This window comes from Coptis chinensis, chromosome 9 (assembly GCF_015680905.1).
Source record: "Coptis chinensis isolate HL-2020 chromosome 9, ASM1568090v1, whole genome shotgun sequence".
In the NCBI taxonomy this organism is placed as follows: domain Eukaryota; kingdom Viridiplantae; phylum Streptophyta; class Magnoliopsida; order Ranunculales; family Ranunculaceae; genus Coptis; species Coptis chinensis.
Window position 1 is genome coordinate 32202920 of NC_141464.1, and position 71490 is coordinate 32274409.

The following is a 71490-nucleotide window of genomic DNA, read 5'->3' on the forward strand; positions in this document are numbered from 1 at the left end:
CAAGTGGACGTGTGATTTCTCTATCCGGATTTTACTTCTCCCTTGTGTCATTTCTCAAATGTTTCGCTCATATAAGGCTTTAGGCTATATTCTCACAGGATTTGTAGAATAAGTACTCTAGCCTAGATTTCTGAAACTTACTACTAACAATCATAGATACTCATGTCATATATTTATAGATAGATGTAAAGATTATTACCTATATATTAACCTAAGTTTCTAACAATTATTCCGACGCTAAATGACCTATTGAGACTTCTAGATTGTTAAGAGCATGGAGAAAGAAACAATACCAATATTCCTAAGTGTATAGCATAACTTATTTATTTATATTTTTAAATTTTTGAAATTTTAACTAGAAAACAAATGCATATTATATATATTTATATCCTAGCAGATGTCTTAATTACACGCGGTTTCTATGCCCCCAAACAAGAAGCATGCTTTGTCCTCAAAGCATTTAAATAAAGAGGGTAGGGAAAAATACCATTGAAGGCGGAAATTCGTAAAACATCCGCAAAACAAGGTTAGAACGCATACTAATATAGGAAATAAAAACCGACGCAACTCTATAAGAGTTCCCCATTATGGGGTTAATGTAATTAAATTGCTTGGGACATAAGGCACACTAACGTAAACTAAAACTTACCTCCACCCCATTTGTTATTCGTCATTTTCGGCCATCCTCTACTTCTATAAAGAAGTGAGGCTCCTTCAGCGCCCCGCCATGCTATGATAATTTGCCGGGCTTCACGCCATTTATCATCTATGGTTGCTAACCTATTAAGTGCCACTTGGTCCGATGGGGTGTAGGGTGCAACCTGGTGAGGTTGTATCCGCCACCCTTGCCAAGTCATTGCACGGAAAGTTCGAATAATACTATTGGTGGTCGCGACCGTGTCTACCCTAATCCAATCCGTGAAACGTGTACAAAAACAGGAAAGAAACATAGCATAATACGTGAAATTAGAACAGCATAAGAAGGTACTTATGCCTCATGGTATGGGCTCGTGCTAAACTAGACATCAAAGTTCGGGAAGGTCATAGAACCCGGGCCCCGTGGCTAAAGCAAGGAAAACGCCGCAAGTGGCATCATTCACGTAAGAAAACGCCATTCCCCTAAAATGTTTAGCATAATCCAAAACATAACAGTTCCTATGTTCATGGACAAGGGCTACCGCGGCAACGTTATAGTCCCCTTGGTCCTCAATACGGAAAATGCCTCGCCCCATAAGCCTCGCGTGCAAAGACTCATAAGTGTAGACATGCATATTATCGAATCTAATAGCACCATGGGTCTTGTATCTCAGCCGGCATAGCAAGTCCAAGAACAAATGCTAGCAAGAACCGGTAATTTCCATTGGTTCATCGTCAATGTTGATGGAGAACACTTGTTCTCCATCCGTCTCTCAAAGAAAATGCAGTTATTATAAAAATAAGATGCAAGTCTTTGGAGAATAAAGTTCACCGGTCTTACCATAAGAGGTTCCCAGCCAACGATGTGATCACTCACAAAACCAAGCACCGTAAGTAGTGCTTTGGAACAAATCTTCGAAAAGACTGTTCGGTATTATTATAGGAGATGTCATCTCAAAACTACGCCTGGAACAAGCTGCAAAACAACCGGTACTACGCGCGCGAAAAACTGGAAAATTTCTGGTCCACGGAAGTCCGCTGGCGAAGGCTCAACTAGAAGCGAAGTCGCTTCTTTGTATTTTGGAATTCCAGTGTTTTAGCCGAAGTCGCTTTGACTTGTATGGCGCTGGGCCTCGAAAGTAAAATTTTCTGTCGAAGTGTAAAGCGCGCGAAGGCTTACTCGTATGCTGGCGCCTCGAAGTTGCAGATTTGCAAAAATGGAGACGAAACGTGGGAATCGCGGGTGTGAAAGGTGCGTGATGGAGTTTAGGTGTAGTGTGAGTTGTGAGGATAGTTTGTATCAAGTTTATATAGGTTTAAAGTTGCTAAAAAGGATCGGAAAGTTGCCAAAACTAATTACGGCAGTTTCCGGAAATCCTAAAATTTCCAAACTCGAAAACGGAAACAACTCATATCCTGGATTCTAATTCAAACCCAGTATCTTTTAGGTTGATTTTATGATAGAATGTACCTATTTAATCTAGATTTCATCCTACAATGATACTTAATCATATTTCTGCCTAAACAACCATATTTTCACCTTGACTCCACAATTAATTCTAATACGAGGGTTATACAAACATAATGCTTGAATTGATAAAACCACCCCCAAACAAGTTGGGAAGGTGGGGTCAATATGAAACAACCATGCATAATGAAAATAAGCCCTTATATTAAAATTTCATTCGGAGTACCACTACAAAATTCAAATTACGGAAATAAAAGTTATATTACAATAAAAACAACAAAAGTAAATAAAACAAGAACCACTATCAATCCTCAGACTCTCTAAACAAATTTCGCCATCGGTGGTGGAGGGCACACTCTCTAGTGGTGGCTCCCTCGGGCCCGAAGGTCCAGCAGCCAGTCGCCCTTCGCCGACGACGCCATGCCTAAAGAGCCGTGTCCTCTCGGCAGAGTCCAGATGAGGGGGGAAGCGTGCAAGCATATCCACTCTAAACCGGGGGCTGGCTTCCATCTCACCCGCCTTCCCATCTTTCATCCTCTCGCGGGTGCGGATCTCGGTTGTGATGAATAGTCACCGCCGAGTCCGGAGGTCTCCAGACAGATAGTGTTTAGTGAACGATGCCCCTATGAAGCACAGCCATGCGTTCAGATCGGACCAACACCTCTCGGAAGGCATCCGTGATCAAAAGCAGTCAAGTCTTCCTCATCCCTGAGGCATCCCGATGTCCCCGACCTCCTCTTCATTCTCAGCTCCACCATCCTCTTCTTCTTCTTCTCTATCCTCATCCCCTCCCAAACTTGTTGGACACACTCCCTATAGATACGCATGTTACGGTGCGAGGGTAATGTAAATCCTATCGATCGGAGTCGCTTTCATCTTCAAAGATGATCTTGGTGATTAACACGGGAAGAGGTGCCAAAGACTTTCCTACCCCCTAATCATGCTTTTTCGGCAAAAACTCCGGGATACAGAAATCGTGACTTCCGCTCCTCGAGTACCCATAAGACGCGGAGGCAGGTCGGACCGATGTCACCGACCTTGTCCTTCCCTAGGACATTCCGACCAATCCATCGGGATAGCCACCGGTTGGTCCCGAGGGATGCTGGCGAACACAATGGGAGTTTTGTATTGTAGCTCCCATTGATGACAGTCCACGCCCATCAAAGGCTCTACCCCGTCAAACGGGGCTCTGTAAAAGTGGCCTCCAGATGGATTCTAGGCGAATGCCTATAATCTCACCCAACACGATCAAAGAGTCAACTCCTCCTCTTCTTCCTTACCATCACAAAATCCTACTCCCTCCAACTCCTCGGTGTTGTAGAACCGTCGGACCAAGTCTTCGTGGTAGAAGGCTTCGGTCGAGTACCGAAGACTATTCCAGTCTCTACTAGCCATTTCGTCACCGTAAAATGGCGCAAAGTGGTCGGCAGTGAAAACTTGCTCCGGTATAATTCGGCGTTGTTGAGCCATCTAGTGTTTGGAATGGAGTGAGGGTTTAAATATGATGTGGTGGTGGTGGTTTAACTTGACCGACTGAAAAAGAACAGTGGTGGTGGTGGAGTGGTGGTGGCAAAGAACAAATTTTGAATTTTCGGTGGGTTTTTGTTATTTAAATCGGTGGGGGTTGTGGTGGTTTGGTTTTAGAGAAGATTTGGGGTTAGGATTTGATTTTGGGCGTGTGTTTATGGTATTTTCTTTTTAATTTTTATTTTGTTTAGGTTTGGAGCTTTGTTAATGGCGGTGGAAGATGAAAAAACGATGAACTGTTGCTGAGAATGTAAGTGGGCGCGGGTTGGGCCCAAGCCCAAAATCGAAATTTTTGATTTTTTCGATTTTTTCGCGAATTTCAATTCAAAATTGCCGCTTCGTTACCGGTCCGATTTTTGCGAATGAGATATGGAAATGATTAGGAGAGAATTTCCTATCCAATGATCCATAAAACACTCTATTCCGACTTCGGATGACATACGAGATAGTGGAAAATGCCTCGGGCGCGTGCATGACGAAGTTATGCAAACGAATGAACTCTAAATTAATAGATTATGTCAATCCGAATCGTAATACAATAAAACGCCTAAGCAACTGTAATGGGACATAAACATTTAGTACGGAAACATTTAACACCCCACCCCCAAACAAATTTTTACAACGAAGCTTAGAAAATTTGTTTTTAGCAAGTTGGTCTTTTAAAGTCGATTTCGAGACTTCCTAGATTACTATGTGTATTTTTAGTTTTTATTATTATTTTTATTTTATTTTTAGAAGGAAAAACAATACGCAATAAAGACATAATTCACACCATAGAGAAACATGACTCAAAAATCCGAGAAAAACATGCAAGAGTGGAAAACGTGAACTATGTGAACCGTGGACTTAGGATCCGGTACTTACAGCCACACACTCCATAGGGAGGGCCCGGTTACCTTAATGGTGCACTCACCATTATATTAAAGTGTAAGGAAATGCACCAAACACAGAATTTGAGTCGTTTATAGTCAGATACTCGAGACTTTATCTAAAACATATGTATGAACATGCAATTGATCATATATCAACAACCGAAATAGTTGTGGATCATTCCATAAATAAATATCACAGAAAACATATCCAAACACAATCAAGCACCAAGATTTCCTACGACGCAGCCTAGTGAAATGAAAGCGAAGTCGGATTACCCTATTGTGTAACCTATCATGCACCTTCTTTTTAATTTTTGAATGAGTGGGTGTTTTAGTAAATAAGTGTGGAAAAGTGAATGGTTGTGGAGAATATGGTGGATATGTATAAGTTGTAGAAAGACAGCCTGCATAACAATGAGGATGTGGTTTTAGCAACCGAACTCATTCATTGTGTGCGTAGTAGGACCGCCTCAATTCTGAAAATGAAGGTGTCAAATAGTTTGTCCTTCAAGTATCCGTTTGCTAGGAGGATTTAAAAAATTATGAAGCATGGGAGAAACAAAAGGATCGAGTGCAAACTCGAGATTCCTTTGAAAGGGTGGAAGGAGGGGAATCGAGGTGGATGTTGTGCAAGTTAGTTCTTGATAGGGTGAATTGTCACCTACCGAAAAAAAACTCATCAATTCCTCATCTAGATTGGTCATATCCACATTACTATGGTAGTCCTCTACATCTTTGAGAAAGTCATCTATCCCGGCCCTCATCAATAACATGTGTATCAACTAGTGTAGGAATGAAAATGTTGAGTCCGACTTTCCAAAGGAAAGAATTTTGGTGATATGATTATCGAGGGGAACGTGTTGTTGAAATAATCTCGAGCAAAGCTCGATCATGCTAACCTCTCCATCCATAGACGAATCGGGTAATTGTGTCCTTGTTTTAAAAACATTGACTTCAACAGAAAGATGGCCAAAAGACATGGACATTGAACCATCACGGCAATTAATGAGCGCATTGGCTGTTGCCAAGAAAGGACGCCCTAAAATGATCGGGACAGAGTCGTTAGCGACTTCTGTATCGAGGACTACAAAATCAGCCGGATAGTAGAAATCCCGAACATTTTACCAAAGACATTTTCGACTACACCCTTAGGATACTTAATAGACCCGATCGCCTAATTGCAACGCCATTTTAGTGGGTTGCATCTTGTCTAGACCTATTTGTCTATACAAATAAAATGGGAGTAAGTTAACACTAGCCCCCGTGATCTAATAACGCCGTCGTCAGATAGGAATCTCCTAAGGTGCATCAGACAAAGAGGGATCTAATTGTGGTCCCTTGTACTTAACAATTCCATTATGTTCAGATAAGGTTGGGAATTGTTCGTTAAAAAGCGTCTTTTGGTATATTTGTCTTACGCCTAGTAGTACACAATTCCTTAAGAAACTTAGCATGATGTGGTAGCTTTTTAATAGCTTCGAGGAAGGGAAGGTTTATAGTTAGATTCTTGAAAACGCCCCTAATCTCCTCGTAATTTGTATCCCTAGTTAACATGGCTAATTTTTGTGGAAACGGTGGTTTCGGTCTATATTTAGCAATGGTATCACCGGATGTTTAACCGTGGCTTTTCGTTTCTTAGGTTGTGTTGTAACCGGTACCTCTACGATTGGTAGGCTCTTAGGTTTCTATTTCGGTATCTAGTAAAATAGTAGGTGTAGGGTTATCTTGGTGGGTAACTATAGGCATAGTTACCTTGTTATCAACCACTGCCCGAATCCGAGAGAGTGGTGATGGCATTTATCTCACCTACATTTTCAAATTCATTACTAGTATTATCCGTTACCTCAAAGGCTGTGTTTGTTGTTTTAGGATTAGGTATTGCATGACCTGGCAACACACCTTTGGTTTGGGCTTTATCTTGAGCCAACTGTTGGGTTAAATTATTAATGGATTGTAGAAGCCATTTGGTTAGATTGAGCCATGGTTTGGAAAAGTTTTGGCTCACTTGTATGAAGGTGTCAAAGGCGATCCGGTTGTGTGGGTGTAGTAGTCACGGGTGGTGTGGACTGGAACTATTTCACGTGAATTATTTATGGGTGGATTTTGATAATTATTATTGACCGAACGATACCTCTATTAGCATTATAATTATTATAATTACCTTGACCTTGTGCTTGACCTTGTCGAGGTTGCACTTTGGTTGTTATAATTATTAAAATTACCCGACCTCGTCCTTGTCGTAGTGGAGCTTGGTTAAAGGCGCGTGCGTTGGCCTAACATATTGATTATTGTACCCTCGAGGTGTGACTTGTTGGTTATTTCTCCAACCGAGTTGGGATTTTGTCTCCAAGGCGTTAGGTTCACTATTAATGGAACAAGTCCGTTCATAGGCTATAGGACAGTGGGAGTCGGGATGCTCAGGACTCCAACAGAAACTACATGGGTTTGAATTTACATTCATGACGGGGATAGGCTTTTGTTGTACAGAAATGGCTTCGACCTTTTTAGTGAGTGATTCGATTAGAGTTTTAAGCTCGGAATCGTGTTTAATTTCAAACATACCGCGCCTTAACTGTATTATTAGAACTAGCGGGCGGAGTAATCGTCGTCAGTACCCCCCAATTATTATTTCGCTTAGTTTGGTCCTCTAAAAATTTATAAGCCTCCGAGGCTCCTTTACTTAAGAAACTACCCCATTCATTATGTCAAGGACTTCTTTATGGTGATGTTGAAGTCCTTTGAAAAAAGGCACGAACTAACGTGTCTTTTGCTAGGTTATGGTGTGGACACTCTATAAGCAGATCGGTGAAACGATTCCAAGCCTCGAAAATGATTCATGAGGATTTTGTCGAAAAGAAATGAATCTTGGAAAGCATCTCATCCGTCTTTAGGGGTGGGTAAAAATGTTCCATAAACAAGTGAACAAGTTTAGCCCACGAGTCCACGTAATTAGGCGCTTTGGGCGGTTAACCAAAGACGCCTTTATCGGGCTAAGGTGAAAGGAATACCCTTAATTTAATTTGTTCATTACCAACCGTAGGATGGTGGAATGTTGTTAAGACTTGTTCAATCCTACGATTAAGCCGATAAGGTTTTTCATGGTCTAAACCATGAAAACGGGTAACAAATTAAAAATATTTGGAGGATTCTCAAATCCCCACTGGTCTGCTAGAACGATGCAAGATTTGGGGCTATCGCATTTCAAGGCTTTGTAGAAGTCCGAGAGAGGAGTCTCTTTCTTCCCCATTATATCGGTGGTGTGTGTGAAATAGTAGTTAGAGGTGTAGTGGGTGGTATACTAGATAGATTTGATTGTTGATGTTGTTGTGTATTTACGTTCGGTGTTTTGTTACGGGGACCTTAATCTCATGCAAGACTAAGTCGAACTTAACTAAACATGCAACACTCCAAACAATTATGATATACTAGTATAAACCTCTAACAGGAGATGCGAGGTGTGGAAGAAAGGAATACCTGATTGCTTCCTTGCTTCGCTTATGAATAGCGTCTTGTTTACGCTTGTTCAGTGTATAGAGTAGGTTAGAACACTGAAAAATATGAAAGAGCAAAGTTCGAATCAAAACTGTCGAAATCCGAAAAATTTAACACGCATGGCCAAGGCCGCAGATAGAGGTATTTTCAAATTACAGGTGTTTTTCAAATTACAGTGTTTTTAGGGCGGGTCGTGCTCAGTGACCAAGATAAGTTAGGGAATGGTCGCTCAAGGAGATGCTTCCGTGAAAATTTTGGCCGGAATTTTTCAACTCTAAAATGGACAACCACAGTATGAATCAAACAAGGGTGGGTGGGTGAAATGGGACTTTAAAAACAGTACTAACACTACGAAAACAATACGAAAGTGAAACTAAGATGGCAGCGGCGCCATTTGATAAACGTAAAATTGAAGTAGTTTACCTACGAAATGAACGATGAATTCACAACGTAAGTAAACTAACAACTATCTTTTGTTGCTATATGTTTATCAAAATTGTTTTCTTCTACTCTCAATCCTATGAGATATAGTGGAGTAGAGTGATTCGTTCCACTCTTAGTCCTTCCGTATGCTTGTTTTCTAAGTATCAATACTCTACTTAAAGTCAATGAGAGATTTACGAATTACAAACTAGACTACGATGCAACTACCCACGAAATGCAACTAGTCGATTATCAGACAACTAAGAGAATGCTACGTTGATTCGATGATAAGGAGTTAGAGGGGATTGATTCCACCTTAACTCAACTTAATCCACTAGCTTAATTAAAGTCGTAATCGAATTGAACTGCTACACGTAACAATCGGTTCTTCCTAATCCCTAATTACACATGGCATTTCTACCAATTTATAACTAGCATGTGAACAATTAAACCCATTCTCATGGTGAACTAATTATTTCTGGTGTGGAATAGAAATTACGACGACTCTACGATAAACGGAATCAAGCTTTCATCAAGGCTTCACAACCCCCTCTAATGGAGTTTAGCCTTGAATCATTCCGCAATCATTCCCATTTAGATTAAAACTAAACATAATATAAAACATTGAAATTTACTTAATTAAACAATAAAGAAATCTAAATTAATGACTAAAATGAAATAAGAACAAGAATTGAAATTAGATCTAGAAATGGAAATGACAAAATCGAAATTGATAAAAAATACTACTTTATTGATCTAATCAAATGAAGAACAAGATCCAAAGGTTTAATCTAATAAAGGATTTGAAACTAATTAAATAAAACAATTAAATCTAGATCTAGAAGCTATTTTAATGGCTACTTTCTATTCTAACCTATCTACCTAACCTAACTGCCATTAACAATGAGTTAAGCTTTTGTTCTTATACATTCAGATCCAAAAATCGTGCATGGGCTTGGAGCCATGTTTTGGGGCGAGAATCGTGCCCAAAACCCAATTCTTTCAAATTCAAAAAGGCCTCTTCAGCTGCAGTTGGCTTCCACAGACTTTTCGTCCACTTCTGCTCCTCTGATTGGGTCAAGGCTTGGACCATTGCAAAGCTCTTTCCGAGCCGGTCGTTTTGACATAAGGTAGGCCTCATTCCGAAGGTCCGAGTCCAAAGATATGGCATTCGAAGTTCTCACTGACTTTTGCTCCTTTATCTCGCTAAAGTGGCACATTTCTACACATAATGGACTTTGAAGCCTGAAATGCATAAAAACATGTAATCAGTATTAACTCTTACTTATTATTCACATAATTGGTCTAACAGTATGATTATTAAGGGGTTAAAACTACAGTTTTGGGCTCTTATCATTATGTGGCTCAGGTTCAGCCTTATGCGTGAATTTAAATTGTAGTGCAGAAATTAAAATTCAAACAATCACGTAAGCATGCTTGAACACACAAGGTATCCTCTTACATGGGCTTCAAGGAGGTTTAGAATTTACCTCTCATGCCGTGCTTACATGATGCTTGAGGAGAAAACGACGTTGGTTGGCGCGTGATCTGAGAATCAGGCCCAACCGTTCGAGCGTTCCCTGTTTTAGGTTACAAAAAATGTCCACTTAAAAGGCCCACAATCTAGGTTTTTAATAGTTAAATAACTTTGCCTTCAAGGGCCCAAAACATAAAAGTAAACTAACACTACTATTAAGACTAATAGATTAACTAGATGAGATAGATTATCTAGATTAACTAGAGTTAATCATAATTAGAGTTTTGATTACCAAGTTGATTCAAAATGCGCGAACGAATGATTCACAACTCGCTTCGCACACTTGAACTTCCTAAGGCAATGAAAACTTTAACTCTTGGTAAGTTGCACAACTTCAACCAAGTGTTAAACTCATGTTCATCCACATAATCAATCAAAAACTCATTTTTTTTTTTTTTTTTTTGTTTTTCTTCTTTTTTTCTTTTTATCTCTATCTATTATAACATAATCCACTAATTTATACTACTCTATTATAAAATCTGGATTCTTAGTTACAACCATGCACTAAAAATGAACGAACTGTGAAAAAACGAACTGCTATTGTGTTGAGGTGGCTGGGCTGTCTCACGCCACCTGTAAGGCGGTCGCCCGGTCGGTTTCGGTCAAGTTTGTCCGTCTTTCAGTAGCATCTTTAGCTCCTATCCAGCGGTTCAATGTCAAACCTGGATTTGAAATAAAACAGATCAGTATTGAAAAATAACAAAATATATCAACGAATTTAAAAAAAATAAAAATAAAATAAAAGGGTGAGAGTGATGCTTCCCTCCTTAGGTGCTCAACCAAACATCCATGCTCCTTCAATCCATGATGGCAACGCCATTTGAAGCATTAGTTTAGTTGTAAGTTCAAAGTTTATTTGAGTGAGGTTCACCATAAATTGTATTGAGCTTGAATGAATGGGAGTTTTGAGGGAGGAAAGGTAGATTTCTTTAGCTTTTAGAACTTGTTTCTGGTTAACTCTAGTTGTATTGAAGAAAACTTGTAAAAATTTTGTTGATTGAAAGATTGAAAACAAAAACTTGAAAGGAATAACTTGATTGAAATAAAGAACAAAACTTGAAAGAAATAACTTGATTGAAATGAAGAGCAAAAAGTAAAATGACATAAATATAAATGACTTGAAAATTAAATCCTACACTACTCCTACAAGACACTAGAATAAGTTTAGGTGAATTCTCTCATCCTACTTTTGAGTTCTTATACCCCTACTTTTACAAAAGACTGATTTGCTATCTCCCTTTACAATCAAGACACCTCCTCAAGGTTGCTTCATGATTTTCCTTTTTTCTTTTTCCTTTTGCTTTTTCATTTCTTCTTGATCAAGCTAGGTTTATAGAAATCTTTCTTTTGTATCAAGGCCATCCATCTCTGGTCTTCTGTGTTAAGGACTTGACTTTCAGCTATTTGGTTTTGAGTTATTTATCTTTAACCTTTGACTTTGACTTTTTCAGTACTTTTTCATAGCAGCTTCGAGTCTTCATAATAAGCATAAATAAGGCTCCTTTTGGTGCTAGGACGTAGCTTTTATGATAAGTGTTATGAATTGCTCTGTAACCTGAAAAAGGCAATAAAAGCTATTAGTTGTCTTTTCATAATGGGTAATAAGGGCTGTAATGCAGCAATGTAAAGGTAACAAAACACACATTTGGGAGCTGATCACTTCCCCACATACCAACTATAGATCAATTTATCCGTAGGCCGAAGTGTCGATCTTCCCTCATTCGGATTAGTAAGTAAATTAACGGGAGCATCCTTCTTCCCTAATACCCTAGCCCCCCAAAATGCATCACATAAAATGTCTATGACATGATCATATGGGTATATGAAACCTGGAAAATGTCTACAATGTGTTGCATGGTCCCCAAAAGCATCGAGTTTTCTCCTTTTGCATATAGGGCATAGACCACCATCAGAGTACAAATGAATCATGAGACGATACCAGAGAATAGAACGATACTCCACCGGTGACATACGCTATCCAAATCCCTCCATCTAGTCTATACTTTTTCTTTTTTGGAAGTGGGCACATCTTCTTGCTATTTTGATTTTTGATTAACTTGCGGCAAGGTCTTAAAACTTTACTTTTCGGTTCAGGAAGCAACTGACTTTGATATACTTTCTCTATTTTCTTCACAATCATCCTAACTCTCAAGTAACAACTTAGATAGGCTATATTATGGGTTAAAAGATATGGGTTAAGGAGTTTGGTTCACAAGAAAAATGTTTAATATATAGCAAGGCTTCAAAAGGGCTTCTAAGGCTTCTAAATTCTTACTTAGTTGTCTGTGTGGTGATCTAGCAAGAAGAAGTGTGCATCTCTCTACTCGAAAAAACTTCATCCATGCAGGCTTTCGGCTTAGACTCATAGGTTTTGTCTAATTAATTCATCTGACTCTTGGATTCCAGAAGTTTATTACTCATAAAATACAATGCATGATTCGTAGGAAGATACTCAAGAACTAATGCAAGGTCTATTACACTCTAATTAACTCAGGTTTCTAAGAGTCAAACCTTAAATTCAAAGTAGCCAAGTTGAGACATATAGACCAATTTCATCATCGAAAGGGTATCAAACATTTATTAAATAAAAAATGTCTCATAGTTGAAACCTAGAACATCGATTATTTTATTTATTTATTTATTTATTTTTATTATTATTATTATTATTTTGTTTTTTTAAATAATAAAATAAAAGAAAAATCATAAACATCAAAGAGAAAATTTTAAATTTCACTTATCACCGAACTTGAATCTTCAAAATTTGTTGGAGAAATCCACTATAGACTCTTCACCGAAGAAACCTAGAGTTGCTTGCCATAAATTCACCGAAGAAACTGAAGACATAGTTTGCCATACTAAAAAAATCTTCACCGAAAACCTAGATTTGCTTGCCAGAAATTCACTACCTTATGACTTCATTCATCCCAATAGTAGCTCAAGAGTGTTACTCAGCTTCCTCCACACTCAATTTCGATCTCAGGTGAATATCGTTGTTGAAATTTTAGAGAGAGAGAGAGAGAGAGAGAGAGAGTCTATCCTGTTAGCTTAATCAACTTACATACACACCATGTACTGACCATGATAAAATAGTCACAACTGACAATGCCATAAACAAACCAGAGAACACCTGCAAAAAAAATATAAGCAAGGATCTATTGAATTATTGAATACGTTTAGAATTTGACTCTTTATTTTTGTGAGAGTTAATTGAGAGGAGGATAGATAATAATATCTTATATTGAGTTTTATGTTTGAACTACTAAAAGAGAGATGAGAGCTTTGTGAGAAAGTGTAACATTTTCATTCTTTATAGAATTCTCATTTTCATTCATGTATGTTCTTTGAAAACATAATCTCTCGCATCAAGGGATAAAGATGGCGCCACCATGAACATATATAGTAATTTGTTAGTAACATGCATAGTCTGCATCTTTATAGAGCTAGGCTATATGTATTTGCTGTTATGCTTGAGAAAGTGTAAATCTAAAATCTTTCATACAATAAGAAGTAGTGAGAATTGTTTTATGTATGTGTGTGAAAGTCAAGAGCCATAAATAATGAGAAGCATTTCATTATTCAAAACCATATATCTGGGTGTGTTACTTTCTATCCTTGTATATATGAATGGTAGGTAAAGTCTTTCTCTCTTGAAGTTTCATATCATTTAATACATCTTTTAGTTATTTTATTTAATTTGTTTTAATCAACGCCCAAAAATATTATTATCTCTTCTCCCCTCACTTCTCTTGGTTTAAAATGTTTGATATTTGGAGTCTAGCTTAATTGATATTCTAATGAAGTGACTCGATCATATGCTCAATTAAAAAAGCTAGTATTTCATTTAAGTTTAGGATTATTCTACAACATCCACATCATTTCATTTCAATTTACCATACATCATAACCCTTTAAACAAACAACCATAGAAACCTTGTAGTCGTAAAAATAATTGCTTTAGACTTTTGCGCAAATAGAAGTTTGACTCTCAGTTGGGAAAAATGTTGGAGCTAGAATAGAAGAATTTTTATATTTCAATTCTTCAGTGATATTCGACAACGACGAGCTTCCACAATTTTTTTCATTATCCACCCACTTAAAAAAACTAGATCTCTCATCGTCAGGAAAACGTTCCAAATTTTTTTCGCAAATAGAGAAAGGTCGTCCAGGATTACTTGTGGTTCCTGAGATTCTCTTAAATACTGAACTTCCACATATTGAGCACCTTATTTATAGATCGAATTTCACTGTATAAGAAAAAAATTAAAAAATATCAAAATATGCAAATGTAAAATCACCTGAACAGTAAAATCAGTTCTTCACAAAGCTAGGTTAAAGTTGATTTTGGGCTCAAAATTTTGGGTTTGATTTTGGGTTCGGTTTGGTTTTGGGTTTGATTTTGGAGGCAAATTTCTCAAATCTCTATAGTTTGATTTTCGGCTTGATTTCTCTGTAGTGAGTAGTGAGGGAGGGACGAGACCATCCTTTTGTCTATAAACAATTCAACTGACTCAAAATAAATATGATTATAATAATAAATAGCTTGATTTACATTAAATTAAATTGATCAAATAATACCTCTCTCAAGTTCTTTCTTCACTTATTATTTTGTTAGATGAACATCAACAAACTAAAAAAAACAAAACAATGATTAGAATTGAAAAACATATTAGAATTACATGAGACGAAACTAACCTTTTGGAATCAAGAGAATATATGATTTTTAAAACAGAGTTTGTTACGGGTACCGAATTTGGAGCGAAAGAAGCAGCCTTGATGATAGGATTTTAATTATTAAAGTTCATGGAGAGAGAGAGAGAGAGAGAGAGAGAGAGAGAGAGAGAGAGAGAGAGAGAGAGAGAGAGAGAGAGAGAGAGAGAGAGAGAGAGAGAGAGGTTTTTGGGTTTTGATCGCAAAATTGAAATCAAAATTTGGGAGAGAAAGAAAGCAATTTACCGATATACCCTTTTTTGTTTACTTGATAAGAATAGATCTGGGTCTTTGCTTCGTTGAATTTAGCTTTAGATTCGACGAAATAAAGTGGTTGTAAGATGGTTGTTAGAGTTTTGGTTGTCAACCTAATGGGCTCGAGCCCGTTATATGAACTCCACCACCAAAAGTGGATTTATAAGATGAATTGAGAGCTGATTATTGGTGAAGATAGTCTTCTCATAATAGAGAATCTTTCTACAAAAAATCAGCCCAAACGAAAATATTTAACCTTGTCAAAAGTTGTTTTGAAATTTGAAAAATTTGGACTGTTAGATAATTTTATAACATTGTAAGAAAATTTTGATATATCTAGACATTTTCAGATGTGCTAATTTTTTCTATAGATGATCTATATTGTGGGAAGAACATCTCCACCAAAAATTAACTTCTAATTCATTGTTTTTCATGGTGGAGTTTATATGGAGTTCATATAAGTGGAATATATATATACATGCCTATATATATACATATAAACATGAGGAAAAATTTGCCAAAAAAAAGACATGCCTAGTCAAAACTGGATATGTGTCTCTCGATGATTGAATGAAGAACACAGACCCAAATTGGACTCAAAAGTGTGTAAGAAGTTGGTCAGTGATCATTTCAGCTAATTAGAATTTTTCATCTTTTTTTCATCAAGAACAATCGTTTTCCCTCTCACTCACTCTTCTTACAATCCAACACATTTGTGATCAAAAGTACAGATCAAGCTACATTTCCCTCAAGTTCGACAGTCTAAACTTAAACTTCACATACAAAATAAAATTTCACATATATTGTTTTCCATCAACTAGTATTACTTCAACGTTTTACATTACATTGGATAACAACATATATGTGAACTTGATAAATGATGTGATGACTTCGAAAAGGTGTGGAAAAGTAATTATAACAACCATACAGTACTGAGTCACAAATAACAAGATTTGCGAAAGTGAATCCAATAATTAATATTCTCCAAACAGTTATTACATTCTCCCATAAAAGGTTTTCTTTTGTGCGATTATAAATCTTAACAAATCAAATGGTTTTAACCAACTCGTCACCAAGTTCAGTTGGAAATGATTTGTTATAATATGAGTCAAGTAGAACTCGTTCGGTAGTTTAGATTATGCCGTCTTTATATATATTAATATATACCTGAGCATATAGTGGAAAATATCAGCCAATATGTCTTAGGCGAAAACAAAAATAGAAGATTTAATATCATTTGATAGAGCTCAGTTCTGTGGGCAATCTTTAACAAATTTGTAAGACCTTTAAACTGAACTTTTAGTGATCTATATATATTGTGGGAAGAACATCTCCACCAAAAATCAGCTTCTAATTCATTGTTTTTCATGGTGGAGTTTATTTGGAGTTCATATAAGTGGATTTTATATATATATAAGGAAAAATTTGCCAAAAAAAAACAAGCCTAGTCAAAACTGGATATGTGTCTCTCGATGATTGAACGAAGAACACAGTCCCAAATTGGACTCAAAAGTGATCATTTAAGCTAATTAGAATTTTTCATCTTTTATTTCATCAAGAACAATCATTTTCCCTCTCACTCACTCTTCTTACAATCCAACACATTTGTGATCAAAAGTACAGATCAAGCTACATTTCCCTCAAGTTCAACAGTCTAAACTTAAACTTCACATACAAAATAATATTACTTCAACGTTTTACATTACATTGGATAACAACATATATGTGAACTTGATAAATGATGTGTTGACTTTGAAAAGGTGTGGAAAAGTAATTATAACAACCATACAGTACTGAGTCACAAATAACAAGATTTGCGAAAGTGAATCCAATAATATTCTCCAAACAATTATTACATTATCCCATAAAAGGTTTTCTTTTGTGTGATTATAAATCTCAACAAATCAAAAGGTTTTAACCAACTCGTCACCAAGTTAAGTTGGAAATGATTTGTTATAATATGAGTCAAGTAGAACTCGTTCGGTAGTTTAGATTATGCCGTCTTTATATATATTAATATATACCTGAGCGTATAGTGGAAGTTCTAAGAGGTTGTATTAATATATATATATTAATGGCGTACAGTGGAAATTCCAAGAGGTTGTCTGTGATCTACCAGGAGCTTCTCGCGGTTTTAAAAGGGCTGGAAGGTGTGATACAGGTGAACATTAAACATCTTCATGTGCAATCAGACTCTATGCAGGGGGTCCAGATTTTAATCAAAAAGGGGAAGCCACCGTGGTACTGTAGGAACCTGGTTGCACAAATTTAAGTTGTGAGTTTGAAGTCTAATCAATTATCCTTTGTCCATGTCTTCTGGGAGGGTAACTAAGTAGCTGATTACCTATCGAAATTGAACAGAGAAGAGTGTAATGGTTTTTTGCTCTTTATTCCCCCTATGGATCATAAAATGCATGTATTGATCACGAGGGATAAGGAAGGAAAGTTGTATTTGAGAACCTGAAATAAATAAAAGTTTGGGATATCTGAACCCCTAGTTATTTCAAAAATATATATATACCTGAGCATATAGTGGAAAATATCAGCCAATATGTCTTAGGCGAAAACAAAAATAGAAGATTTAATATCATGTGATAGAACTCAGTTCTGTGGGCAATCTTTAACAAATTTGTAAGACCTTTAAACTGAACTTTTAGTGAACAATTCGCTTCCCCCCGCCATCTGTTTATTTCTTTTTTATACTTCTAAGGTTATTTTGTAAGCTACATATATATTATAGTAGTAAATTGTAGTTACAAGCTAGTGTTTGGCTCATGCATCTATTATTGATTATCTTTTTTTTTTGATAAAATCTTCATAGATATATTTATATTAAAACATGCATAATAGCATCTAGAGAATACATATAAACGTTCTTTGGTCCATATGATCTAGCCTAGTCAGCCAAACTCATTGCCCAATAGTTTCCAGTTACAAAAGTGGTTCTAAAACCAAAAAACAAAAAAGAACCTAAAGAGGCATGAGTGCTTTCTAGACTAGCATTCTAGGCAATTTGAATTCTTTTCAGGTTCCGTCATAATCCTAGTAACTTCTTTATTGGTGCCTCCAAAAGTAGCTTCCAACAGATGCTTCTGCCTGGCCAAGTTCACTGCAAACTCAGCTGCTAACAGATGTGCTTCATTATTTGATAAAGCTCTACTCTGTTATGTAGCAGCAACAATACATCCTCCATTCCAGTATCTAATAATCACAGTAGAAACACTTGTTTTCTTAGCACACATAAACAAACCAGTGTAATTAACTTTAATCTTTCCAAAGGGAGGAACAACCCAATTCTCCTCTGTGCAAGGTAAAATAACATTAAGAGAGATGTGTGATAGGTCGCTATCTATAGTCGTCCACTCTTTCCAAGCAGAGAAAGCTTTCTCTAAGATAGAGATAAAGTTTTTCATAACACTAAACCTACACTCATTTCGATGCCACCATATATTATACATAAGAGAGAAAGCATATAGAGATAAATGTTCATAACTGCTATCTTTACTCCTAAAGTAATTAAACCAATTTTGTGTTACAAAAGCATCACAATCAACCCTTAAACCTAGCCAAGAGGATAACCAAAGCCTTGATGTCCAAGGACAAGTAAAGAAGAGATGTTGGAAGTCCTCAACATGATTATTGCAGAAAACACAGCAGTTATCTACAGGAACATGATGCTACTCAAGAGTAGCTCCAATACATAAGAGATTGTTTGCAATTTTCCATAGAAAAAGCTTCACTCTTGTAGAAATTTTCAACTTTCAAATAATCATAAAATCATATGATTGTTGAGGAAGAACACTGGACAAGATTACTTTCCAGTGCTCTAATAAAATTGAACGCAGATTTCACAGAAAATCTTCCATTAACTATAGGGTTCCACATCAACTTATCTAAAGAAGATGGCCTAGCATTGATACTCACAATAGAGTTTAGAACTAGACTAGGAACCAAAGCACTGAGTCCCACACAATCCTAAGAACCATCAGGATTAATGAACTCATTAACAAGAAGATTAAGATCCACCAAAAGAGGCAGAGGCACAACCATGTCAATCAAAAAGCATGGTTTATCCATCACCTTAATTCATTGATCAGTCTAGAATTTCACGGAGGCACCATCCCTAATACTCCAGATAGCCGCCAACTCTACAAATCTTTTAACTTTTTGTAAACCTCTGCATATAGGAGACACCCCAGAGGAGGGGTCAGCATGATTATGAAGAGTCAGATCTTTCTCATACTTGGCGAGCATAAGATCACTCCAATAAAGATTTCTTAGAGACAACCTTCCACAAGAGTTTACAAAGCAAAGCTAGATTAAACCCTAACCCCCCATTAGCTTTATGTATACATAACTTTTCCCTGGTGCATAAATGAATAGCATTACTATCAGCATCATTCCACTAGAAATTACGACAAGCTTTATCCATTTTAGAGGTGATATCAAAAGGTAGATAAAAGGTAGACATGGAGTAAATAAGCTTTGCCTGTGCAACAACCTTAACTAGGGTAGTCTTAACTGCCTGTGAAAGCAGTTTTCCTTGCCAATTTGAGATAGCCCCTCGTACCTTATCCAAAAGAAAGCTGAAGTCCTAGATTTTTGGTGTCGAGAAAATAATGGGAGAACCTAAGTATTTATCTCTCACAAACATAGTGGACTAAAAAGAATAGTACCTCCACTAAAAAGAATAATGGGAGAACCTAAGTATTTATCTCTTACAGCTTATTGGATGTCTTGAGAAGTACCTCCACTAAAAAGAATAGTGGACTTATCCAAATTCACCATCTGATCATTGGCGTTACAATAAAGGTCCATAATCTTCTTGATTTTGTGAACATCAAAGGGGAAAGTTTTTCGAAAAACAATTAGATCGTCAACATAGAGCACATGTGAAACACTAGGTGCCCTCCTCGAGATCTTAATGCCAGAGATATCTTGTGCAGCTTGGGCCTGAAGAAGAAGTCTTGACAAGGCCTCGATGAGAATGATGAAGAGATAAGGGGACAAGGGATCCCCTTGTCTAAGTCCCTTCAAAGGTGTGATAGTCCTAAGGGGGGACCCATTTAACAAGACATTATACTTCACTGTAGATATGCAGAATTCTACTAGACTTATCCATTTGCTCGAGAAACCCAGCTTAACCATGATAGCAAGAAGAGCTCCCCAATCTACTCGATCATAAGCTTTCGACATATCAACTTTAAGAACAAACAAACCCAGTTTATTCTTCTTAGCCCTTTTTATCTTATGTACAATCTCATGAAGCACTCCTATATTATCCCCAATAGATCTTTTGGGAGCAAAAGCACCTTGATTAGGTGATATAAACTTGGGTAGTAAACTTCTTAGTATTTTTGCAAGGATTTTAGAAATAACCTTGTGAGAGACATTACAAAGGCTAATAGATCTGTAATGAGAAGTATTTTAGGGGCAATCAATCGTAGGAATCAAAGAAATGTAAGTCTGATTGAGGTATATTCCAAACATTCCAGTATTGAAAAAACATTGTACCATCCTCACTAGATCCTCCCTAACCAGTCGCTAATACTTTTGATAGAACATTGCAGGAAAGCCATCAGGCCCAGGAGCTTTCAAACCACCCATACTCTTCACCACCTTTATAATCTTAGTTATAGATGGACATCTAGTAAGAGAAACATTTTCAAATATAAAGATACAAGGTTCAAACAAATCTAGGATGATGTCAAGGGAAGGTAGAAGAGCTGGATTTGGTGGAGGTCTGAAAGTTTCTTCAAAAGATGAAATGAACTCTTGTGCAACTTTCAGTCTAGAAGTAACCCAAAGACCTGTTTCATTCTAAATTTTGTTAATACTATTCCTTCTCCATCTGAAACTAGCATTAGAATGGAAGAATTTAGTATTGTTATCAGCCTCCAGAACCATAGAAGTATTTGAGTGCTGTTTCCAATATGATTCCTTCTTTTTGTACAACTCCAAGATATGCTCCTTTATATTTCTAATCTTTGCCAGCACGAGATCAGAAACAGGGCCAGCCAGAAGAGAAGAGAGAGCAGATTCAACCTCTTTAATTTGAGAAAAAATATTACCAAAACAAGTTTTGTTCCAAACCCTCAAAGAGGATTGCAGCTCAACAAGTTTAGAGTTCATATTTAATGAATGAGACCTAAGAACATGAGTTTGCCAACAATGTTGAATCACCTCCATACAAGAGGGGTCTTTAGTTCACATCTCATGAAACCTAAAGGGTTTAGGGCCACTATTAACCTTCCCAGAAACATAAATACCTAAGTCAACATGATCAGAAGAAGGAGTAGTGACATGATCCACAAAAACCAGAGGAAAGAGATTTAACCACTCAGGATTAGCAACAACATGATCAATCCTCTCCCTTATATTAGCAGCCCCTAATCTATTATTAGACCATGTAAAACCAGGACCATGATAGCCAAGATCAGCCATCTCAAGATCCTCCATCAGGGAAATAAAATCATCAATATACCTAGAGGGTGTGGGATTCCCACCCTCCTTTTCAGAAAAACTAGAAATGGCATTAAAGTCCCCCATAATCAACCAAGGCCCAGAAAGAACATTTCTCAAATCTATTAAATAGTTCCAAATAACAATTCATTTATGAGCAACATGATCTCCATATATAAAAGATATATGCCATGAAACATTCGAGAGGTAATTTAAAAACGTACCAAAGATGGAATTTTTGTTCCCATCTGATAACTAAGATTTGATAGATATAAAAAGTGTTTCTACAATACTAAATCATGCTAATAAATATATAATAATACTCTCAATATATGTTGATATATAGGAGCAATCGTTTTCGATCCACTTTTGTTTGCACATACTTGACACGAATTTAGACTAACTAAACTAATTAACTAATGAGAGAGTAATCTTTTAGACTATAAAAATAGTAAATAAATATGCTAAAATAGTGATTTAAACTATAAGAAAGATAATAGAGATGAGTAATAAATCCACCTAATGATTAGTTTCATGCAAGAATCAAATTATTCATTGAAAAGATATCGTCTTTAAGTTTTCACACAATGATCCAACCTAAAGCCTCAAACTTTATCATCTCTAGCAACAACCTATATCTCTATAGTCATTATTGCTAGCATGTAGGATTATTACAACCAAATCTCTCGACTTAATCATAACAATCCATAGTTTAATTTACTATATGCTTATTTTGGAAGTCATAAAAATAAACTAAACTCATTAGAACACATACACAATTAAATAATTATACTTAACAATCTATTCCTCATTAGGCTTTATAATCACTCTCTCTAATGGGGGATTAGCCTAATATCATTGGATTAATTAAACTAAAACAATAATGTAAAGACAAGAATTGAATATAAAACTAAAGGCTTTTATTGAATAAGGCTTAATAGAGGCTATACTACAAACTAATTAATTAACCCTAAACTAAACTAAAGAGGGAGAGAGAGAGAGAGAGAATCCCAATTACAACTAAACTAAAGTGGGAGTAGTCTAGTTTTGTTTAGCCTTAATCCTCTTTATATTGGAGAGGGTTAGGGTTACATTTTCGTATATGGGCCAAAAAAGAGAAGGACTTTGGGCCTCTAATGTGAGCCCAAAGTCCATTAGGTTAAGTCTAAAGAGACCACAACTACTAGAAATTATTTTAGTACCCTTTTTGTCTACTTTTATAGCTTTGATTGGGACATGACTAGGTTTATTGAAAAGCTAATTCTGAGATGGTTGTTTTGACATAAAGTAGGCCTGATTCTGAGGCTCGAGTCCAAAGATACGCCCATTTGAAGTTCTATTGACTTTTCTTTTCTTTTTCTACCCGAATTTACTATGACTTCGCAGCTTTGATTGTGCTTGAAAGGGTTTTTTCTTCTTGATTCTTGGGCTTTAAACATAAAACTCTTCTAGCTATCATCTTGACTCTTTTTCCATGCAAAATGGCGTCTTTAAGCACATAAACAGCTTCAAGACCTGAAATACACGTAAACATTACTAACTCTTATTTATTATAAACATAATTGGCTTAAATGTAATACTATTAAGAGCATCTTTAGGAGTGATATCAACCTAGCATCAAACACCAAATTTCCAACAATTTGGTGTTTTTTCAACTTCAAGAGAGTCACATGTTGATGAAAACACCAAACCAAACACCAAATCGGCCAATATTTGGTTCTAGGTTTTGTGCTGTATCAAATTACTCACGTGGTTTTGCCAATGCCGCGTGGGATTGGGCTTCTAATTGGGCTTATATGGTGTGATTTTGCCAACACCGCCTAGGCTTGGGCTTCTAATTGGCGCGGTTTTGCCAACACTGCGTGCATTTTTTCTGAAAATTAGAACTGTGGTGCATAGAACTTGAGAAATTATGAATTGTGCATAGAAGTTAAGAAATTAAGAATTGTGCAATTGAAGAAATTAAGAATTGTGATCCAAAATTGAAAATTTTAAAGAAATTAAAAAATTAAGAATTGTGCAATCTAAAATCTATGATTATGATATAATAACCAAAATGATCCAAAATCTATCATATTACATAAAATTTATTTAGCTCTCTTCTTACGCCCCTTACCACTCAATCCCTTTCCTCTCTCTATATGGATATTCCTAAGCTGCTCCTCTAGGTTCCTAACCTGAGAATCAAGATCTTCTCTGTCTGCACGAAGGTTAACTACCTCAGCCTGAAGTTCCTCATATCCCTGATGTTGTTGCGTGTACACCTGCTAAATATCCTCATACGCTTTTCGAGTCTAGTCATATGCACGTTGGGATTGCTGATATCTTTGAGAATATGCCTCCTCCCTTTCTTGGCTATAATGATACACGGCAGTCCTCATCCCATCAAACATACAAATATGGTTCTCATATCTTTCCCGAATCTCAACCTGAAAATCCAAGAAAATACATTGTGAGTTCATATTATATATATAATGAATAAGAAAAATAAAATAACTAAACTCATCGTGGTATACTGATCAATCTGCAGCTCTAACTCATGGCAACGAGCACGAGGCAACTCAGGAATGGAAATGTAAGTAGCCTCCCCATCAGGTCCTACACGGCAAACATCTGAGGATTACTTGCAGACATAAGAGCTGGATGATATGCATTCAGAGGTTGTGGGTTGTAAAAAGGCTGTGGCAGATGAGGAATACGTAGCTCACGTCTCATCCCTTCCAGACCCACAAACTCGAAGTTGCTAGCCCGACCAACAGGGGGCAACAACGGACCCATGGAGACACGGTTCCACCATTTATAATACTGATCAACAGTCTGCTCAACAACAAAAGAAGACGTATCTGGCCAAGGACCACCACTGGCATGAACTTCATAAACTTGAGTTCTACCCCACGACTTCGCATCACTAACATCTGGCATGGGAGCACATGGAACTCCATAATTTCCAGTCATTTGCCTCCAACATTTGTCGCCACAGTACCAAACCTTACAGTCACGTGCGGCAAAAACAACTCTATGACGTGACAACACATAAGCATGCTGCACAACTGGATCATCAAAGGCAGTAGTCAAATGCCAGGGTCTCCACTCAATAGATGACAATGATCTAATATCAATCTCAGCACGAGCCATACATACATTATTTCTAATCTGTCCCCTGTTATGAGTCAAGTGAGGCCCTGACCAACTATCAAATCTAGGGCGAGTATCAGCAATCATGTCTATGTTAGGACAAAGAGTTCGAAAGTACTCATAAAACCAAATCTCTAAAAGTCTTGTAAATCTTGCAATCTGAGGACTTCTACTTCCGAATGTTTGTGAAGCTTTATCTAACGCCGCTATCAATGTGGCATATACTGAGCTACCTAGGTCATAATCTCTCATAGCATGCAAATCAGATACATAAGCATAATATCCCAGTCGTACTGTAGAATGACCATTGGGAAACAGAACATGCCCAATAAAAAACATAAAAAAAGCCCTAACATATACATCAGCACCTTCACTACCAAGTAGAACAGTCAAAGCTAACTCCACTCGTGTATCAGGATCCAAGAGGGGTTCCATATATGCAGTCTTAATATGAGATAGCTTAGTACCAGAAGAATCATAAGCATTATCATCCAAGTGAGGAAAAGTTATAAGCATACTATCCATATTCTCATAATTTGTATGAAAAAGGTATCGGTTGGCCTATACCGATACTCAACCCAGAAATCATAGTGAAGTCTAGTGGTGTGAACCCTAACTCCGCACAAGGGAAATAAAATGTATGAGTTCTACTCCACCATCTTTCTAATAAAGCTATGACCACTGCCCAATCAGCCTTCTCATAATCCACATCAACCAAAAGACCCAAAGGTGTATACAAAATACTATCTCTAATGTGTACAAACTCATCCAAACTCTTAATAACCTTCCACCACTCTCTAACACCAAGTAAAGCCGATCTAACTTGGTAGTCAATAACATGTTGATATTATGAAAAATAAATAATGCGTATAAGATAAATAATTAATTGGTCCAACTCAACTAATTAATGCATAATATTCAAAATATTTAATCAAAACTAATTAATTACCAGAGTATTAGCCACTGCACTCGACACGTGTTTTGTATCACGTGTAGAAGACACAACTTCCATATCAAGTGCTTCATCGGGTGCAAATTGCCAATCGAAGTCGTTCATCTAATATTCCAGTATATAGGGATGTCTATCAGTCGGCGCGACATCCTCGAGTTCTTCTCCCTCACTATATTCTACTTCCTCGGGTTCTTCTCCCCCATCGCCAATATTGTATGTGTACTGCCAATCATCACCCTCGAAAGGTTCAAAAGGATCCATATAAAATTTCAAGAGTTTAGGTAGGTTTTTGTTTTTTTTTTACTAAAGAGAGGGTTTATAATTGAGAGAAGAGTTGAAAGTGATTGAACCGCGCGGCTTTGGTCCTGATTATATAGAAGAAGCATGCGGTGTTCTGAACACTGCGCGGTTTTCTAAAAACCGCGTGGGCTTGGGCCTGTCAGTTGGGCTTTAGTGGCGCGATTTTGGAAAAACCGCATAGGTTATATGGTTTATCCAAAACCGCGTAGTTTGATGTCGAAAATTTGATGTTGCTCCTAAAGTTGCTTGGTGTTTTTTTGGTTCAAATTTTTGGTGTTTTTTTGGTAGCTCTCCTAAATATGCTCTAAGGAGTTTAAACTACACTTTTGGGTGCTTATCACACCACCCCAAACAGCATTTTGCTTGTCCTTAAGCAAATATGAGAAATAAAAATAGATAAGTGACCAAAAATGTGGCCCTAACTAATCTAGTTTCGCCGAATGCGATTGTATTGACCATATACAATAAGGCCTTAAACCATTAGGAATTCCTTAGTGGACGAGTTATAGCCTCGTGAGAGTTTTTCAGAGAAGATACTCATAAACTTCATTTATACTACAACGACTAAAAAATAAAAGTAATTGTCCCCTAATTTTATCTTAGAATCTATACATCTCACTAGCATTTAAACAAGGATCATCAATCTAACTCCTAAATTAATACATACATAATAATCAAATCATCTTAAGATAAACAACTATATAATGAACTATGCTATGAAATGCAATGGCATGTCTATTTTTGAAACTTTTGGGTAGCGTGCTTAAGTAGGTTCTCACAAAGAATGTGTCAAGACACATAACACTATGATTTTTCTACTCAAGTTTGCTAACTCCAGTGTGCAATGGGCACACGTTTTCACAATCTTAATGACAATCCAAGAAAGTCGAGGTCAATCAAAGACATCTACCACTTACTATCACACTAACCTATTCCTAATTGAGTTAGAGGTCTTTATTACATTATATGGGGAGTAGTTGTTGGTTAAAGAAAGAAGAAAAGGGATATTCAAAAAGATAAGTCTGAGATAATAGGGTCTTCAAAATATGTAACTAGAGAAAACCTTGTTCTTACTTTGCTTCTACACTTTTTGTTCCATACTTAGCTCTTATTTTGGCTTTTGACTCATTTTGATTCTATTTTTGGAGTTCTAACTTTATTTTATATATATATATATATATATATATATATATATATATATATATATATATATACAGTTTTGCTCTAGTCAGGACTTCCCGGATAAAAAAACTTCCGGACCAAACAAATTCACGTGACTTTTTTTCTCTCTCTCTTTTCTCTCCACTTTTTTCTCCAACCCCACTTTTTCTCTCTCTTCTCTTTCCACAAATTTATGCTCTCTCTCCTCTCTCTCTCTCTATTCTTACCGCACACTCTCTCTCTCCACTTTATTCTGAAAATAGTTTGGCTAGCAAATCTATTGCTGGGTTAGATGCTTGGCTCCAGTCTTTAGATATTTTTGAATAAGATGGATAATTTTTTGATTAGCAGCCTCCGAGAGTGTGCTCTAGTAGAACTTTTGGATATGTCTACAGTTGCGGATGAGATCTTTTTTGAGTCAGTGGGCTTTGATCCGTCGCCATTCTCTAAGCAGAGTCGTGCTTTGTTCATTGTAAGCGTTGAGTTTGAGGCAAATGGAAGAAGTTTGATCCGGATGTGATCTTGGAGAAGAAGAACGTCGTCGTGGCAGAGGTTGTAGCTCAAGCTAAAGAACTTGAGAAAGCATTGGAGGAAAAGAGAAACTTGCTTGATGCATGCCACGCTGTACGCAAGGATCTGAAGACTGCCCACTCAATCTTTGCAGGAGCAGATCATTGAGTTGGAAAGGAAGTTGTTGGGTTTGCGGAACTAAGCTTCATGTCTTATTGAAAAGCTGGAGGAGTGTAATGACAAAGAGTCCGAGCTAGAGTCGCAGACAGGGCCTACCTACTGCACTTGCGACATAACTCAGACCATTAGGAGTCCAGTATTCAAGCGGCACACCAAAGAATTTCACCCCAACAAGCAACGACTTTCTAGCAGCTCAATCCGTCGCTTGTTCGCTAGCGCACTACGACTTTTCTTCCTCTCCCTATGGTCGAGCTATTTTCAATACCTCCGCTTGCTTGTTTTTGAGATATTTGTTTTTTCAGAATTGAGTCCAAAGACTCTTTGAATGGAGCAGTTTCCAGCCCATCTTCATCTTGAAAGCTTTAGATACATCTTGAAAGTTCTAACGTCAAGACCCCCTTCTGTTTTTGGAGAAGATATTTGTTTCCATGAAATCCAATGCTTCCTGTGGTCATCGGTTTTATCAGCCCAGAGAAAGTTGGAGATCAAAGAGTTTCTAGTCTTCATGACTCCCTTTGGAAGAGAACAAGCTGCCAGTATGTGAACAGGAATAGAAGATAAGACATGTTTAACAAGTATAAATCTTACTGCAGGTGTGAGTGATGTTGGAATATAAGGGACTCATAAACAGTGATGTTGGGTGAGTGGATATCATTCTGTTCGCAGTAACCGCTAATGCGAGCAAAAGTCTCTTGCCTCTTTGTTCCAGTTGCTTTAAATAACCACCTTTCCATTTCTAGAATCCAAAACCCCATAATTTACAAATCCATAGGCTGCACATTCATGCACAGACTAAGCTGTTAGGCGGAATAAGCGTTGTTCTTCTTACAGAGGGACTGATTGACCACGGTCTTACAGAATCCGCAGTTAAGATACCCACGAGGAGGAATTCCATGGCATTCATAGGCTCTTTGGCTGGTGGAAGGCTAGCTTTAGCTTAGCTGGCTAGCGGAAGAATGAATGAATTGGGGATCAGATGGATTTGCGAGTAATGCGTTTCAAGAAGTTGTTTTTCTTCAAGACAGCTTAAACAACGTATGGTCTGCTAGTACTCATCTCAAAATTGCATCTAATGCTCTTCTCGATCTCTCTCTTCGTCCTCAAGGAAAGCAAATGTTAGTTCCACTCATAGCATCTCTTTATGTACCTGGAACTCTTGATAGTGCTGATAAAGTTGTCGTTGATATTGGCACTGGTTACTTCGTCGAGAAAACCATGGCTGAAGGCAAAGAGTATTGTGAACGCAAAATGAACTTAATGAAGTCTAATTATGACCAACTTATTGAGGTTGCATCCAAGAAAAAGAACATAGCTGATGAAGCAGGAGCCTTCTTGCAGGCAAAGTTGAGGCAGGCAGCTCCAACAACTGAGAAGTGGGTTTGAGAAAGGATTTCCTAACTTTCAAGTAAATGTTTGCTAGCTGGGTGAGTAGGATCAAGCTAGAATGCTAAAAAGCAACTGTTTAGAGTGACTTAGATACCATGTGGTGCCGAGTTTCAAGTACCAACCAAACGTATTTGTGCCAAGAACTCTGATTTTAGCTTTACACGTGGTGTGGAACTTTTTGTGACACCAATTTGTGGTGTCAGAAACTTATGTCAGAAACAGTGGAACCAAAGAAACAGAAACTTAGAATCAAATTCTTTAGCAAACTTGTATCGAGAACTAGCTGAAAGTCATTAAAAGCTATAAGTTTGAGAATGCATTAGCTTAAAAAAATAAAATAGAAACACCTCAATTCATATACTAAAGAACAGTGCTAATTCTAGCTACGAACCCATTTAATTTATCGAAGAAAAAAAACTACTAACTCCATTTCACAAACGGATAGCGCCACTAGTTCACTATATGGTCCACTCAAGGCAAGTGTTCAACTTCTGTAGAGGCTGACGAGTTACCACCACCATCAGCCGAACTTTGAGTGCCAGTTAAACCTATAAAATCCAATATTAAGCTCATTACAAATAAAAATAAAATAGTACATATTAAATAAAAATAGTAAGCAATCGAAAATTACCAATCAATTTCGGACAATTTCTTTTGTCATGTGATTGCCGAGTAAGTCCACATCCATTACAACGCCTTAGGTGACTTGCTTGAACATGTGCCTTCTCTTTTCCCCCTTGTAATCTATGTTTTCCACTGCCTTTTGCTTTAACAGGATTAGGCTCATTCAAAGTCACATGTCGATGCGTTTTTTCTGTTAGAGAAATTCCAACTCCTTTAATAGCAAGCACTTCCTTAATCTTTTCATGTACAACTTTCAAATGTTCTTCATATACTTCACTTGCCTCTTCACAAGCTACAGCGTCATCAAGTACCCTTGAAGTAAGATGAGATAATTTTGTGTGCCTCAACAACATAAAGTTGTTACTATTTTCTTTCACCTCTTTCCCACCATCTGATATTATTTCTTCCAATTTTGTGTCTTTCCTCCATCTACTCAGTATATAAGCATCCGGCAAGTAAACAATTTGACTAACTTTCAAGTAAGTCAAAATGTGTCTACAAGGAATTCCTTCAAATTCAAATTTCTTGCAGCTACATGTAGCAAAATTTAGAACCATATCATATACAATTTTTCGCGGTCTAGAATCTCTTGCACTTGGCCTTTTCACCATGTAGACAACCTGATTTTCATCTTCTACTGAACTTTCAATAAAGTACTCCAAACTCTCCCACAACTCATTCTAAAATCTAAGAAAAATAGACAATGTATAAATATCTGCCATCTGCTTCTCCATAGAAATTGGGGTTTTCATCACGGGACGCTCATTGCTATCAACATGATCAGCTTGCAATTCTTTATGACGCTGGTATTCAAGTGTGTTGGAAATAAGGTTGGATAGACGCCCACCAAGATAAGGATAAACCACTGAGTATAGGACTCTATCCTATCTGATATTAGATGAGTATAGGACTACATCCTATCGGATATTAGATGAGTATATAACTCTATCCTATCGATATTAGATGAGTATAGGACTCTATCCTATCGGATATTAGATGAGTATATAACTCTATCCTATCGATATTAGATGAGTATAGGACTCTATCCTATCAATATTGAGGAGGTGGGAACCTCATAAATAGACCCCCACCTCTCACATATTAATCATCGAACAACAAGAAAAGCTCTCTCTCCTTTAATGGCGACCTCCAACATTTTCTAAAGTAGAAGCCCGGTAATTTGTGGAGATTCCATAGGTGGTATCCTCCTAGCCATTGTCAGTTCTTGGTTCTTGGTTAAGTGAAAAAAAAGGTTGCTTCCGTTCGTGGTTGGAACTTGACTCAAGCAAAGTTAAGAAGAAGAAGATCTTGAGTGTGTCAAGAACATCTTCTCTGTAGATCAAAGCTTGGAACTTCAAATTGAAAATTTTGTGACCAAAGTCACGATCTTCTGTTTCATTTTGCTATTTTATGCATGTGGTATAGCGTAATTGTATATATCATAGGAATCATGCATGAGATATCGATAAAAAATCTAACATTGGCATCGAGCGGTTTTTCCATGGTTTGCATGCTTTTGTTTGCGGTTTTGATCTTGTGATCTACAAATTTTGAAAAAAAATCGTTTTTTCAAAATATTTTTAATTAATTTTTAAATAATTAGGTTGTTTAAAATTAATTAGATATGCTTAATTTTTTTGTAAAATAAATTATTTATGGGAAATAATTAGTGGAAATTTTTTTTTTTTTTTCTAGGAATTTTTTTTCTTAGAAATTTTTACATGGAAATTTATTTCGAGATTATTTCTCTATAAATTTTAGTTTTTTTTTTCACATGTATTTTTCCACAATTAAAATTGACATTAGGATGTTTATTTTTACCATGCGATAATTATTTGAATCTGGATTTTTACTATTGCATGAATATAAAATTGTTTGTTTTTCTATCAGCGGTCATATGAAAACTAAGGCCACAATGCCTAAGTCACATAGACCCGAAACTTGTAGGAAAAGCCTGAACGGATCTTGGGAGGCGGGCTTCCAAAAAACGCATGATCGCAAAGCAATATAGGAGAACTTTGAAGCCCTCTTGTCTTGAAATCGATAAGATAGAGACAGAGCCACCATCACGAGAATATACACCAAAGAGCCCCGGTCCTATTCAAGATAGGAATGAGGCTCGACCACTAAATCTCCTACATCGATTATGGGGACGATGCTAAGGAACCAAATCCATATGATGTGTCATCGGGGTTTATTTTCCCACCTCACGGGAAGCAGAGGAAGTGGCTAGTAATTTTGAATGGTGATAGTATTTGTGAGGATGAGGATGACTCCCACAGGCACCAGGGAAGCTTCTATGTTCATGGTTGACTAGCTCTGTTTAGTTCTACATTGTTTTTGAAAGATAGGAAACTCTTTTTTTGTAGAAACAATTTTATGAAATGGAAATTTAAGTAGTAGATTTTTGCATATTCTATGTTATTGATAGTCAAATGCATTGATTTTATTTAATGGCTAGAATCATGCTAGTAGATTATCATGATCATCTCATATGTGAAAATGTGGATTACTTAGATTTAAATTTAAGAGATGATTCTTATTAAGTAGTATCTTATTTTTGGAATTCAAACTTGATAGAATGGCACCCGATGGAAAATCCCGTTCACGATGCTACGAAAAGGACTTGTTAAGCGATAAAATTACGAACTTTGGTCTAGGAAAGTTAGGCTAATTGCGGATAGGAAGGTCATTGATGTAATAAGCGAGACGATGCTTGAAACCTACATTTGAAGGATTAACACAAGCTGCTATATCTTCTTTGTACTTAAAAGTACAATGAGTATACAAGCAAAGATAATGTTGCCGAATTGCCATACTTGGCACCATGAGGAATGACTTCATGATGCGGTATGATGGCCTTGGATCGGCAAAAGAGCTATGGGAAGCGATAAAGCGGACCTTGGGGGTACGACTCTGCCACGGTGAGGAGGCTACAAATGAGCTTTGACAAATTTATCAAAGCTGCCCCATACCTCTATGACATGACATTTGCGGTGATGAGAAACATGGTTCTTGAGTTAGCCCAGCGGAGGCGAAGTCTGTCAAATGAACAACAAATTCAAAAATTTGTCATTAGGTCTTTACCTAAAACTTGGGAACAATTTTCGTCTTATCTTGGCGATGGCGACGGTATCACAAACTTTGCGGTGCAAAGGAAATGTGAGCTTGAGGAACAAAGGCTTCTCAATGAAAAGCACGTTGTTCAAACTGAAGCAAATGTTGTCAACTCCAAAAGAGGAAGGCTCCTTGGAACAAGAAAAGTGGAAAAGGGAAAGGCAAGGAAAAGGCCAAGCCTAACCCACACAAAAGAAACCTAGGAAGTCGATAGACATGACTAGTGTTGAATGCTTCCGTTGTCATCGGATGGGACACTATGCTAGGGCATGTCCTTCTCCGAAGTGAGTTTTACTTTTAAATCTTGTCAATGTGATAAGAAATCTTGTCATCTTTATCTGATTCATCACAATATTGGATTGTAGATTCAAAGCGTGACAGACCACATAAGCGGGATAGGTCCCTATTTGAAGATTTCGGAAACTTCCACAAGGAACTTCGGAGAGTCCACATGGGAAACCAAAGTGTTTGCGATGTTTTGGGGCAGGGCACTTGTAGGTTGGATTTTTGCGAGTGGGAGATCCATCCTTATTGAAGAAGTACTCTTTGTACCCTCAATTAGGAGAAATCTTTTATCAGTTTTGAAATTACTTCAAGAATCCTATGTGTTTAATTTTTCCCGAACTTCGCTTGAGATATCTTTAAATAATGAGTTTGATAGGTCATGCTTATTTAATGAATTCTTTTATGACATTACACTTAGCACAAACTGAAGTTTTATGTCTAAAATGGTTGGTTGCCAATTGTGGCATGCTAGACTAGGACATATTAAACACAATAGGATAGACCGCTTAGCAAGGGGAGGGTTATTAGGTAACTTAACCTCTGTTAAAATGGAAAACTGTGAAAGTTGTCTTCTTTGGAAAAGCCACCAAGAAACCTTTTGGGAAAGCCCCAAAGGGCAACTTATCCTTTACAACTTATTCACTCGGACATCGTGGACCAATGAATGTAACTTGACAAGGCATGGGGCTTTGTATTTCATTACCTTCCTGGATGACTATACACGTTATGGGACCGTGTACTTGATGTCTCACAAATCGGGCCTTTGGACTATTTTAAAAAGTACAAGAACTTAGTTGAGAATCAACTTGATAGGACAATAAAGGCCTTAAGAACTGACCCATGGGGCGTGAATATCTTTTCGATGAGTTTAAGGAACTCTGTGAAAATAAAGGGTATAGCTAGACAGCTAACTATTCCTTATACCCCTCGTGAGAATGGTGTCTCGAGAGAAGGAATAGAACCCTCTTTGGACATGGTTAGATCTATGATGGCTCAGGCTAACTTGCCTATCTCATTTTGGGGTAATGCATTGTTAACAATTTGCGCACATACTTAACCTAGTTCCTTCAAAAGCTGTTGACAAAACACCCTATGAACTATGGTGGTAGACAACCCGTTTTGAACTACCTTAGACCATGGGGGTGTCGCGCCTTTGTCACTTCTCAAAATCGAGAATTTGGAAAGTTGAGTGCTCTGGAAAGAAGTGTATCTTTATAACGATCTGATTGAGACTTCTAAGGGGTATGTCTTCCTAGGGGAGGATACTCGAGGGCATGTCACAAATAGAAATAGAAGCACGTAGCGTCAGATTCTTAGAGGATCAATACCCAATGAGGGGTGAGGTTGATAAGGATATACAACTTTACGAAGTTGATAACCTTATAGCTGGCGATGAACAAAGGAAGATGAAACTTTCATCAACCCGATTCTAGTAACAATGGCATTGGTCAAATGATTGATCAATCCCAACCTCGTAAGAGTGTTAGAGGCCATATCCCCAAGCGTCGGTTTGAGATTGAAGGGAGATAAATATGACCAATGCACTTACTGAGAAATATCGGTGAACCTAAAGCGTTCAAGGAGGCTATTTACGGGTCCAATACAAGTAAGTGGATGGAAGCTATGAAGGAAGAATTGGAGTCGATGAAGAAAAACAAAGTATGGGACTTAGTTGATCTACCTCCAAGCGGGGAGATCTATTGGGAACAAGTGGGTTCTCAAGATCAAGAAAAAATCTTGCGGAAGGAACATAGACAAATTCAAAGCTAGGCTTGTTGCAAAAGGTTACACCCAAAAAGAAGGAATAGACTATGAGGACACCTTCTCACGGTAGTGAGATTTGCCTCCATCGTCTCCTCTTGTCAATGGTTGCCCATTTAGATTTAGAGCTTTACAAGATGGATGTCAAAACTGTTTTTCTCAATGGAGAATTACAAGAGGAAATCTATATGGATCAACCCATTTGGTTTTTCAATCAAAGGTCGGGGAACACAAAGTGTGTAAACCGAGCAGATCCATATATGGTTTAAAACAGGCCTCTAGGCAGTGGAATCACGAGATTCCATGAAGCAATGCTTCAAGACAAATTCGAAATGGTAAATGAGGACCATTGGTATATGTCAAGACATCTAAAAATGGTTTTGTGATTCTATCTCTATATGTGGATGACATTTTGTTAGCAGGTAACAATAAGGTATTGATAAATTCCACTAAGGAGTGGTTGTCATTAAACTTCAAAATGAAGGACATGGGTGAAGCAAGTTATGTCTTAGGAGTTAAAATAACTTCGTGATCGGCCCAAACGCTTTGTTATCTTTGTCTCGGGAGACATATATCAAGAAGGTTTTGGAAAGATTCAACATGACTGATTGTAAGCAAGTGGATCTCCCAGTAAGTCTAGGAGAGTCTTTGAGTTCTAAAATGTCTCCCAAGAATCCTACTGAAACTCAGGCTATGAAAAATGTACCATACTCAAGCGCAGTCGGAAGCCTTATGTATGCAATGTTGTGTACAAAGGCAGACATCTGCTATGCAGTTGGGTTAGTATCAAGGTTCCAAACAAATCACGGGTCGCGCTGCTTTGGAAGGCTGTCAAGAAGATAATGAGGTATCTAAAAGGCACCGTGGACTACTCACTTGTCTACCAAGGGAAAGATCTTAAGCTGATTGGGTACTCCGATGCCGACTGGGCTGGAGACCTTGATGAGAGGAAGTCAACTTCAGGATATACCTACATAATGAATGGAGGTGCTATATCCTGGAGCAGCAAGAGCAAACTTCCATAGCACTTTCAACTATGGAAGCTGAGTATATTGCATGTTGCTCTGCCACACAGGAGGCTGTGTGGCTCAGACGATTCATCAAACACTTGTCAGTGTTCTCAAGAGCTGCTGAACCAGTTCACATCTGGACTGACAGCATGGCTGCTCTTGCATATGCTAAAGATCCAAAGTACCATGGAAGAACCAAGCATATAGAGTTAAAATACCACTACGTCACGACAAATGATTTGAAAAAGAAAGTGGTTCTACAACATATATCCAGCGATCGGATGGTTTGCGGATCACTGACCAAACCTATTCAAAGGAACTCTTCCTTGCACATGTAAAAATGCTTGGGTTAAAGAGGATGTGATTATGTTAAGAACACTTTGATGGTTTAATGAATAAAAGTGCATTCTTTCGGATCGATTGCATTCTCATTATAACATTTTATCATCTCATATGTATGTCGGTAGGGTTATTTGGTTCACTCACATGAACGATCACTTCCATTTTAAGCGATTGGGAGTTTAGCTTGACAAGTCACTAAACCTTATAGGAAGGGTGGACCTAGTGCGAGTCATGCCCCTTCTTATAATTGGATAAGAAGAAACAGGCTTCATAGGGAAGATTACGTCTAAACCTACAAGCGGTTGTTGCCAAGTGGGAGCATAGTATCCTTGGAATTGTCATTAGGGATGACAACACTTGCATGGTATGAGTGGACATACAGATATCTATTGTTGAGTAAACAAATTAGATACTCTTGCCATGACATGTTTTCACACAACATGTGTATAGTTGACCACACGAGAGCAAGAAAAGAAATATCCCTAAAATTCTTGCTATGTGAGCTCTATTGATATATTTTTGTTTAAAACATATCGAATGGTACCTCCTTGAACTTTTGACCTTGTCAAGAAAATAAGAGGACTACTCGTAACTTTGGTTTGCTCCCCACAAGCTCTTACTAAAAAGGTCATTTGGATGCATCTTGGGAAGTTGGTAGAACTCGGCGACAATGACTTGCGTGCAAAGGGTAAAAGAAGCTGAAGGTTTATCACACAATCATTTGGGATTCTACCGGCGGGACAATTGATGATAATTGTGAATCATGTGATACGTTTTTGACTTTATGGTGTGGACTCATAGGGATGAGTGCTATTTGTCAAAGTGATGAAACAAACAGATCTTGGGGTATACACACACACTCTCGGATATTAGGTTTTGGATTCATCTTCTTTAAGATCACTTTCATGGTAGATCAGCGTGTCGTGCTTTTCATTGCGACTTGCTACTTCACAGATATCATGATACGTGTGCTAGGGTCACACGAACCATTTGCCGTGTGAGACACACAAATGGCTAAGCATTCTACTTAAATGCTTCTCTTAGAAACCTTCTTCGCCGTTGTGGGCGAGTGGGAGATGTTGGAAATAAGGTTGGATAGACGCCCACCAAGATAAGGATAAACCACTGAGTATAGGACTCTATCCTATCTGATATTAGATGAGTATAGGACTCTATCCTATCAGATATTAGATGAGTATATAACTCTATCCTATCTGATATTAGATGAGTATAGGACTCTATCCTATCAGATATTAGATGAGTATATAACTCTATCCTATCTGATATTAGATGAGTATAGGACTCTATCCTATCCAATATTGAGGAGGTGGGAACCTCTATAAATAGACCCCCCACCTCTCACATATTAATCATCTGAACAACAAGAAAAGCTCTCTCTCCTTTAATGGCAGCCTCCAACATTTTCTAAAGTAGAAGCCAGTAATTTGTGGAGATTCCATAGGTGGTATCCTCCCTAGCCATTGTCGGGTTCTTGGTTCTTGGTTCGTGAAAAAAAAGGTTGCTTCCGTTCGTGGTTGGAACTTGACTCAAGCAAAGTTAAGAAGAAGAAGATCTTGAGTGTGTCAAGAACATCTTCTCCTGTAGATCAAAGCTTGGAACTTCAAATTGAAAGCTGTGACCAAGGTACGATCTTCTGTTTCCGCTGCGCTATTTTATGCATGTGGTATAACGTAATTGTATATATCATAGGAATCATGCATGAGATATCGATAAAAATCCAACAAAGTGCCCTATTAAATCGCGTAACAAATTCATTTAAAGAATTTTCTTTAGAGACATACCTCTTGAAAAATGCATGTGAACTTTCCGCCCTTTGACTACTTGACATGCCGGCAGCGAAAATGTGTTTCACAAATGACGGAACCCACTTTGGACCGCAGATACCATACAAATGACTAACCAAGTGTTATCTTTTAGTTCGCTTTTCCCTATTGTTTCTTGCCACATTGCCTCAAACTCTTCCCCAGACTCTGTATTCCAAATGCAATTTTGAAACGCAGTATAGTGATCTCTATAGATGACTGCATCCAATTTTTCAGAAAACTTGTTCAGAATATGCCAAATGCAGTATCGGTGATATGTATTTGGAAGAGCTTGAGCAATAGCTTTTGACATAGCGGGGTCTTGATCGGTGATAATCATTTTGGGAGGGCCAACTGACATTACTTCCATCCATTTTTGGAGTAGCCAAATGAATGATTCTGTCGTCTCGTCACACAGGAATGCACAACCAAATATTACAGTCTGGCGATGTTTATTCACCCCTACAAATGGTGCAAATATCATACCATATTTATTGGTTTTGTAGGTTGTATCAAACACTACTACATCACCGTAAAGCTTGTACGCCTTTATTGCCTTTGCATCAGCCCAAAAACAATGAGTTAACCTATTTTCGTCTCCAATCTCAGTTTTGAAAGAAAATGAAGAATTTTTTTCTTGCTCTGACAAAAAATATTCCATCAATATCTCTACATCATGCCCATCTACTAAGCTCTTTGAATCTCTAACAAAATTTCTAAGGTCTTTTTCTGTACAACCAATATTTTCTATTCCACCCGCTTCCATTGAAAGAATACTAATTTGTTGGTTTATAGGTATATTAGCAGATGATAAAAGATTAGACAATGACTTTTTTGTATCAGATACGCCACGGTGAGATCTCAACAGATGTACTTTATGAGGGGTAGAAAGTGAATGGTTGTGGACCTCAATAAATTGGCTGACGCTGTAACCCGACTTCAATTTATTCTTCAAAACTGACAATTTTGCCTTGCAACCCTCACGAACAATCCCCCGTCGCCTTTTCTTTTCTCTCTTATTTTTCTGTTTAGGTTTCCCTTCTTTGAAACAACAGTACTCCTTCCTAGTTATTTCATTGCCTTCTTTATCCTTCTTAGTAGAATTACTTCGTATACTAAATCCAGCCACTTTTGCATAAGTGTTGTAAAATTCATAAGCTTCATCCAAAGAGTGAAATTCTTGTCCTATTTTCGGTTTGCAATCTTCTTTTACTTCAGGCATATAAACCATATCAGACTGTCCTTCTTCATCTGAGTCAAAATGTTCAAACTCCATATCCATTCAATAGATGCTACACATAACAATTTCAAAATATGAGCAAAATTATAATTAGTTGGCATTTAATAATAATTCTTGAGAAATTAAATGTATATAAATTAAATATACCACCCCAATATGTTGAAAACAGAATATAATTAGTTAGCATTTAATAATAAAAATTTGAAAAAAAAAAATAGAGAAAAAATTGAGCTTACTAGTGTACTGATGCTGAAAAGCAAGAGTAGTATAGCGTTGACTATTTTGTTCCACGTTGGAACACTCTTAAAAAGTGAAAAATAAAAAAGTGCGGTGGTGATATTGATGTGAGAGTGTGAAGGTGGGGTCGGAAGTTGGGAAGTGTGAAAAAAGAAATTAAAGATAGAGTGAAGAGAGGCGTGAGAGAAAAAATTGAGGAGAATGAAAAACTCACGTGAAATTGTTTGAAAAAGAGGAGAGAGAGGAGAGAGAAAGAGAGTGTGTGGGGTCAAAGAAAATCAATAAAGTAGAGAGAGAGAGAGGAGAGAGAAAAGGTGGGGTCGGAGAAAAAAGTAGAGAGAAAGGAGAGAAAAAAAAAGTTACGTGAAATTGTTTGAAAAAGAGGAGAGAGAGGAGAGAGAAAGAGAGTGTGTGGGGTAAAAGAAAATTAATAAAAGAGTGAGAGAGGAGAGAGAAAAGGTGGGGTTGGAGAAAAAAGTGGAGAGAAAAGAGAGAGAGAGAAAAAAGTCACGTGAATTTGTTTAGTCCGGAAGTTTTTTTATCCGGGAAGTCCTGACTAGAGCAAAACTGTATATATATATATATATATATAGTTTACAGACTTTAGTTAAAAATCGAAATTTCAAAATATAATCTCGCGAAGGGTTTTCTCAAAACTCTCTCACTCGCTCCCTCTCTCCCTCTCTGTTATTCTCTCTCCAACTTCTTTTTTTCCACAGACAGAGAGTTGGCATAAAGTAGAAAAGAATCCCAGTAAAGATTTCAGTTTCAACACTGAAATCCCCAGCAAAAGAATAATTACATTTTCTTAGTCACATACTCATATTCGTTTCAATCCACCTAACCAAATTTGCCATTTGTCCAATAACAACAAACCCCTTCAGCTCTAGCATTTTTTTTTCTACAAAAACGTTAATAACCATGTCTTCTTCTTCTTCTTCTCTTCATGTTAGTCAACTTCATAGTCGCAAAGTACTTAGAGAGAAAGAACAAATAAAGTTTGAAAAAAATCTATGGATAGTAAATGAAGAAATGATCTTTCTTTTCTTTGAAGAGATGGACAGAGAGATCTTCATTCAACATTCAGAACTCTGCAAATTCTCTTTCTCAACTTTACTCTCAATATACTAGTATGCAAAGATGCATCTTTGAAGCTGGGGAAAAACATGCATTGGTAATATATGAGTTTAAAACTAATGGAGTTTTGTTTATTTCGATTTCTCTTTTAGTTATGTATCCAAATTATGATTTTTCTTGCATGTGCACTTGATTTAGATGTATTGAAGTTTTCTTTTCTTATAATAGGATGAATGGGGTTATGTTGTATCTTTCTGTGCTTGCATGGTAGAGGTTTGTTTGAGTATGATTTGATTCAGGTTAGTCCGACGATTGCCGTATTAAAAAAATGCTTGGTTTTGAATATGGTTTTTATATGAGATATTGAAATGAAAGATTTATATATCTGATCTTGATTGCTTGACATTATATAATTGAGTTGATTAATTAAGTCAATATGAATTTCTCATTTATTTGTTGATTCATCTACGCTAGTCTTCGATCAATTGTTGTAGTCAATCAGTTGTTATAATGCTATTAATTGATAGAGAAATCTTTTCTTATTTTGATGTCTTGGCCAGTAGGCGGTAGCACACGTTCAATGTAGATGGAGAGCTTTCTTTTGATTAGGTTGATTTTGTTGTGGTGGCCTTAGTTTATTCGACTCCTAAGGCATGCTTTTGATTGAAAGTAATTCAAATTGCTTTCACGGTCTCTTACTGTTATAGATAGTTGTGGATACATGTGATTCCTGCTAGATTTTGTCTGTAATTAACAGAACACTTGTAGCTTGATTGTGTTAAATGGATATGATCAGTTCATAACCGTTGTCGCCAATGTTTTCAATTGAATTAAATTTACACTCTTTTGTCGTTTAATGGCCTAGCTAGTTGTTACATTTAAATCCCCAAGTTCTTGGCGCAGATTTGGAATTAGTGGTTATCTTACAGTACTTGAACTTAGAGTCTGACACGTAAAGGCGTTATACCGTAATAATTTGTTCAAAGATCCTAGAACAATAACGACCTAATTTGTACATAAAATATTTGTTCTCCATGCAGGGGAGTTTCAAAAGTCAGTAAGAGAGGAACACTTACCTTCTCGATGAAGTCCCAACCAATTTCCTATTCAAAAAAATTGTTTAGTAGAATATATAGAAGATGAATATGAATCCTGTTGTTCTCAGTCCATTTTCAATTAATATTTTTCATGTGGTTTTGTTGTTCTCATTTTTGGAAACTTTTTATGGGTTTTTGGATTTAATATATACTTATGTTTGACTAATTAAAAATGGGGTTTCTTGTTTTGTCATGATTAGATTTGGGTTTGCTCTTTTTTTCTTGCTTTTTCACTGTTTTATATGCTTATCAAACAGATTTGTTCTTATTATGGTCGAGATCTTTCCATGAGGTTTTGGATTCACTCACGTGCTTCTGTGGTTATCTATGTTTAATAAAATGGAATTTTTTGTTGTTCTCATTCGTTCAAATCTTTCCATGGGGTTGTTAGATTCATTATCTGGTTGCATTTCTTTGATAAATTTGCTTTGGTTTTTTCTCGCCTTTAATCTGATTTGGGTTTGTTTTGTTTGTTTAGTCTAGTGGCTAGGGTTCTTGTTACAATCTGATTTGGGTTTGTTTAACGATAGCGAGGAACTTCAATAGCGGCGGGGCTCTTAATCGATGGTGATGATTGGGAAGGGAGCAGGGATACTAGTCCCCAAGCAACAACACTTTCATCACCTTACGGTGTCTTGCACAAAGCAGTTACTTCACCATCGACGACGGCGGTGCGGTGGTGATCCTACATACAAGGCTGCAGCTTAGAACAGAGATTGCTCTTCAATGGATGAACCCAATAGATGAACGAGTGGCAAATCTTATCATAATGGGTCATAATGGCAATAATGGCGCGTTATCCACGAGGCATTTTGGGTTTTAAACTTCGGAGGGCGGCTAATCGGGTGAGGACCTACACTTAGTTTCATTTGCTCTCATTAATCCTTATTAGGCCCTAAACACACCTCTGAAGTGGATACATTTATATTTTTCTTTGTAATTTCGGGTTCTCTATTATCTAGGAAGATCCGAATTGGTCCTTCATATGTATGGACATTGTGGTGTCTTGTAAAATTAGTCAGAATACTAAAGATATTAATGATCAAGAGTTGATTATCAAGAGTTTCTGAAAATAAAAGTTTAAAAAGACAACTATAGCAGTATAATGGATGTTTAGTAACTGAACAAGAATTTCCTTCCAAGAAAGCTAGCACCCAGCTCCCAGCAGCATAGCACTTGGCGATGCATTTCTTATTTTCTTGTTTTATTGATGTCAGAAAAGCTGTAACTAGTTACACTTTTGGAAGAGCAAATGTATTAATTGGCACCTTGTGTAAAACAGGAAAAAGTATAAGCTCATACTGTCACTATGTGAAAGACAGGAAAATTTATCTTTGTTTGAATTTTGTCGGGGTTTTCCAATTTGACGTCATTTTTGTACAATTGGGTTCTTAGAGTCTCATATTCTGTTTTGAAAAGACAAAATGAGGTGATTTTACATACAAAAAGCCAATTCTATGTCGGGTTGTCGGTTGCCACAAGGTGGTCCAGTTAGTCCATTTTATTTTTGCATTCAATCTTGCCTAATTTGCATAAATGGAAACCAGTATACCTTCGGTGGGGATATAGATGATGTCTCATAGATAATTGTTCCAAACAGATTTGATAACCATATTATGAGGGAAATGAGGAAAACATCCAAATAAATTTTTGTCTAGACTGAAAATTAAAGAGCAAAAGTTGGAGATATGCTCTTGTGATTTCCAAAGAAGTTCCACCCCACCATATCAACTCTCTATGCTGACTCAAATCACTCAATTTCCTCTCAGCAATACTCCTCAAATTCATCCAGGAACATGTTGGTTCTACAGAGAACTCGGTGTTAGGTTTTCTTGAGGTACAAACAGGAACTTCTACATCTGAAAAAAAAAAAGATGAAAAGAATTGCTTTCATCCACTTGAAAAATTCAAAACCCATTTCACATTACTTACAATTGTACATATTCGATGGTTCTACAAAAAACTAAACTAGCATAGTGTTTTCATCAGTTACAAGCAGCAACCTCTGACATCTGAAAGTAATGTACAACTATGGTGTTAGATCACTCCAAAATTGTTATATGTCGGGTATATTACTAGATTCTGATAATCGGCCGTGCAGCCGCCCCATTGCTCCAATTCCACTTCTTCCTAGCAGAGCGAGCAAGTTCCTCCTCATTCCACTGCCTCAACCCTTTCTCGGTCTCTTTAATACATCCATATCCACTTTCGACAGCCATATTGGTGTACACCCCACCATCAAGCTCACAAAACCCGATACATATGCACGCCAAGTTGCCCAATCACAACCGAAAGTGAAATATTCTCATCAAGTGCACTAGCCATGAATTCAAAGTCGCACCAATGACTTTAGGCCGCCGCTTTGAACGATGATACCGAATCCACCCCGTGCAAACGTTCCACACATAATGCAAAGTATGCAAGTCGCGTATCCCCGCAAAGATTGCACCCATCCCTCCATATCCTCCATCCTGCGCCGGCCCATGCACGGATAGAAACCAAGAGGGAAGAGTTTCTTGAATCAAAAATGAACCGGACACGAGCCACCGAATGCACAACAGCCAGACTAATAAAGCCCCAAGAGAAGCCGCAAGCTTGACCTTAGTCATTGCCGCAGCGAGTGAAACCTGCCCATATCTCGTGTCATACTTGGTCTTCTTCAACTTTATATTCTTTCTTTCTCTCTTTTCTATTCTTGCTTTCTTCAACGTTCTCTTCTTAGGATAGGCAGAGTAGAGTTGCTTTGTAGTACTGGATAATATATACAGTGGCACCAATATGTTGAAGCAAAGGCTAATGGCTTAACCAACAATCACCAAGATACAGCACTGCCCTGTTTGACTCCACCAAAGCACCACCAATTTGTTTGAGAAGTAGGAAATTAAAACCAAGGTAAATTAAGTTCTGCTGTCCAAGATTTGTCGAGAGTAACGCCGATGATGTTACAAGTAGATGATGTTCAAAAGAGGGTGCTCGCCGAAATCACTACTCGTAATGCCCATGTTGAATACTTGCAACGGCATGGACTAAATGGTCGAACTGACCGCAAGACTTTTAAGAAAATCATGCCTCTATCAATACAAAAGGCATGAAATGGTCAAATGGACAAAAGAAATTCACAACTGAAATAGAATTGTTGCAATAAAAACCACAATTCCACAAACCTCAAATTGAGTACGCGCAAATCCAAGTAAGCAATACTCAAAACCAATTCAATAATAGTCACGCTGCTTTTGCTTTGGGGAAGGGGAGAGAGTCACGCTGCTGCTTTTGCTTTGGGGAAGGGGAGAGAGTCACACTGCTTTTGCTTTCGGGAAGGGGAGAGAGTTCATTGCTTTTGCTAGTAGAAATGGAGAAAAGAGGAACTGCATGAGAGAGAAAGAGAAGACGAGGGGAGAACGTTATGTTTGGAGATATGATATAAAGATTTTTTTTTTCGTTAATTGAGATATCTCTACACTATATGATAGCCCAATCTTTAGGAGGAAAATTTCTCAACTGAACTGTGTATTTGTAATCTCTCTATTTTATGATTTTAGAACCACCTCCTTTAATTATTCTAATAAGCTCCCTCCTTTCTAAACAATTTACCAAAAACTCTCTCACTTTATTGAAATTAGAATTAGCTTCATATTATTTAAAATAATTTAGAAAACCTCATTCACGTCACTCAAATTATATTCAACCCCTCCTAATATTTTTATATTATTTTTTAGATTATAACTAGAATTCAAAAAAATCATACTATCAGAGAGATATTAGAGAAATATGTTGAAATCTTTCGTGAGTATATTTCGTGAAATTTCACTTTTTTTTTGTCTAGAGTGCCACTCTTATCTCACTCTTCTCCTCAGCCGTCCGATCTCGCCCTCAAGATCTGAAGATCTAATTCACTGATAAAACCGATATTTCAAAATTTCGAAGTATTTCAAAATTAAAAAAATAACAAAAATAACAAAAAACACGAAATTGGGTTTCTCTCTCTCTCTCTCTCTCGGCTTCTTCTTCTCCAGTTTGAACCAAGCTTCTGGATTAAGGTATTTTTCCACTTTTAATTCGTTTGATTTGTTATTTAATTAGCTTGGATTCGTTTGAAATAAACCTAGTAAACTTTATTCTTGGATGTTGTTTATATTGTTGTTTAAAACGCGAAATTGAGTATGAACTAACCTAGTAAACTTTATTCTTGGATGTTGTTTATATTGTTGTTTAAAACGCGAAATTGGGTATGAACTTAGACAAGTAAACAAGTATGAATTGGGTATGAAATTGTTTATATTGTTGTTTAAAACGCGAAACTTGGAAGTAAACAAGTTTCTATATTGGAAGTAAACTTTGCTTTAATGGTATTTTCGTTGCCGTATTCTTCATGCTTTAATGGTATTTAATTAGTTTTAATGGTATTTTCGTTGAAGTTTGAATGGTATTTAATTAGCTTGAACTCTGTCCTATTCTTCATGCCGTGATTCTGCCGAGTTTTTTTGAATATTCTTCATATTCTGAGTTTTGAACTCGTCGATCCGAGTTTTGAACTCTGTTCGAGTTTTTGAACTCTGTCGAGTTCGGTGAACTGTCGAGTTTTGAACTGTTGTATTCTTCATGCCGTGATTCTCGCCGAGTTTTGAACTCTGCCGAGCTTTGAACTATGTCGTATTCTTCATGCCGTATTCTGTCAGAGTTTTGAACTCTGTCGTATTCTTCATGTCGTATTCTGTCAAAGTTTTGAACTTTGTCAGAGTTCGGTAAACTCTGTCAGAGCTTTGAACTTTGTCGTATTCTTCATGCGTGATCGGCCGAGTTTTGAACTTTGTCGAAGTTTTGAACTTCATGCTATTCTTCATGTTTTGAACTCGCCCGAGTTTTGAACTCGTCGTGATTCGGTCGAGTTCGGTGAAGTAGCATATTCGGTGAAATCTGTCAAAGTTTTAAATTCGGTCAGAGTTCGGTGAAGTAGCATATTCGGTTAACTCTGTCAGAGTTTTAAATTCTGTCAGAGTTCGGTGAAGTAGCATATTCGGTGAACTCTGTCAGAGTTTTAAATTCTGTCAGAGTTCGGTGAAGTAGTATATTCGGTGAACTCTGTCAGAGTTCGGTGAAGTAGCATATTCGGTGAACTCTGTCAGAGTTTTGAATTCTATCAGAGTTCGGTGAATTAGCATATTCGGTGAACTCTGTCAGAGTTCGGTGAACTCTATCAGTGTTTTGAACTCTTTCAGAGTTTTGAACTCTGTCAGAGTTCGGTGAAGTAGCATATTGGTGAACTCTGTCAGAGTTTGGTGAAGTAACATATTCGGTGAACTCTGTCAGAGTTCGGTGAACTCTATCAGAGTTTTGAACTCTGTCAGAGTTCGGTGAAGTAGCATATTCGGTGAACTCTATCAGAGTTTTAAACTCTTTCAGAGTTTTGAACTCTGTCAGAGTTTTGATGTTTAAGTTATTTACACTGTTTATGTACATTGGGATTTTTTACTGTTTAAGTTATTTATATTTTTAATTTTTTCAATTTATAGAAATGGAGACAGAGACATCAATGTTATGTTTATCCAAGTTCAAAATAAATAAATCATTAAATCAAGCAATGAAGTTATGAACTTATTGTCTCTCTTGTTGATATCACTAGATTTTTATTTGAGGCTATATCGACTGGAGTACTGCTTGCTTGATTCAAAATAAATATATAGCTCTGTTTCAAGTAACTGTTCTATCTTTCTATTTATTTTTTTTATATAATGTTATGTTTGATTCAATTTTTTTGAATTCTAGACACCCATTTTGTACATACAAATTGATAAGAGCCCAAAACTGTAGTTTTAACCCTGTAACAGTCATACTTTTAGACCAATTATGTGAGTAATAATTAAGAGTTAATATCGACATTCGTGTTTTATGCATTTCAGGCTTCAAAGTCCATTATGTGCAGAAATGTGCCACTTTAGCGAGATAAAGGAGCAAAGGTTGGTTACTAAGGAGTTCTGTGATTAAAGGCCAAGATTGAAGAAGACAAAGCCTTTCTAAAGCCCGGTTAAAAGCTGAAAAATCGACGCGGGTAGAAACAGCACACAAAGTCAGCAGAACTTCCGAAAGCCGTATCTTTGGACTCAGACCTCAGAATTGGGCCTACCTTATGTCAAAACGACCGGATCAGAAAGAGCTTTCCAATGGTTTAAGCCTTGACCCAATCAGAGGAGCAGAAGTAGACGAAAAGTCTGTTGAAGCCAACTACAGCTGAAGAGGCCATTTTGGACTGAAAGAATTGGGTTTTGGGCCTGATTCTCCGGCCCAAAACATGGCTCCAAGCCCATGCACGATTTTTGGATCTGAAAGTATAAAAACAAGAGCTTGACTCTTTGTTAATGGTAGATAGTTAGGTTAGAAAATAAGTTAGGTTAGGAAGCTAATGTTAATGGAGTTTAGGGTTAGAAAAAGATAGATCTAGATCTAGTTTTGAGTTTTATCCCATTAATTAATTAGTTTTCATACCTTGTTTTAATATAGATTATTGAATCATTGTTACTTTTCATTAGATTAATAAAGTTAGTTGTTTTTATAATCTAGCTTCATTTTCTATTAAACATCTATTGCAATTCATTGATGTCATTATTAGTTTAATTAAATTATTGCATGATTAGTTTCCATTGAGTTTAAATAAGCAAAGTTCAAATCTTGATATCATGTCTTGTTTGAATTCCATTGGGAATGATAGCATAATGATTCTCAGCTAACCCTCCATTTGAGGGGGTTGAGAAGCCTTGATGAAAGCTTGATTCCGATTATCGTAGAGTCATCGTAATTTCCTTTTCACTCTAGAAATGATTAGTTCACCATGAGAATGGGTATAATCGTTCACATGCTAGTTATGAATTGGTAGAAATGCCATGTGTAATTAGGGATTAAGAGTAACCATATTGTTCTGCGAAGCAGTTCAATTCGGATTACGACGATTCGTCGTTAGTAGGATTAAGTCGAGTTAAGGTGGAATCAATCCCCCTCTAACTCCTTATCATAGAATCAACGTAGCATTCCCATAGTTGTTCTAATAGTCGACTAGTTGCATCTTGTGGGTAGTTGCATCGTAGTTTAGTTGCCATTTCATAAATCTCTCATTAGACTTTTTAGTTAAGATTACTTATACGTAGAGAACACATCATGCGGAAGGACTAGGAGTGGAACGAATCATCTACTCCACTATATCTCATAGGATTGAGAGTAGAATCTTTGATAAAATATAGGCACATAAGAAAGTTTTAGTTTACTTATATTTTGAGTTTTATCGTTCATTTCGTAGGTAAACTATCAATTTTATGTTTTATGAAATGGCGCCACTGCCATCTTAGTTTCACTTTCGCATTGTTTTCGTAGTATAACAACTCTTCTTAAAGTCCCATTTCACTCACCCACCCTTGTTCGATTCTAACTGTGGTTGTCTTTTTCAGCTTTAAATTTCCTCGGAATTTTTTTTTTTTTTTTTTTCGCTTCAAAAGGAGCTCAAACTCCAAGCTATCGGCTATCGAGCGACCTGCTTAAACACCGTGTAACTTGAACTTAACCGGCGACCGCGCCCAAAGTGAGTGCGACCTGCACCCTAAGAGGAATATTTCGGATTTCCACAGTTTTGATTCGAACTTTGATTTTTCAAGTTTTTCAGTGTTCTAACTTGTTATATACACTGAACACGCGTAAACAGGACGCTATTTATAAGTGAAGCAAGGACGTAATCAGGTATTCCTTTCTTCCACACCTCGCATCTCCTGTTAGAGGTTTATACTAGTATATCAGATTTGTTTGGAGTGTTGATGTGTTTAGCTAAGTTTGGTCTTAGCCTTGTTTGAGATTAAGGTCTGGTCGAACAAAAACACTGAACGTAATTACACAACAACGTCAACAAACAAGTCTATCTAGTATACCACTGACTACACCTCTAGCTACTATTTCACACACACAACCTGATATAATGCCTGAAGACGAAGAGACTCCTCTCTCTGACTTCTACAAAGCCTTGAGCGATAGCCCTAAATCTTGCATCGTTCTAGCAGACCCAGTTGGGGATTTCCGAATCCCCCCAAATATTTTTAATTTGTTACCCGTTTTTCATGGGTTAGACCATGAAAAACCTTATCAGCACATGCGTAGGATTGAACAAGTCCTAACAATATTCCACCATCCTACGGTTGGTGCGGAACAAATTAAACTCAGGGTATTCCCTTTCACCTTAGCCGATAAGGCGGCGTCTTGGTTAACTGCCCAAACGCCTAATTCTGTGGACTCGTGGGCTAAATTTGTTCAATTTATTTATGGAACATTTTACCCACCCCTAAAAAACGGATGGGATGCTTTCCAAGATTCATTTCTTTTGACAAAATCCTCATGAATCATTTTCAGAGGCTTGGAATCGTTTCACCGATCTCCTTATAGAGTGTCCACATCATAACTTAGCGAAAGACACGTTAGTTCATGCCTTTTTCAAAGGACTTCTACACCACCATAAAGAAGTCCTAGACATAATGAATGGGGGTAGTTTCTTAAGCAAAGGAGCCTCGGAGGCTTATAAATTTTTAGAGGATCAAACTAAGCGAAATAACAACTGGGGGGGTAGTGATGATATCCACCGCTCCGCTAGTTCTTCAAATACAGTTAAGGCCGCCGGTATGTTTGAAATTAAACACGATCCCGAGCTTAAAACTCTAATCGAATCACTCACTAAAAAGGTAGAGGCCATTTCTGTTCAACAAAAGCCTATCCCCGTCATGAATGTAAATTCAAATCCATGTAGTTTCTATTGGAGCCCTAAGCATCCCGACTTCCACTGTCCTATAGCCTATGAACAGGCTTGTTCCATTAATAGTGAACCTAACCCCTTGGAGACAAAATCCCAACTTCGGGTTGGAGAAATAACCAACACGCCACACCTCCGGTACAATAATCAATATGTTAGGCCAATTTACGGTTTTAACCAAACTCCACCACGACAAGGGCGAGTGGTCGGGGTAATTTTAATAATTATAACAACCAAGTGCAACCTCGACAAGGTCAAGCACAAGGTCAAGGTAGTTATAATAAGTATAATGCTAATAGAGGTATCGTTAGGTAAATAATAATTATCAAAATCCACCCATAAATAATTCCGCGAAATAGTTCCATCCACAACACCCGTGACTACTACACCCACACAACCGGATCGTCTTGACACCTCCATACAAGTGAGCCAAAAACTTTTTCCAAACCATGGCTCAATCTAACCAACAGCTTCTACAATCCGTTAATAATTTAAGCCAACAGTTGGCCCAAGATAAAGCCCAACCAAAAGGTGTGTTTCCAGGTCACGCAATACCTAATCCTAAAACAACAAACACAGCCTTTGAGGTAACCAATAATACTAGTAATGAATATGAAAATGTAGGTGAGCTAAAGGCCATCACCACTCTCCGTTCTGGCAGAGTGGTTGATAGCAAAGTAACTATGCCTATAGTTACCCTACCAGTAGCCCCTATACCTGCTACTTTACTAGATACCGAAATAGAAACTGAAGAGCCTACCACTGTAGAGGTACCAGTTACAACACAACCTAAGAAACAGAAAGCCAAGGTTAAACATCCAGGTGATATAATTGCTAAATATAGAGAGAAACCACCGTTTCCACAAAAATTAGCCATGTTAACTGGGGATACTAATTATGAGGAGATTAGGGACGTTTTCAAGAATCTAACTATAAACCTTCCCTTCCTCGAAGCTATTAAAAAGCTACCACACCATGCTAAGTTTCTTAAGGAGTTGTGTATTACTAGGCGTAAGACCAATATACCAAAAGACGCCTTCTTAACAGAACAATTCCTAACTCTATCGAACATAATGGAATTGTTAAGTACAAGGACCACGGTCGCCCCCCCATCGCACAATGCACCTTAGGAGATTCCTATCTGACGACAGCGTTATTAGACACGGGGGCTAGTGTTAACTTACTCCCGTTTTATTTATATAGACAAATAGGTCTAGATGAGATGCAACCCACTAAAATGACGTTGCAATTAGCTGATCGGTCTATTAAGTATTATAAGGGTGTGGTTGAAAATGTGCTGGTAAAAATTCAGGATTTCTACTATCCGACTGATTTTGTCATCCTCGATACAGAAGTCGCTAACGACTCTGTCCCGATCATCTTAGGGCGTCCTTTCCTGACAACTGCCAATATGCTCATTAATTGCCGCGATAGTTCAATGTCCATGTCTTTTGGCCATCTTGCAGTTGAAGTAAATGTTTTTAAAACAAAGACACATTTACCCGATTCGTCTATGGATGGAGAGGTTAGCATGATCGAGAGCTTGGCCGAGATTATTTCAACAACAACGTTCCCTGATAATCATATGCCCAAATTTCTTTCCTTTAGAAGTTCAGACTCCAACAATTTCATCCCTACACTAGTCGATACACATATTATGGATGAGGACGAGATAGATGACTTTCTCAAAGATATAGAGGACTACCATAGTAATGTGAATATAACCAATCTAGATGAGGAATTCGATGAGTTTCTTAGAGCAGGTGATGATTCACCCTATCAAGAACTACTTTGCACAACATCCACCTCGACTTCCCTCCTTCCACCCTTTCAAAGGAATCTCGAGTTTGCACTCGATCCTTTTGTTTCTCCTGTGCTTCACAATTTTTTAAATCCACCTAGTAAACAAATACTTCAGAAGGACAAACCTTTTGACACCTTCATTTCAAGATTTGAGACAGTCCCTACCTACACCATGAATGAGTTTTGTGCTAAACCCACATCCTCATTGTTTACATGCTTTCCTTCTACAACTTATCCATATCCACCATATCTTCCACAACCGTTCACTTTTCCACACTTATTCACTAGGACACCCTCTCGTGCAAAAATGAAAAAGAAGGTGCATGCTAGGTTACGTTATAGGGTTATCCAACTTTGCTGTCATTTCACTAGGTTGCGTCATAGGAAATCTTGGTGCTTGATTGTGTTTGGATATGTTTTCTGTGATATTTATTTATGGAATGATCCACAACTATTTCGGTTGTTGATATATGATAAACTGCATGTTCATACATATGTTTAGATAAAGTCTCGAGTATCTGACTATAAATGACTCAATTTTTTGTTTGGTGCATCCCTTTCATTTCCAGATATTGGTGAGTGCACCATTAAGGTAACCGGGCCCTCCCTATGGAGTGTGTGGCTGTAAGTACCGGATCCTAAGTCCATGTTTAACATAATTCACGTTTTCCACTCTTGCATGTTTTCTCTGATTTTTTAGTCATGTTTCTCTATGGGGTGAATTATGTCCTTACTCATTATTGTTTTTCCTTATAAAAGTAAAAAAAATATTAAATAATAAACCTAGTAATCTAGAAAGTCTCGGGAATCTGACTTTAAAAGACCCACTTTTAAAAAAAAAAAAAAAAAAACAAATTTTCTAAACTCTGTTGTAAAAAATTTGTTTGGGGGTGGGGTATTCGTATTTCCGTCCTAGAATGTTTTATGTCCCATTAGTGTTGTTTAGGCCGTTTAATTGTAATTTGATTCGGATTGATATATTCTATGAATTTATAGTTCATTTGTTCGCATAACGTATGTCATGCACGCACTTTGAGGCATTTTCCACTATCTTATATGTCATCCACGGTCAGAATAGAGTGTTTTATAGATCATTAGATTCGAAATTCTCTCCTGATCATTTTCATATCTCATTCGCAAAAATCGGACCGGTAACGAAGCGGCAATTTTAGTTTGAAGTTGCGCGAAAAATAAAAAAATTCGAAAATTTTGAATTGGGCTTGGCCCAACCCGCGCGCACCGGCAGCGCACCCGCGCCCTTACCTTTGCACCAACAGTCGCGTTCTTCACTTCCAAGCCGCCATTAACGACCACCAAAGCTTCAAAACCTAAAAAAATAATAATAATAAGAAACCTAAACTAACCCACGCCAACCATCAAAAATCCACTTCAAATCTTCTCTAAACCCAAACCACCACCAAATCCACCAACTTACATCACCAAGAACCACCGAAAATTTCAAAATTGTGAACTGTCGTGCCACCACCACTATTTGTTTCATTCGGTCGACTCAAATTCCAACACCACATCCCATTTACACCCCCACAAAATTCCTAACACTCCAATGGCTCAACAACGTCGAATCTTGCCGGAGCAAGCATTTACTGGAGACCACTTCGCGCCGTTTTACGGTGATGAAATGATCAGTAGAGACTGGAATAGCTTGTGGTACTCGACTGAAGCCTTTTACCACGAAGACTTAGTCCGACGGTTTTACAACACGAAGGAGGTGGAGGGGACTAGAATTTTTGTTATGGTGGCGAAGAGGAGGAAGGAAGTAAACTCTTGGGTTGTTGGTTGAGATTCTAGGCATTCCGCCTAGAATCCATCCGATGATCGCGTTACAGGAGTCCCAATATAATGGGGTAGAGTCGTTGATGCACGTGGACAGTTACGAAGGGAACTACAATCGCGAGATCGCATTGTGTTCGTCGAGCATCCCTCTCGGAACCAACCGGTGGCTGCATTTCGATGGATTGGTCGAACGTCCTGGGGAAGGAGAAGGTCAGCGACATCAGTATGAACTGCCTCCAAATTTTATGGATATTCCAGGAGCAGAAGTACGAGTTTTGTATCTTAGAGTTTTTGCTTAGCATGATTAGGGGAGTGGGAAAGTTGATGGCACCTCTCCCTGTTTTAATAACAAAGATCATCTTTGAAGTTGAAGCGACCGGGATCACGATGGGATTTACATCACCCTACACCGAAATCCTCGGATCTATAAGGATTGTGTCCAACGAGTTTGGAGGTTGCCTGAGGATAGAGAAGAGGACGAGGAGGATAGGGAAGAGGATGAGGAGGATGGTGGAAATGAGAATACCTCGGATGATGATGAGGACTTGACTTGTTTTGATGCTGATGCCTTGGAGAGGTGTTGGTCAGATGCCATTAACGCATGGCCGTAATTCATCGTGGCATGCGTTCACTCAACACTATCTGCGAAGACCTCCGGACTCGACAGGCAACTATCCACCATAATTGTGAGATCCGTACCCAGAGGGAGGACGGCGGTGGGGAATAGATGAGGGGCGAGCTAGAAGCTAGAAGCGCCGGGCCGACATGCTTGCGATTCCCACCTCATGAGGATTCTCCTTCTCGAGGACACACCATCGAGGCAACGGCGGCGTCGCCGAAAAGAGGAATCTTCTTGGCCCATCGGGAGCTCATGAGCCATTTCCTGAGCGTATGCCCTCCGCTACCAGTACCGAAGTGGTTAGGGATAGTATAGTTTGATGTTTTTTTATTTGTAGTTTCATTATTGTTATTTATTTTAATGTAAGTTTAATTCCGTAATTTGAATTTTGTAGTGAAATGTACTTCGAATGAAAATTTTAATATAATGCGGTTATTTTCATTGTGCGTGGTTGTTTCATATTGATCCCACCTTCCCAAATTGTTTGGGGGTGGTGTTATCTATTCCAGCATGATTTTTATATGACCCTCGTTTTAGAATTTATTGCGGAGTCAAGGTGAGAATATAGCCGATTAGGCATATCTATGAATAAGTATCATGGTAGAATGAAATCTCGATAAAATAGGTAGATTCTATCCTAAATTCAACCTAAAAGATACTAGGTTTGTTTTAGAATCAAGAATATGAGTTGTTTCCGTTTTCGGGGTTGGAAATTTTAGTATTTCCGGAAACTGCCGTAAAAACTTTTTGGCAACTTCCTCGATCCGTTTTAGCAACTTAAAACCTATATAAACTTCATTCATTCTACACTCACAACCCACACTACACCTAACTTCCATCACTCATGATAAGAGCCCAAAACTGTAGTTTTAACCCCTTAATAATCATACTGTTAGACCAATTATGTGAATAATAAGTAAGAGTTAATACTGATTACGTGTTTTTATGCATTTCAGGCTTCAAAGTCCATTATGTGCAGAAATGTGCCACTTTAGCGAGATAAATGAGCAAAAGTCGTGAGAACTTCGAATGCCATATCTTTGGACTCGGACTCGAATTGGGCCTACCTTATGTCAAAATGACCGGATCGAAAAGAGCTTTGCAATAGTCCAAGCCTTGACCCAATCAGAGGAGCAGAAGTGGACGAAAAGTCTGTTGAAGCCGAATCTAGCTGAAGAGGGCTTTTTGGACTGAAAGAATTGGGTTTTGGGCCCGATTCTCGGCCCAAAACATGGCTCAAGCCCATGCACGATTTTGGATCTGGATGTATAAAACAAAAGCTTGACTCTTTGTTAATGGCAGTTAGGTTAGGAAGCTCATTGTTAATGGTAGATTATTTAGTAGAGAATTAGGGTAGATAGCTTATATAGAAAGTAGCCATTAGAATAGCTTCTAGATCTAGATTTAATTGTTTTAATTAAGTTTAGTTCCATTTAAATTATTGTATTAGATTAAACCTTTGAATCTTGCTCTTCAATTTGATTAGATCAATAAAGTAGTATTCTTTATCAATTTCGATTTTGTCATTTCCAATTCTAGATCTAATTTCAATTCTCGTCCTTATTTCATTTTAGTCATTAAATTAGATTTCATTATTGTTTTAAATTAAGTAAATTTCAATGCTTTACATTATGTTTAGTTTTAATCTAAATGGAAATGATTACGTAATGATTCAAGGCTAAACCTCCATTTGAGGGGTTGAGAAGCCTTGATGAAAGCTTGAATCCGTTTATCGTAAAGTCGTCGTAATTTCTATTCTCGCCCGAGTAAATAATTAGTTTACCATGAGAATGGGTTTAATTGTTCACATGCTAGTTATGAATTGGTAGAAATGCCATGTGTAATTAGGGATTAGGAATAACCAATTGTTCTGCGTAGCGATTCAATTCGGATTACTTAACGATTAAATCGGTAGTGGATTAAGTTGAGTTAAGGTGGAATCAATTCCCCTCTAACTCCTTATCATAGAATCACATAGTAATTTCATAGTCGTTTATTTAATTGACTAGTTGTATCTTGTGGGTAAGTTGCAGCAGTAGTCTAGTTACTTATTTAAGTAAAAGCTCTCAAGTAGACTTAAGACTCGATTTCTTAGACTTAGAAAACAATCCATGCTAGGGAACTAGGAGTGGAGCGAACTTCCTACTCCACTTAGTGCAATTCGATCGAGTAGAAGCTTTGATAAACAAAGTCTCAAAAGTCCAGTTTTAGTTTACTTACGGATTGAATTCATCGTTCATTTTAGTAGGTAGACTATTCATTTTATAGTTATCAAATGCAACACGCTGCCATCTTAGTTGCACTTTAGCATTGTTTTCATAGTAGAAGTAGTCATTTTAAGTCCCATTAAACCCACCCACCCTTTGGTTGTTTCATACTTGTGGTTGCCCATTTCAGCTTTGACAAATTCGCATGAGAAAAATACGGAGCGCCTGGCGCGCCAAAAGGAGAGCGACCAGCTAAGTTCTTGGAATTTCGTCTACCACCCAGCCGCGCGCGCCATACCAAGCGACCAGCCAAACACTGTAATTGAATTTACACCGACCGCCCCCATGTGGGTGGAGCGACCGGCGCTTAAAAACATCGTAATTTGAAAATTACTTTGAGCGACAGCGCCTATCGCGGCAATGGTGTTAAATTTTTCGGATTTCGACAGTTTTGATTCAAACTTTGATCATTCATATTTTTCAGTGTTCTAACCTGCTCTATACACTGAACAAGCGTAAACAAGACGCTATTCATAAGCGAAGCAAGGACGCTATCAGGTATTCCTTTCTTCCATACCTCGCATTTCCAGTTAGAGGTTTTCTACTAGTATATCAGAATTGTTTGGAGTGTTGCATGTTTAGTTAAGCTCAACTTAGTCTTGCATGAGATTAAGGTCTGGTCGAACAAAAACAACAAACGTAATTACACGGCAACAAACAAGTCTATCTAGTATACCACACACTACACCTCTAGCTACTATTTCACACACACCACCTGACATAATGGGGGAAGAAAGAGAGACTCCTCTCTTGGACTTCTACAAAGCCTTGGCGATAGCCCCAAATCTTGCATCGTTCTCTAGACCAAATGGGATTTGAGAATCCCTCCAAATATTTTTAATTTGTTACCCATTTTTCATGGTTTAGACCATGAAAAACCTTATCGGCATTACGCGTAGGATTGAACAAGTCCTAACAACATTCCACCATCCTACGGTTGGTGCGGAACAAATTAAATTAAGGGTATTCCCTTTCACCTTAGCCGATAAAGGCTGCGTCTTGGTTAAGCGCCCAAAGCCTAATTCGTGGACTCGTGGGCTAAACTTGTTCAAATTTGTTTATGGAACATTTTTACACCCCTAAAGACGGATGAGATGCTTTCCAAGATTCATTTTTTCGACAAAATCCTCATGAATCATTTTTAGAGGCTTGGAATCGTTTCACCGATCTGCTTATAGAGTGTCCACACCATAACCTAGCAAAAGACACGTTAGTTCGTGCCTTTTTCAAAGGACTTCAACATCACCATAAAGAAGTCCTTGATATAATGAATGGGGGTAGTTTCTTAAGTAAAGGAGCCCCTGAGCTTTATAAATTTTAGAGGACCAAACTAAGAGAAATAATAATTGGGGGGGTACTGACGATTACTCCCGCTCCGCTAGTTCTACTAATACGCAGTTAAGGCCGCGGTATGTTTGAAATTAAACACGATTCGAGATTAAAACTCTAATCGAATCACTCACTAAAAGGTAGAGGCCATTTTGTACAACAAAAGCCTATCCCCGTCATGAATGTAAATTCAAACCCATGTAGTTTCTGTTGGAGTCCCGAGCATCCCGACTTAATCGGTCTATAGCCTATGAGCGGGCTTGTTCCATTAATAGTGAACCTAACGCCCGCCCTTGGAGACAAAATCCCAACTCCGGTTGGAGAAATAACCAACAAGTCACACCTCAAGGGTACAATAATCAATTTGTTAGGCCAACACGCCTTTAACCAAGCTCCACCCACGACAAGGACGGTCGGGGTAATTTTAATAATTATAACAACCAAGTGCAACCTCGACAAGGTCAAGCACAAGGTCAAGGTAATTATAATAATTATAATGCTAATAGAGGTATCGTTCGGTTAATAATAATTATCAAAATCCACCCATAAATAATTCGTGAAATAGTTCCGGTCCACACCACCGTGACTACTACACCCACACAACCGGATCGCCTTTGACACCTTCATACAAGTGAGCCAAAACTTTTCCAAACCATGGCTCAATCTAACCAAGCGGCTTCTACAATCCGTTAATAATTTAACCCTGACGGTTGGCTCAAGATAAAGCCCAAACCAAAGGTGTGTTGCCAGTCACGCAATACCTAATCCTAAAACAACAAACACAGCCTTTGAGGTAACCGATAATACTAGTAATGAATATGAAAATGTAGGTGAGATAAATGCCATCACCACTCCGCTCCGCAGAGTGGTTGATAACAAGGTAACTATGCCTATGGTTACCCCACCAAGAGTCTCCCTACACCTACTATTTTACTAGATACCGAAATAGAAACTGAAGAGCCTACCACCGTAGAGGTACCCGCCACAACACAACCTAAGAAACAGAAAGCCACGGTTAAACATCCGGTGATACCATTGCTAAATATAGACAGAAAACCACCGTTTCCACAAAAATTAGCCATGTTAACTAGGGATACAAATTACGAGGAGATTAGGGGCGTTTTCAAGAATCTAACTATAAACCTACCCTTCCTCGAAGCTATTAAAAGCTACCACATCATGCTAAGTTTCTTAAGGAATTGTGTACTACTAGGCGTAAGACAAATATACCAAAAGACGCCTTTTTTAATAGAACAATTCCCAACCTTATCCGAACATAATGGAATTGTTAAGTACAAGGACCCGGTCGCCCTATCTGATAATGCACCTTAGGAGATTCCTATCTGACGACGAGCGTTATTAGACACGGGGGCTAGTGTTAACTTACTCCCATTTTATTTGTATAGACAAATAGGTCTAGACAAGATGCAACCCACTAAAATGGCGTTGCAATTAGCTCGATCGGTCTATTAAGTATCCTAAGGGTGTAGTCGAAAATGTGCTGGTAAAAGTTCAGGATTTCTACTATCCGGCTGATTTTGTAGTCCTCGATACAGAAGTCGCTAACGACTCTGTCCCGATCATTTTAGGGCGTCCTTTTCGGCAACCGCCAATACGGCTCATTAATTGTCGTGATGGTTCAATGTCCATGTCTTTTGGCCATCTTGTCTGTTGAAGTCAATGTTTTAAAACAAGGACACAGCGGTTACCCGATTCGTCTATGGATGGAGAGGTTAGCATGATCGAGAGCTTCGCTCGAGATTATTTCAACAACACGTTCCCTGATAATCATATTCCCAAAATTCTTTCCTTTGGAAAGTCAGACTCCAACATTTTCATTCCTACACTAGTCGATACACATATTATTGATGAGGGCCGGGATAGATGACTTTCTCAAAGATGTAGAGGACTACCATAGTAATGTGGATATGACCAATCTAGATGAGGAATTCGATGAGTTTCTTCGAAAGTAGGTGACAATTCACCCTATCAAGAACTAACTTGCACAACATCCACCTCGACTCCCTCCTTCCACCCTTTCAAAGGAATCTCGAGTTTGCACTTTCGATCCTTTTGTTTCTCCTGCGGCTTCATAATTTTTAAATCCTCCTAGCAAACAGATACTTCAGAAGGACAAACTATTTGACACCTTCATTTTCAGAATTGAGACAGTCCCTACACACACAATGAATGAGTTCGGTGCTAAAACCACATCCTCATTGTGTACAGGCTGTCTTTCTACAACTTATCCATATCCACCATATTCTCCACAACCATTCACTTTTCCACACTTATTTAATAGAACACCCACTCATTCAAAAATGAAAAAGAAGGTGCATGATAGGTTACACAATAGGGTTATCCGACTTCGTTTGGATTCCACTAGGCTGCGTCGTAGGAAATCTTGGTGCTTGATTGTGTTTGGATATGTTTTCTGTGATATTTATTTATGGAATGATCCACAACTGTTTCGGTTGTTGATATATGATCAACTGCATATTCATACATATGTTTTAGATGAAGTCTCGAGTATCTGACTATAAACGACTCAATTTCTGTGTTTGGTGCACTTTCTTTCACTTTAATATATTGGTGAGTGCACCATTAAGGTAACCGGGCCCTCCCTATGGAGTGTGTGGCTGTAAGTACCGGATCCTAAGTCCACGGTTCACATAGTTCACGTTTTCCACTCTTGCATGTTTTTCTCGGATTTTTGAGTCATGCTTCTCTATGGTGTGAATTATGTCTTTATTGCTTATTGTTTTTTCTTCTAAAAAAAAATAATAATAAAAATAAAAATAAAAAATAAAATAAAATAAACATAGTAATCTAGGAAGTCTCGGGAATCTGACTTTAAAAGACCCACTGCTAAAAACAAATTTTCTAAGCTTCGTTGTAAAAAAATTTGTTTGGGGGTGGGTGTTAAATGTTCCATACTAAAATGTTTTATGTCCCATTAGAGTTGCTTAGGCCGTTTTATTGTATTACGATTCGGATTGACATAATCTATTAATTTAGAGTTCATTCGTTCGCATAACTTACGTCATGCACGCACTTCGAGGCATTTTCCACTATCTTGTATGTCATCTGAAGTCAGAATAGAGTGTTTTATGGATCATTGGATAGGAAATTCTCTCCTGATCATTTCCATATCTCATTCGCAAAAATCGGACCGGTAACGAAGCGGCAATTTTGATTTGAAGTTCGCGAAAAAAAAAAAAAAATCAAAAATTTCGATTTTGGGCTTGGGCCCAACCCGCGCCCACCGACAGCGCGACCGCGCCCTTACCCTCACCTACAGTTCATCGTTTCTTCCTCCATTCCGCCATTAACAAAGCTCCAAAACCTAAAAAAAAAAAAAAAAAAAAAAAAATTAAAAAGAAAACCAAAATAACTCACGCCCAAAATCAAATCCCAACCCAAATCTCCTCTAAAACAAAACCACACCAGCTCCACCAATTTAACCCAACAAAAAACCACCGAAAAATAAAATTTGGTGTGCATATGCCACTACATCGCCACCACCATCGTTTTTTATCAGTAAGGTTTTTCCTCATTACTCCTACACCTTCTACAAACCCCAAACCGTATTCAAACTTCAAATGGCTCAACAACGCCGAATTTTACCGAGCAAGTTTTCCTTTGCCGACCACTTCGCTACCCGTTTTACGGTGACGAAATGGCTAGTAGAGACTGGAGTAGTTTATGGTACTTTCGACCGAAGCCTTCTACCACGCGAAGACTTGGTCCGACGGTTCTACAACACCCAGAGAGTTGGAGGGAGTAGGATTTTTGTGTTGGTAAGGAAGAAGAGGAAGGAGTTGACCATCGGATCGTTTGGTCGAGATTCTAGGCATTCGCCTAGAATCCATCCGATGCCAATTTACGGGAGCCCCGGTTTGACGGGTAGAGCCTTTGATGGGCGGATCGTCATCAATGGGAGCTACAATACAAACTCCCATTGTGTTCGCCAGCATCCTCGGGACCAACCCCAAGCTCTACGAATTTCGATGGATTGGGTCGGAATGTCCTAGGGAAGGACAAGGTCGATTGACATCGGTCCGCCCTGCCTCCACATCTTATGGGTACTCCAGAGCGTATCACGATTTCGTATCTTGGAGTTTTTTGCCGAGCATGATTAGGGGGTTCGGAAAGTCTTTGGCACCTCTTCCGTGTTAATTACCAAGATCATTTGAAAATGAAAGCGACTCCGTCGATAGGATTTACATTACCCCCGCGACCGTAACCGCGTATCTATAGGAGTGTGTCCAACAACGCTGGATATTGCCCGCGGATAGGGAACAAGATGAGGTAGAGGAGGAGGATGAGGATGATTCGAGGAGGAGGATGAGGAGGGCGTTACTTGCTTTGATACGGATGCCTTCCGTGAGGAGGTGTTGGTCCGATGCGAACGCATGGTTGTGCTTCATAGGGGCATCGCGTTCACTAAACACTATCGTGCAGAGACCTCCGGACTCGACGGTGCGACTATTCATCACAACTTCGAGATCCGCACCCGCAGAGAGGATGAGAGATGGGGAACAGCGAGGGTGAGATGGAAGCCCAGCGCGCCCGGTTTAGAGTGGATATGCTTTGCACGCTTCCCACCTCATACGACTCGCCTCGAGGACTCCTATTCTACGAGGCATGGCGTCGTCGACGAAGGACGACTTCTCGCTGCTGGACCTTCGGGAGCCCGGGAGCCACCACTAGAGAGTGTGCCCTCCGCCGCCATTGGCGAGGTGTTTAGAGAGTCCGAGGATTGATAGTGGTTGTTGTTTTATTTATTTTTTGTTGTTTTATTGTAATGTAACTTTTATTTTCGTAATTTGAATTTTGTAGTGAAAGTACTCAATGAAAATTTTAATATAAGGGGTTATTTTCAGTATGTGTGGTTGTTTCATATTGATCCCACCTTCCCAACTTGTTTGGGGTGGTTTTATCAATTCAAGCTTTATTTTTATATAACCCTAGTGTTAGAATTTATTTGCGGAGTAAGGTGAAATTATGGCCGTTTAGGCATATCTATGATTGAGAATCATTGTAGGATGAAATCTAGATTAAATAGGTACATTCAATCATAAAATCAACCTACAAGATCTTCGGGTTTGAATTAGAATCAAGAAAATGAGTTGTTTCCGCGGGTTTGGAAATTTTAGGATTTCCGGAAACTGCCGTAAATACTTTTTGGCAACTTCCCGAACCGTTTTAGCAACTTAAAACCTATATAAACTTCATACATTCTACACTCACAACTCACACTACATCTAACTTCCATCACGCACCCTTCACACCCGCGATTCCCACGTTTCGTCTCCATTTTCGCAAATCGCAGACTTCGAGCCCGCAGGGAGGAGGAGGAGGCCCTCTACACTTCCGACAGAAAATTTTGCTTTCGAGCGCGCCAGCGCCAAGTCAAAAGCGCGACTTCGCGCCAAACACCTGGAATTCCAAAATACAAAGAGCGCGACTCGCGCCCTAGTTGAGCGCGCTCGCGCCCTGACTTCCGTGGACCAGAAAAATTCCAGTTTTCCGCGAGTTGTGCCCGGTTGTTTTGCAGCTGTTCCAGGCGTAGTTTTGAGATGACATCTCCTTTAATAATACCGAACAGTCTTTCGAAGATTTGTTCCAAAGCACTACTTACGGTGCTTGGTTTTGAGGTGATCACATACGTTGGTTGGGAACCTCTTATGGTAAGACCGGGTGAACTTTATTCTCCAAAGACTTGCATCTTATTTTTATAATAACTGCATTTTCTTTGAGAGACCGGATGGAGAACAAGTGTTCTCCATCAACATTGACGATGAACCAATGGAAATTACCGGGTTCTTGCTAGCATTTGTTCTTGGACTTGCTATGCCCCGCCGAGATACAAGACCCATGGTGCTATTGGGTCGATAATATGCATGTCTACACTTATGAGTTTTTGCACGAGGCTTATGGGGCGGGCATTTTCCAGATTGAGGACCAAGGGGACTATAACGTGTGCCCTTGGTAGCCCGTCCATGAACATAGGAACTGTTATGTTTTGGATTATGCTAAACATTTTAGGGGAATGGCGTTTTCTTCCGCGTGAATGACGCCACTTTGCAACGTTTTCCTTGCTTTAGCCACGGGGACGGGTTCTATGACCTTCCCGGAACTTTGATGTCTAGTTTAGCACGAGCCCATACCATGAGGCATAAGTACCTTCTTATGCCTGTTGTTCTAATTTCACGTATTATGCTATGTTTCTTTCCCTGCTTTTTTGTACACGCTTCACGGATTGGATTAGGGTAGACACGGCGACGACCACCAATAGTATTATTCGATCTTTCCCGCAATGACTTGGCAAAGGGTGGCGGATACAACCTCACCAGTTGCACCCTACACCCCATCGGACCAAGTGGCACTTAATAGGTTAGCAACCATAGATGATAAATGGCGTGAAGCCGGCAAATTATCATAGCATGGCAGATCGAAGGAGCCTCACTTCTTTATAGAAGTAGAGGATGCGAAGATGACGAATAACAGCCGGAGTGGAGGTAAGTTTTAGTTTCATTAGGTGTCCGCTTATGTCCCAAGCAATTTAATTGTTAACCCCATAATGGGTGGAACTCTTATAGAGTAAGCGCGTCGGTTTTATTTCCTATATTAGTGCGTTCTAACCTTGTTTTGCAGATGTTTCGAATTTCAAGCCGTTTCAATGGTATTTTTCCTACCCTCTTTATTTAAATGCTTTGAGGACAAAGCATGCTTCTTGTTGGGGGGGCATAGAAACACGGTAATTAAGACATCTGTTAGGATATAAATATGTATAATATGCATTTGTTTTCTAGTTAAAATTTCAAAATTCAAAAATATAAATAAATAAGTTATGTTATACACTTAGGAATATTGGTATTGTTTCTTTCTCCATGCTCTTAACAATCTAGAAGTCTCACGCGTGAGTCATTGCGTAAGAATAATTGTTAGAAACTTAGGTTAATATATAGGTAATAATCTTTACATCTATCTATAAATATATTACATGAGTATCTATGATTGTTAGCGAGAAGTTTCAAATCTAGGCTAGAGTACTTATTCTACAAATCCTGTGAGAATATAGCCTAAAGCCTTATATGAGTTTAAACATTTGAGAAATGACACAAGGGAGAAGTAAAAATCGGATAGAGATATCACACGTCCACTTGCTTGATCACTAAACCATATCCTAAGTGAGAATTTAGGCCCTCTTTGGATCGATATAGCCAGAAATTCAAACCTATGAATTATGTTCCGCTAGTCGCCCCTCTGAGCCTTTCATTAGCCCTTCCATAAACCACAATTCTTTTACCCTGTTACAAAAACAAAACAAAATAAAAAAAAAAATCAACCTACCCAATTTAGAATAAGTCTGAGAATAGAATGAGTGAAGAAAGAAGAAGAGAAAAACCTGTGTAAACAAAAATTAGTTAGTTGCTTCAGAAAATAAAGAAAAGAAGTTTCCATCCAAAGAAAAGAAAAATAAAAAAATAGAAATAAAATAAAACTCAAAAAAATAGAATAAAAGGGAGTCAAAAGCCAAAGAAAAGAAAAAAAAAAATATGGCTAAGGATGGAAACAAAGTGTAGAAAAAAAAGTAAATAACAAGGTTTCTCTAGTTACGTAATATGAGGACTCTATTATCTCGGACTTGTCCATTTGAATATCCATTTCCTTCCTTCTTAAACCATCTCCTAATCCCCGTGAACACCTAATAAAGACCTCTAGCTCAATTAGGAATAGGTTAGTGTGATAGTAAGTGGCGATGTGTTTGATCGACTCAGGCTTCCTTGTTGTCATTGAGATTGTAAGGTAAAGTGTGCCCACTTGTAATTGGAGTATGAAACTTGAGTGGAAAAATCAGAGTGTTGTTTCTTGACTATTATTGTGAGAACCTACTTAAGGACACTATTCCGAAGTTCTAAAACAAACCCGCTAAACATTTTATACTACTACTCATTGTGTATATATTTATTGTAGATGATAGATTATTATGCATATATTAACTTAGGTTTCGACTTGGTTATTCTTATTCAATTGCTAGAGAGATGTATAGATAGTTGAGCATGAATAAGGAAACAATAGTTTTATTTTCTTAGTCGTTGTAGTATAGATGAAGTTTGTGAGTACCTTCATGGAAAACTCTCACGAGGCTATAACTCGGCCCACTAGGGAATTCCTAGTGGTTTAAGGCCTTGTTGCATATGGTCAATGCAATCGCGACTTTCAAGCTTAAACGAGTAGTTAGAACTCCATTTTTGGTCACTTATTCTAATTTCTCATCTTTGCTTGAGGACAAGCAAAATGTTTGTTTTGGGGTGGTTTGATAAGAGCCCAAAACTGTAGTTTTAACCCCTTAATAATCATCTTGTTAGACCAATTATGTGAATAATAAGTAAGAGTTAATACTGATGACGTGTTTTTATGCATTTCAGGCTTCAAAGTCCATTATGTGCAGAAATGTGCCACTTTAGCGAGATAAAGGAGCAAAAGTCAGCAGAACTTCTGAATGCCATATCTTTGGACTCAGACCTCGGAATTGGGCCTACCTTATGTCAAAACGACCGGCTCGAAAAGAGCTTTGCAATGGTTCAAGCTTTGACCCAATCAGAGGAGTAGAAGTGGACGAAAAGTCTGTTGAAGCCGAATCTAGCTGAAGATGCCTTTTTGGATTGAAAGAATTGGGTTTTGGGCCTGATTCTCTGGCCCAAAACATGGCTCCAAGCCCATGCACAATTTTTGGATCTGGATGTATAAAAACAAAAGCTTGACTCTTTGTTAATGACAGTTAGGTTAGGAAGCTCATTGTTAATGGTAGATTATTTAGTAGAGAATTAGGGTAGATAGCTTATATAGAAAGTAGCCATTAGAATAGCTTCTAAATCTAGATTTAATTGTTTTAATTAAGTTTAGTTCCATTTAAATTATTGTATTAGATTAAACCTTTGAATCTTGCTCTTCAATTTGATTAGATCAATAAAGTAGTATTCTTTATCAATTTCGATTTTGTCATTTCCAATTCTAGATCTAATTTCAATTCCTGTCCTTATTTCATTTTAGTCATTAAATTAGATTTCATTATTATTTAAATTAAGTAAATTTCAATGATTTATATTATGTTTAGTTTTAATCTAAATGGAAATGATTGCGTAATGATTCAAGGCTAAACCTCCATTTGAGGGGGTTGAGAAGCCTTGATGAAAGCTTGAATCCGTTTATCGTAGAGTCGTTGTAATTTCTATTCTCGCCCGGAAATAATTAGTTCACCATGAGAATGGGTTTAATTGTTCACATGCTAGTTATGAATTGGTAGAAATGCCATGTGTAATTAGGGATTAGGAATAACCAATTGTTCTGCGTAGCAGTTCAATTCGGATTACGACGATTCGTCGGTAGTGGATTAAGTTGAGTTAAGGTGGAATCAATTCCCCCTCTAACTCCTTATCATAGAATCACATAGTAATTTCATAGTCGTTTATTTAATTGACTAGTTGTATCTTGTGGGTAAGTTGCAGCGTAGTCTAGTTACTTATTTCGTAAAGCTCTCAGTAGACTTAAGACTGATTTCTTAGACTTAGAAAACAATCCATGCTAGGGAACTAGGAGTGGAACGAACTTCCTACTCCACTTAGTGCAATTCGCATCGAGAGTAGAAGCTTTGATAAACAAAGGCTCAAAAGTCCAGTTTTAGTTTACTTACGGATTGAATTCATCGTTCATTTCATAGATAGACTATTCATTTTACAGTTATCAACTCACCTTTCAATCCCACGTTTCCCACGTTTCGCCTCATTTTTTAGCTTCAAAGAACTTCGGGCACTCGCTCTACACTTTTGTCGATTTTTTGTAGAGCGCACTTTTCGCTTCAAGGTGGCGTGACTCACGCTCAAACACTGGAATTCCAAAATCTTCAGAGCGCACTCGTGCCCAAGTAGAGCGCACTCGCGCCCTGACTTCCGTGGACCAGAAAAATTCCAGTTTTCTACGGGTTATTGTCGGGTCATTCACAACTATTCCAGAGCGTAATTTTGAGATGACATCTCCTACATTGATACCGGAACAGTCTTTCAAAGATTTGTTCCAAAGCACTACTTATGGTGCTTGGTTTCGCGAGGCGATCACATACGTTGGCTGGGAACCGCTTATGGTAAGACCTGATGCACTTTATTCTCCAACACTAGCATCTTATTTTTATGATAACTGCATTTTCTTTGAGAGATCAGATGGAGAACACACTTGTTCTCCATCAACATTGATAATGAACCAATGGAAATTACCAGGTTCTTGCTAGCATTTGTTCTTGGACTTGCTATGCCCGTTGAAATACAAGACCCATGGTGTTATTGGGTAGATAATATGTATGTCTACACTTATGAGTTTTTGCATGAGTCCTATGGGGCAGGCATTTTCCGTATCGAGGACCAAGGGGAATATAACATCGCCTTTGGTAGCCTGTCCATGAACATAGGAACTGTTATGTTTTGGATCATGCTAAACATTTTAGGGAATGTCTTTTTCTTTCTTTGAATGATGCCACTTGCGCGTCTTCCTTGCTTTTAGCCACGGGACGTATGTGTCATGACCTTCCCGAACCTTGATGTCTAGTTTAGCTTCGATCCCATAGCATGAGGCATAAGTACCTTCTTATGCCCGTTCTAATTTATCGTATTATGCTATGTTTCTTTCACGCTTTTTTGTACACGTTTTTCACGGATTGGATTACGATTCGACCTTTGTATGACCCACCAATAGTATTTTTCGATCTTTCCGTGCAATGACTTGGCAAGGGTGGAGGATACAACCTCATCAGGTTGCACCCTACACCCCGTCGGACTAAAGTGGCTCTTAATAGGTTAGCAATAATAGATGATAAATGGCGGGAAGCTTTGGCAAATTATCATGGCATGGCAGGGGCTGAAGGAACCTCACTTCTTTATAGAAGAAGAGGATGAGGAAGATGATGAGTAAAGCGGGAGATAAGGTAAGTTTTAATTCTAGTTAGTGTCTGCTTATGTCCCAAGCAATTTCATTCTTGTTAACCCCATAATGGGTAGAACTTCATTATAGAGTTCGTCGGTTTTTATTTTCTATATTAGTAGTGCGTTCTAACCTTGTTTTGCAGATGTTCCTGAATTTCACGCGCTTCAATGGTATTTTTCCTACCCTCTTTATTTAAATGCTTTGAGTACAAAGCATGCTTCTTGTTTGGGGGGGGGGGGCATAGAAACACGTGTAATTAAGGCATCTGTTAGGATATAGATAGGTATAATATGCATTTGTTTTCTAGTTAAAATTTCAAAAATTCAAAAATATAAATAAATAAGTTATGTTATACACTTAGGAATATTGGTATTGTTTCTTTCTCTATGCTCTTAATAATCTAGAAGTCTTATGTAGCTTTTGCATTAGAATAATTTTTCGAAACTTAGGTTAATATGTAGGTAACAATCTTTGCATCTATCTATAAATATATTACATAAGTATCGATGATTGTTAGCAGTAAGTTTCTGAAATCTAGGCTAGAGTACTTATTCTACAAATCCTGTGAGAATATAGCCTAAAGCCTTATATGAGCGAAACATTTGAGAAATGACACAAGGGAGAAGTAAAATCCGGATATAGAAATCACACGTCCACTTGCTTGATCACTATGTCATATCCTAAGCGAGAATTTAGGCCCTCTTTGGATCGATATAGCCGAAATTCAAACCTATGAATTATTTTCCTAGTAAGCCCCTCACGAGCCTTTCTTTTAGCCTTCCATAAACACAAATTCCTTTACCCCGTTACAAAAACAAAACAAAATAAAAAATAAAAAAATCAACCTACCCAATCTAGAATAAGTCCGAGAATAGAATGAGGAAGAAAGAAGAAGAGAAAAACACGTGTAAACAAAAAAGTTAGTTAATTGCTTCAGAAAATAAAAAGAAAAGAAGTTTCCATCCAAAGAAAAGAAAAATAAAAATAGAAATAAAATAAAAACTCCAAAAATAGAATAAAAGGGAGTCAAAAGCTAAAGAAAAGAAAAAGAAAAATATGGCTAAGGATGGAAACAAAGTATAGAAACAAAAGAAAATAACAAGGTTTTCTCTAAGTTACATAATATGAAGACTATATTATCTCAGACTTGTCCTTTTGAATATCCATTTCCTTCCTTCTTAGACCATCTCCTAATCCCCGCAACAGCTAATAAAGACCTCTAGCTCAATTAGGAATAGGTTAGTGTGATAGTAAATGGCAGATGTGTTTGATTGACTCTGGCTTCCTTGTTGTCATTGAGATTGTAAGGTAAAGTGTGCCCACCGCATTAATCGGAGTAGCTTAAACTTGAGTGGAAAAATCAGAGTGTTGTATCTTGACTATTATTGTGAGAACCTACTTAAGGACGCTATGTCGAGTTTCAGAAACGAACCTGCTAGACATTTCATAGTATTACTCATTGTATATATGTTTATTGTAGATGATTGATTATTATGCATATATTATCTTAGGTTTCGGCTTGATTACTCTATATGCATTGCTAGTGAGAGATATAGTTAATTTAGAGCATGAATAAGGAAACAATAGTTTTATTTCTTAGTCGTTGTAGTATAGATGAAGTTTGTGAGTACCCTCACTGGAAAACTGTCACGAGGCAATAACTCGTCCACTAAGGAATTCCTAGTAGTTTAAGGCCTTGTTGCATATGGTCAATGCAATCGCACTCAGCGAAACGTGAGTAGATAGAACTCCATTTTTGGTCACTTATTCTAATTTCTCATCTTTGCTTGAGAACAAGCAAAATATTGTTTGTGAGTAATAATTAAGAGCCCAAAACTGTAGTTTTAACCCTGTAACAGTCATACTTTTAGACTAATTATGTGAGTAATAATTAAGAGTTAATACTGATTACGTGTTTTTATGCATTTCAGGCTTCAAAGTCCATTATGTGCAGAAATGTGCCATTTTAGCGAGATAAAGGAGCAAAGGTCGGTTGCTAAGGATTTCTATGATTAAAGGCCAAGATTGAAGAAGACAAAGCCTTTCTAAAGCCCGGTCAAAAGCTGAAAAGTCGACGCGGGCAGAAACAACACACAAAGTCAGCAGAACTTCCGAAGGCCGTATCTTTGGACTCATACCTCAGAATTAGACCTACCATATGTCAAAACGACTGGCTCGGAAAGAGCTTTCCAATGGTCCAAGCCTTGACCTAATCAGAGGAGTAAAAGTGGACGAAAAGTCTGTTAAAGACAACTGCAGCTGAAGATGCTTTTTTGGACTGAAAGAATTGGGTTTTGAGCCTGATTC

At 37.9% G+C, this 71490-nt stretch overlaps 1 protein-coding gene, 1 long non-coding RNA gene and 3 pseudogenes across 2 annotated transcripts; 1 reads left to right on the forward strand and 4 right to left on the reverse strand.

Moving 5' to 3' along the window:
• Positions 1 to 28576: 28576 nt before the first annotated feature.
• On the forward strand, positions 28577 to 28999 carry LOC147475583 (prefoldin subunit 5 pseudogene; annotated as a pseudogene).
• Positions 29000 to 29473: 474 nt separating this feature from the next.
• LOC147475584 (protein FAR1-RELATED SEQUENCE 5-like) lies at positions 29474 to 39246 on the reverse strand. The gene is made up of 3 exons (XM_086585458.1): positions 38063 to 39246; positions 29634 to 30157; positions 29474 to 29550 (listed from the first exon to the last, which is right to left on the reverse strand). Exons 1-3 carry the CDS (start codon positions 39244 to 39246, stop codon positions 29474 to 29476), a joined length of 1785 nt encoding a protein of 594 aa, XP_086441584.1.
• A 3888-nt stretch (positions 39247 to 43134) lies between these two features.
• LOC147475585 (uncharacterized) lies at positions 43135 to 44881 on the reverse strand. Its single transcript, XR_015208425.1, has 2 exons — positions 44780 to 44881; positions 43135 to 43474 (listed from the first exon to the last, which is right to left on the reverse strand). It is a non-coding gene; the product is annotated as an uncharacterized LOC147475585 (long non-coding RNA).
• On the reverse strand, positions 43672 to 44638 carry LOC147475586 (mediator of RNA polymerase II transcription subunit 33B-like; annotated as a pseudogene).
• A 5071-nt stretch (positions 44882 to 49952) lies between the features above and the next one.
• Positions 49953 to 50046, reverse strand: LOC147475587 (small nucleolar RNA R71; annotated as a pseudogene).
• Between the last annotated feature and the right edge of the window lie 21444 nt (positions 50047 to 71490).

Excerpts from the sequence above, each read along its gene's own strand:
- LOC147475584 (XM_086585458.1), bottom strand. The coding sequence starts at position 39,246 with ATGGATATGGAGTTTGAACATTTTGACTCAGATGAAGAAGGACAGTCT. Across the intron at positions 30,158-38,062 it reads GAACTAAAAGATAACACTTG|CTGCAAGAAATTTGAATTTG; the intron begins GTTAGTCATTTG and ends TGCTACATGTAG. Across the intron at positions 29,551-29,633 it reads AAATTGTCCGAAATTGATTG|GTTTAACTGGCACTCAAAGT; the intron begins GTAATTTTCGAT and ends TGGATTTTATAG.